Genomic DNA, 69,301 nt, shown 5'->3' on the forward strand with positions numbered 1-69,301 from the left:
TGTATTTCCACCTCTCAAGGCAGGATATTTGGAAAAGTTTTCAATTAGTAATAATCATGCTTCAGTTGAACCTCAGAAGCTAGGAGATAATGTTTGTGCTTCGTGGCCCAAAAGACACAAACAAGGTTTTCATCTTGGGGCTAAAAGACCAAACACATCAAGACATTTGATCATAGCTTTTAATAGGCCAAAAGACTTTAAAAATTTATTACAATGATGTTTTTTTTTAAAAAAGCAAACAGAATTTAAGCATAGAAGTTTCTGGTTATCAGGGAATAATGTACAGATTATAAAGTGGTGTAAAGTTTGGTTTAAAATCAGACAGCATAAGGAATACATAATTGCAATATTCCCATTTGGGGGTAAAAGGTTAACAGGTCAAAGTTACACGTGATCTTAGCTCTGAGAAGGTAAGAAGTGAACCTGTGACCCTTGCTCACTTGCCGGCCACCTGCTTTCCAGCATGGGGTGAACCAGACTGGTTTCAAGGCATCATTAAGCTAATTAGTCCATCACCCAACTTGCAACACCAGCTTTCTGTCACCCTTCTGTCCCAGGAAAGTTTCACACATGCTGCAACTTTTCTCAAGTTATCTCTGCTGTCTATATTATAAGATGCCAAATTCGTGAATTAAAATATGCCAGTGTAAATCTGCTAAATTAACTGTAATACGCTAAGTATTGCTAGAATCTGTCTCTAGTACTCATGTGACTTTCTCCCCCGAGACTTTCAGAAAAAGGATTGTATGATTGGTTTCCCTGGTGTTCTGAAATTTTGCTCTTTTTTCTTTGCTCAGTTTTTCAACATATGTATTCTTTGAATTGTGGGATTTGTAGTTTTCCTTTTTAGTTTTGTTTTGTGAACTTCATTTCCCAGAGTTCTCTGTTTCTGCAGCCTTTTGTCTTCTCTGAAGGTCAGGCACTGCCATAACATGAGAGGTGAACTTGCAAATGCTTATAGAATTTTTCTTGCTGGTTTAGCAACAAGGGCTTTATTTTTTCTGTTTTATTTTTCTCTTGTTAATATGCATGTTTTACAGAAATGGAGGTATGGCTAAGCTGGGTGCTGTGGAGATCTTTAGAGTCAGGGGTTATCTTCAGATGCTGCCCCTTTCCTGCTGTAATGCTGATCTGATCTGTCTCCGTAGTGGTTTTTAGACTGTGTGTGAAATGTTAGTATATTTTTTGCAACTGTAACAGGGGAAACAAAGAACTGTAGATGTGGGACTTGGCAGGAGAGTGAAATGGAAAATTATTTTTAATTATTTTGTGGACTAGAAAGCATTAAGGTTAAGAATCATATTTTAAACATAAAAAGTCCTGTTTTTCAAGTGTATTTCTTTTCTTCATTAAATATTTATTTCTTTACATTTAGCCTCCCCTCACCCCTCAGTAATGCTTGCCACAAAATCTTTCTCTTTCATCTTTCACCACATTTCTCCAATACATCCCTTCCTCTTGGTCTTTGCCACTTACTGTCGCCTCCCACCTATACCACTGCAGACTCTGCCTCTCATCTTGCTCCCCTCCAGTCTGACCCAAATGCTGCTGCATAAACAAGTGTTCTCTCCCACTGCTCTCATCATGTCAGTCCCTTATCAAAGATCATGTCGCTGGCTTCTCTTCAGCTCTATTGATTTTAGGCACCTAAAATCTTTGAGGATCTGGGCATAATTGACCTAGATCAGGTCTTCACTACAGATCTATATTAGTATAACTACTTCATTCAGGAGTGTGAAAATCCACTTATACCAACCTAACCCCTAGTGTAGACAGTATTCTGTTGGCAGGAGACCTTCTTCTGCTTCTAGGGGGAGGTGGATTAACTATGCTGAAGGAAGAGCTCTCTCCCATCAGTTTAGAGCATCATCATTAAAGCAGCATTTTAAGTGTAGACAGGCCCTTAGATAGCTAAGTCCATTTTCAAAAGTGGCTTCTCTAGTTAGGACCAGATTTCTAAAGGGATGTTCGTACGGCTCAGCTGAGCAGACCAATGACTAGAAGGAGACTCCACTGGTTGGAAGGCATGAGATGCACTGTCCTGAGATGGGGGGTTCCACGACCACCACTCCCAAGAGAAGGAGGCGGGTGGTGGTGGTCGGGGACTCTCTCCTCCAGGGGACTGAGTCATCTATCTGCCGCCCTGTCCGGGAAAACCAAGAAGTCTGCTGCTTGCCGGGGGCTAAGATTCGCGGTGTGACGGAGAGACTGCCGAGACTCATCAAGCCCTCGGATCACTACCCCTTCCTGCTTCTCCACTTGGGCACCAACGATACTGCCAAGAATGACCTTGAGCAGATCACTGCGGACTACGTGGCTCTGGGAAGAAGGATAAAGGAGTTTGAGGCGCAAGTGGTGTTCTCATCCATCCTCCCCGTGGAAGGAAAAGGCCTGGGTAGGGACCGTCGAATTGTGGAAGTCAACGAATGGCTACGCAGGTGGTGTCGGAGAGAAGGCTTCGGATTCTTTGACCATGGGATGGTGTTCCATGAAGGAAGAGTGCTGGGCAGAGACGGGCTCCACCTTACAAAGAGAGGGAAGAGCATCTTTGCGAGCAGGCTGGCTAACCTAGTGAGGAGGACTTTAAACTAGGTTCACCAGGGGAAGGAGACCAAAGCCCTGAGGTAAGTGGGAAAGCGGGATACCGGGAGGAAGCACAGGCAGGAATGTCTGTGAGGGGAGGGCTCCTGCCTCATACTGAGAATGAGGGGCGATCAGCAGGTTATCTCAAGTGCTTATATACGAATGCACAAAGCCTTGGAAACAAGCAGGGAGAACTGGAGGTCCTGGTGATGTCAAGGAATTATGACGTGATTGGAATAACAGAGACTTGGTGGGATAACTCACATGACTGGAGTACTGTCATGGATGGTTATAAACTGTTCAGGAAGGACAGGCAGGGCAGAAAAGGTGGGGGAGTAGCACTGTATGTAAGGGAGCAGTATGACTGCTCAGAGCTCAAGTATGAAACTGCAGAAAAACCTGAGTGTCTCTGGATTAAGTTTAGAAGTGTGAGCAACAAGGGTGATGTAGTGGTGGGAGTCTGCTATAGACCACCGGACCAGGGGGATGCGGTGGATGAGGCTTTCTTCTGTCAGCTCGCAGAAGCTACTAGATCGCATGCCCTGGTTCTCATGGGTGACTTTAATTTTCCTGATATCTGCTGGGAGAACAATACAGCGGTGCATAGACAATCCAGGAAGTTTTTGGAAAGCGTAGGGGACAATTTCCTGGTGCAAGTGCTAGAGGAGCCAACTGGGGGGAGCTTTTCTTGACCTGCTGCTCACAAACCGGGAAGAATTAGTAGGGGAAGCAAAAGTGGATGGGAATCTGGGAGGCAGTGACCATGAGTTGGTTGAGTTCAGGATCCTGACACAGGGAAGAAAGGTAAGCAGCAGGATACGGACCCTGGACTTCAGGAAAGCAGACTTCGACTCCCTCAGGGAACGGATGGGTAGGATCCCCTGGGGGACTAACATGAAGGGGAAAGGAGTCCAGGAGAGCTAGCTGTATTTCAAGGAATCCCTGTTGAGGTTACAGGGACAAACCATCCCGATGTGTCGAAAAAATAGTAAATATGGCAGGAGACCAGCTTGGCTTAACGGTGAAATCCTAGCGGATCTTAAACATAAAAAAGAAGCTTACAAGAAGTGGAAGGTTGGACATATGACCAGGGAAGAGTATAAAGATATTGCTCGGGCATGTAGGAATGAAATCAGGAGGGCCATAATCGCACCTGGAGCTGCAGCTAGCGAGAGATGTCAAGAGTAACAAGAAGGGTTTCTTCAGGTATGTTGACAACAAGAAGAAAGCCAAGGAAAGTGTGGGCCCCTTAATGAATGAGGGAGGCAACCTAGTGACAGAGGATGTGGAAAAAGCTAATGTACTCAATGCTTTTTTTGCCTCTGTCTTCACAAACAAGGTCAGCTCCCAGACTGCTGCGCTGGGCATCACAACATGGGGAATAGATGGCCAGCCCTCTGTGGAGAAAGAGGTGGTTAGGGACTATTTAGAAAAGCTGGACGTGCACAAGTTCATGGGGCCGGACAAGTTGCATCCGAGAGTGCTAAAGGAATTGGTGGCTGTGATTGCAGAGCCATTGGCCATTATCTTTGAAAACTCCTGGTGAACGGGGGAAGTCCCGGATGACTGGAAAAAGGCTAATGTAGTGCTAATCTTTAAAAAAAGGAAGAAGGAGGATCCTGGGAACTACAGACCAGTCAGCCTCACCTCAGTCCCCGGAAAAATCATGGAGCAGGTCCTCAAAGAATCAATCCTGAAGCACTTACATGACAGGAAAGTGATCAGGAACAGTCAGCATGGATTCACCAAGGGAAGGTCATGCCTGACTAATCTAATCGCCTTCTATGATGAGATTACTGGTTCTGTGGATGAAGGGAAAGCAGTGGATGTATTGTTTCTTGACTTTAGCAAAGCTTTTGACACGGTCTCGCACAGTATTCTTGTCAGCAAGTTAAAGAAGTATGGGCTGGATGAATGCACTATAAGGTGGGTAGAAAGTTGGCTAGATTGTCGGGCTCAACGGGTAGTGATCAATGGCTCCATGTCTAGTTGGCAGCCGGTGTCAAGTGGAGTGCCCCAGGGGTCAGTCCTGGGGCCGGTTTTGTTCAATATCTTCATAAATGATCTGGAGGATGGTGTGGATTGCACTCTCAGCAAATTTGCGGATGATACTAAACTGGGAGGAGTGGTAGATACGCTGGAGGGCAGGGATAGGATACAGAGGGACCTAGACAAATTGGAGGATTGGGCCAAAAGAAATCTGATGAGGTTCAATAAGGATAAGTGCAGGGTCCTGCACTTAGGACGGAAGAACCCAATGCACAGCTACAGACTAGGGACCGAATGGCTAGGCAGCAGTTCTGCGGAAAAGGACCTAGGGGTGACAGTGGATGAGAAGCTGGATATGAGTCAGCAGTGTGCCCTTGTTGCCAAGAAGGCCAATGGCATTTTGGGATGTATAAATAGGGGCCTAGCAAGCAGATCGAGGGACGTGATTGTCCCCCTCAATTCAACATTGGTGAGGCCTCATCTGGAGTACTGTGTCCAGTTTTTGGCCCCACACTACAAGAAGGATGTGGATAAACTGGAGAGAGTCCAGCGAAGGGCAACAAAAATGATTAGGGGTCTGGAACACATGACGTATGAGGAGAGGCTGAGGGAACTGGGATTGTTTAGTGTGCAGAAGAGAAGAATGAGGGGGGATTTGATAACTGCTTTCAACTACCTGAGAGGTGGTTCCAGAGAGGATGGTTCTAGACTATTCTCAGTGGTAGAAGAGGACAGGACAAGGAGTAATGATCTCAAGTTGCAGTGGGGGAGGTTTAGGTTGGATATTAGGAAAAACTTTTTCACTAGGAGGGTGGTGAAACACTGGAATGCGTTACCTAGGGAGGTGGTAGAATCTCCTTCCTTAGAGGTTTTTAAGGTCAGGCTTGACAAAGCCCTGGCTGGGATGATTTAACTGGGAATTGGTCCTGCTTCGAGCAGGGGGTTGGACTAGATGACCTCCTGAGGTCCCTTCCAACCCTGATATTCTATGATTCTATGACTAACCCCCTAGGTGGCCCACTGTCTAGTGGAATCTTCAGCCCTGAGTTGGCAGCTTTATGCTGCCTACGCTCCCTAGACTAGAGCATGGAGATAGTTAAGCACCTGCCAAAGGGATTTTCAGAAGCTGGCCAGGAAGTAAAATTTTCAGAACTGAGCAGGAACCACCTAAGCTATCCAGGAGTAAAATGCCAGGGGGAGGGGAGGGCAGAAGAGTGGGGCTTAAGCATCTAAGAGTCTGACTTGGTCCGATCGGCTGATGGGCCAGAGATAGGCGCCTCCGTCCACTTGGGATCCTCAGCCACAAACCTTCTCCTGGAGTTAGGCATCTAAACCAGGTCATTTGCTTAGGGAGCCTGTGCCCTAGCAACTAACCCCCTGCTTTCCACCCCCATTCATACTCCATCCCTCTCTTACCTCGCCTCACCCTACATTGCCCTGGGTCTCCTGCTCTCTTTTGTGCAGGTGCTGTACTGGCCACCCCTCCACCTAATGGTGGCCACCATCCGGCCCACCTGTTGCAGGGTCTGACAGGACTTAGGCATGCTCAGAGCACACCTACAGGATCAGGCCCTGTTGGCAAGATAGACATTCCTCCAATTAATTTAAAAATCCCAGTTCTGTGGCAGAGCCTCTGGGGCTTCAGCTTGTGCTAGGGCTCAGAGCAGCTCTTTAGCTGCAAAGTAGTAGCAGCCCTTAGGCTGCTTTGAAAATGTCAGCTGGTGGGAACTTATGCACCTAGATGGGTTAGGTGGCACCTGGGCTGAATCTTTGAAAATGTCCTCTGAAGTATTCAAGCTTCTAACTCCCATTGAAATCCCTAAATACCTTTGGGGCTATGGGCCCATGTGCCTATCTGTTTGTTTAGCTGCCTAAGTCCCTTTAAAAATTTCAGCTGTCGGTCCCAGACTTGTAAACACATTTAGGGGAGGGATTTACAAGTCAGACTGAGGCCTGCTCTACACCTAAAACTTAGGCTGACCTAGCTGTGTTGCTCAAGGCTGTGAAAATCTTTGCGCCCTGAGCACTGTAGTTAGGTTGACCTAATACCCAGTGCGGACACGCCTAGGCAGACCGAGCTACTTCCTCTCAGAGAGGTGGATTACCTACATCATCGGTAAAACCCCTGCCGTCAATGTAAGTCATGGCTACGCTACATCGTCACAGCAGTAGGGCCACAGCTCTGCCACAGTAGTGGCTATAGCAGAGACAGTAGGTGCCTAATTGCCAATTCAGGCATCCAATATGTAGGTGCCACGAGCACTCACAAAATCCCTGCTCAGCTGCTGCCTAAAAGCCGGTGGGCGCCTCATGTCTCTAGGTGCCTAAGTTTCTGCAGTTAAAGTGTCTGATGCACCTAAATTTTGGTGGCTGGGCCTGGGCTCAGCTGCCTCAGCCCTGACCCTGACCAGCCGCTTGGCACCTAATTCACACCTAGGCCCCTTTAGGGTTCACAAATGAGTTATTTCCTCACCTATCTCGCTTGCGGGGCCCCGTTGGGTAGATGTGAACTCAGTGGGCGTTAGGCGCCCAAAACCTTTGAGGGTCTGGGCCTTAGGCCTTGCAATGCTGAGCGGGGCAAGGCCTAATATCTTGAAAAATCCAGGCCAAACGCTTCAGATGTGGGTGCCTAAAATTAGGTACCTAAATCCAGACTTAGGTACCTAAGGAAGTGGTCAAATTTTTAGTGATGCTGGACAGCTGCAACATCCATTGACTGTACCTGGCACTCAGCACCTACCTTTGCAAATCAGGCTCTTCATTTTAGGCTCCCATGCTGGCCCAAACTGATATATTTGGTGTTTAGTGTGAATTACAAATTCTCTCCCTGTTTTCGCTCCTCTTGTCTCCAGAAATCTCCAGGCAGTTCATCCCCTCCATTGTTTTATTTTGTTTTTTTAAATGCTCTTTGTACACAGGGAAATTTTGTAAATGCTCTTTGTACACAGAGTGGACAAAAATCTCCTGAAAATAGGGTGGACAAATGTCTCTCCTTGTGCCTTTGCTCCTCTGCGCTCTTTGACTCTTTCCCAACCCTATTGCCAAAGCAATCAATGCCTCTCCTGTCCCCAGATCAATTCCCCTCCCCCAGCCAATTTACATTGCTAGCTCTCCAAAATCCATTCTCCCCTCCCTCAGTCATTTCATGCTGTCCCCTACTGTTTGAGGGCCACTCTGCTGCCCCTTTGTTGGCCTCCATCTCCCAGCTGCTCCTCCTACACTGGGCCCCTCTGTTCCTAGCCCCCTCCAGAGCCCTGTAAGGGAGCAGCAACTCAGAGACACACCAAACCCAGGCCTTCCTGCTGCTAGAGAAGCAGCAGAGATAGGCCTCATTCCTGCCTCCCTCTCTTGCTCATATTGAGGGGGATGGTGCCCAACATGGCAACTGGCTTGGGAGGCAGCCTAGGTTGCAAACTCACCCACTAATTCAAGGCCTGTTTTGCCCAGGCTCTGTAACAGCCAGAGGCTCTATACTCTCCTCTACCAACAGGGCCTCTACCCTGAAGAGGAGGGAGACAACAGGGCGAGTCATCTCTGCCTTCCCTCATCAGAGGCAGTGGTGAGGAGGGGCGTCATCTGTGGGGAGGGGTTCTGAAGAATGGGGTTGCTGCTGTGGTGAGGGCTTTGCTCTGTGTGATGCTGCTTCTGTGTGCGCTGCTCTCCACCCCGGTTTGGAGACAACTCTGTGCCAAGAGCAGCAGAGCAAACTCCCACCTGAGGAGAAGCTGGGCTCCCAAACCAGGCAAGGCCGGTGGAGATGAGCTTGGCATACTTGGGGTTCTCTTACCCTATCTCTCCGCTGCCACTCTTTGTGCCCATCACATGTGCCTGAAAGGGATGCTGTCCACTTGCAACCCCGTATAAAGCCATGTTTTAGGTAGATTCTGGCTTTCCCCTGCCTGGGTGTCCCTTTAAAAAAGTCATAAAATGTGAAGAACTGGCCCCATCTCTTCCAAGTTTGCCCACTTGCAGGGGGGAGCTGCCTGTCAACCAAGGAGGAAGGGTGAGACCTATGAATAGGGCACAGGGCTGGGAGTCAGGAGTTCTGGTCTCGAGTGCCTGCTCTACCACTGACTCACTGCATGACCGTGGAAAAGTTACTTCACCTCTCTGTGCCTCAGTTTCTCTAGCTGGAAAAGGAGGCTAATAATGCCTTCCTCGCAGGTGCTGTTTAATGAATTAACGTGTCCAAAGTGATTTGGGATTGTTGACTAGAAGGCAGAAGAGAAGAACAAAGTATCATTATCAGCATCATGAATTCCTCACAGTAGCCTAAGAAAAAATAACCTTGTCGTTAAGGAAGACCTCTGTGTTCCAAGGTTTAACTGCCATATATTCATCTTCTTGGGTCCTAGATGAGTATATACTGTGCTTTGAAGGTGCCGGAAGGTTGCAGAGCCCTCAGGCTCCACCATTACAGATCTCACTCCGGGGCCAAGGCCTCTCCAAACCTGGCTTTTGTGCCAGCCAGCCCTCCTCCAGATGCCGTGGAAGTGGAGGCATTGCAGCGCTTCTTTTCTCATTCCCAGAGGCTGTTGGTAATGACCGGCGCTGGAATCTCCACTGAATCAGGGATCCCTGACTACCGCTCAGAAGGGGTGGGGCTTTATGCCAGGACGGACAGGCGGCCCATCCAGCATACTGAGTTTCTTCGCAGTGCCAGTGCCCGCCAGAGGTACTGGGCAAGGAACTTTGTGGGCTGGCCCCAGTTCTCCTCTCACCAGCCTAACGCAGCGCACCTGGCCTTAAGAAACTGGGAGAAGCTAGGAAAGCTGCACTGGCTGGTGACCCAGAATGTGGATGCCCTGCATACCAAGGCTGGGAGTCAGCGGGTGATGGAATTGCATGGCTGCACACACAGGTACGCTACAGGGTTAGGGAAAAGATGGTTAATGCACAGGTACCATCTTATGGGTGGGAGGGTAGCTTACGAACGGGTGTGGTGTTATGGGGGGGCACAAGGAATTATGTAAGGATGTCATGTTACTACACAGGTGGGACAACATAAAGGTGCTACTTGACTGCGGGAGAGGTGAGCACAGAATTGCTATGCTATGGCGGGAGGGTGGCTAATCCACAGATGCTGTTTAAGGGGCAGAACATCTTTTGCCCGGGTGCTCCCACGTTTCACACACCTTTCGTGCAGTACTGTTTGACTCGTTTCCCCTTTAATCTGTTATCATTAGGATCTTCTCCTTTTCTGTCATATCTAGAGTCCTCTCAGCGAGGGCAAGAAGGGGAACAGAGACCATGCGTGTGCAGGGAAAGGTAAATGGGGCTGAAATCAGTGTGTTGTGCTGGGAGCACAGAAGGTGGACCTGTCTGGAGACAAGAAGTGCAGCAAGGATAGTACATACCACAGACATTGCATACTATACGTAAACAGCACCACTGCCGTGCAGCCACTTCTTGGGAGGGAGAGCAGCACTCTGCACCACAGAAATGGAGGGGGGATTTTAGCCAAGGCCACTTACCAAAAGATCCCAAGGTACTTTAATGTCTACACAGCACAGATGGGACCACAATGTTTGGAGGCCCTGTGGGAAAGATCTGCACACACAGTAAACAGCCTGGCAGCTAGTTTCTCTGCCTTGGAAGGATGCTGGGCTGAGTTGACACTGTTGGAAGTTGAACCTGTGGTGATATTTCAGAGCAATGCTAAAACCATGAATCCCCCCACCCCGCTGGTGAGGATGGAGGTGGGAAGTAGGTAGAGGACTTAGGCCTGGCCTCCACTGCCACTTTACAGCACTGACACTTTCTTGCTCAGGGGTGTGAAATCCCCACCGCCCGAGTGATGCAAGTTTCAGCACTGTAAAGCACTAGTGTAGACAGTGCACCAGTGCAGGTAGCTACTCCCCTCGTGGGGGTGGTTTTTTTATAGCACTGGTGCCGCGGCTACACAGCCACGTTAACGTTGCTAGTGAAGACATACCCTTAGATCTCTTCTTGAGTAATTCTGACTTTCTAGAGCAGTGGTTTTCAACCTTTTTTCATTTGTGGACCCCTACAAATTTTGAATGGAGATGCAGACCCCTTTGCACTTCTTAGACATAGTGTGTGGACCCCAGGAGTCCACAGACCACAGGTTGAAAACCACTGATTTAGATCACATATTCTTTAGAACCCACCGGCTCCCATGGGGCAGTTTCCTTCAGGGTCATAGTTAAACACAGAGTTGTGAGGTCCATATTGGGCCTTCCAGACTTCACGCAGGAATGATTGGTAACATTCTCTGGCCTGTACTATGCAGGGGGTCAGATTAGATTATCACAAATGGTCCCTCTGGCCTTAAAATCTTTGGATCAGTGAATTGCTGCAGCCCAGTGGAGATGGGGCCCTTTGAAAGACCATGAACTGTGTTTCAGGGTTCTCTGCCTCGGCTGTGGAGAGCAAACTCCCCGCTCTGAGCTTCAGAAGTGCTTTGAAGTGCTGAATCCCACCTGGACAGCTGAAGCACATGGCATGGCCCCGGATGGGGATGTCTTCCTCACAGAAGAGCAGGTGCATAACTTCCGTGTCCCGGCCTGCAGCAGATGTGGTGGGATCCTGAAGCCAGATGTGACGTTCTTTGGGGACACAGTTAGCCGGGAGAAAGTGGACTTTGTGCACAAGCGCCTGGCTGAATCAGATTCCATGTTGGTGGCAGGATCCTCTTTGCAGGTAACTGCTCATATCTCCTGTCTGTATTCCTATTTTTCTGGGCTACTGTCTCTGCAGTGGTCCCTGATCCCATAATCTGGGACCACCATCCCTCTTATCTGAATCCAGTCTCCAGAATTTCCTAGTATTTTGTTCTACTGTCTTTATAATCTGGCTTCACAGCCATCCCTGTGAGGTACCTATAATGTGCTTTTCACTTCAGTGCCAGTCGGACTTAGCCATTTCCCAGATACTGCTCTGATCTGCCTATGCTATCCCAGATATACTTTCTTAATCTCCACGGTTGCCCAGGTAGCCCTGTTATCTACCTGACTTTAGATGCAGATTAGCCCTGCAAAGATCACAATCCCACTTTTTCTTGCCCAACTCTTTTGTCTTTAGCACCCTATTAAGCCTGGTGTAAAAGATCAGTGCTGCAAAATCCCTCTTCACCCCCACTTCAGGTTTTCCTTTGAATTTTCTAACATATTCCTCTCACGCCCTAGTGTTATGGGAATGGCAACCTGAAATAACTTTGTCTCTAGTGTGGGGAGGTTTATACATTATCCAGGCTGGAGACCTGCAGGAAGCAGACTGAGATAGAGCGTTCTCTGCCTGGAGAGAACAGAGTTGCAAGTGAATTAATTCCTCATTAGACTGCTGAAAGAAGTTGAAGAAGATGAGGGAGCAGAGAGCCTTCACCTGCATTCTGGAACAGCCCTGCTGGACAGCTTCCCTTCTTTGCTTTGCCATCTTTTTTTCTCCCTGAGCTATTTCTTGCCTGTGTTGTTATTTATCCTGACTCTGAGCCCACCACTTAACCTGGGAAAGTGTCTGGGACACAGTTTGCATGAAAGCTACTTTACAGAATAAAGCTGCACTGTAAAATGCTCACACACATCTCAAGGGCTGACGTGAGTGGGTAAGGCTGAGGCTGTTGAGTTCCAGTCCTCACCTCTTCAGGATATTTGGGGCCCAACTGCTGCTTGAGCTTGAAGTGAAGTCATAATCCTGTCCCTGGAAGCGATCAAGGTCTCATGTTTATCCCCAAATGGGCAGAGGAGATAGGCCACAAAGGTGGAAGCATATAAGCAAGACTCTATGATAACTAGCTAGGGGTGGCAAGGAAAGTCACAAAAACCATTGAAGGGGGAATATTTTCCACAGTATTGAAAATCTTTCCTCTGTTAGGAGTTAAGTAGCAGCTGCTCCCATCCTGTGCAGATTTGAAGAAAGAATCTAGTACTTGAATGAAGAGTAGCTTATATAGCATTTTTCTGTGTAGTGTGTATCTGCAAATACACCAGAGGGAACAATCATGTCCCACCATTGGGCAATGGCCTATGTGGACTGGTTCTTTCTATAGCTCTTCCTTTGTCCAGGCTCCACATCACTTTGTTTCTTTGTGTCCCTGCAGGTGTACTCTGGTTACAGGTTTGCACTTGCTGCCCATGAGAAGAAGCTGCCAATTGTGATCATTAATATTGGACCCACAAGGTCAGATCACTTTGCATCCATGAAACTGAATTCCCGGTGTGGGGAGTTGCTGCCTTTGATTGTCCTGCGGTGACCCAGTTTCTAGTGTTAGTGAGCCAAGCACCTGCACCCACCCAAGGTAAGTACCCTGTTCATGGTGAGTAAACTCCCCAGCCTTACCTGTGACAAGCTGACGTGAGATTGTCAGTCACACCCACTGAGCAGCAGGAGGTCCTTGGACACCCATCAAATGCTGAGCACTTCTGGCAGGATAGGGACTAAGATCAGCCAAGCAAAAAAGCCATCCCAGTAACAGGTGCCAACACTTGATCATATAGTTTCAGCTCTGACTGATGCAGTCCTGATGGGGAAGGCTGACTGCCTACAAATTAATTAACTTAAATAAAGGAGCTGAGCACCCTTAATTCCCATTGACTTCTTTGGGTTTGAGAATGGCTCCCAGGATGCTAATCCTTCCAGAGAATGGGGTGAGAGGAATTTTCAGACTTGACTCGTCTCATCAGTTTTCTGGTTTCTTTGGGTTCCAATCAGATAGTTACTTTAACAAGGCAGTTAGCAGAAAGCCCCCAGGGAGTGGCTGCAGGGTCATAGAGTGGCTGATCAGCACATTGTTGAAACTTTGTGTCAGGACATTAAAAAAAAAGTGACTTACCAAGGCCCATTGTGCACTGTGATTTTTAGTGCAAAGTTTACAGGATGTGGTAATACAAAAACTCTGCTGCGTAGGATTGCGCACAGCTAATTGGGCACTGATTTTTAAAGTATCAAGTTCCAACTGGGTGCGATGGAAATACAAATAATAAGCAACATAAATCAGTTTCTTTTCCTCATATCGTCAAGTGCTTATTGACCCATCATAATCTCTTAAGAGGGGCTATTTTAACCCAGCAGGCAAACGGAGGTGAGATCTAAAGGTGCATCTTTTGATGAGACCAGCAGAGGACAGCAATCCATCATCCGTTCCAATCAGATCAGCTTTCTGCACTGAGCCATGGTCTCCATTTACCTGGAAGCAGGATGGGTGGAAAGCACCTGGTATGAGATTCTCTCAGCCCTACCTGTCCCTAGAGTCTACTGTGCCTCTGCTTTGCCTTCACTACAAGGTGCTGGGACACGGTGATCAGACTTTTGTATCTCCAAACCAAGACACTTTTCTTACAATTGGCACCAGGAGGAGAGTTGGGGAAGGGGAGCTTGGAGGAGGGATAAGACAAATTGGAATGGGGGGAGCACGGAGCTGAAGAGGGTTTTAGCAGCTGGGGGATCTAATGTCAGAAGAAGGTGAGAGGGGACGGCATAAGACAGGCCCCGTGAAGCCGGAACTCTGCTCTCCCAGAGCTGGGAGGAACCTGTATTGGGAAAAATGTTTTCAGCAGAGAAGTTGAACAAGGGCACCTGCTAAATGCATCTGCTTTCCAGAGAGAGACTTCTTTGCGGGGTGGGTTATCAGCTGAACAAGTCCTCCTCTTCGAGCAGGGAGAAGGCTGAGCATTACGGGGCCAGAGGGAGGTGCTGTACAGTTTGGCAGCTACCCTTGGCTCCTATTTGAACCTTAAAAAAAAAAACAATGACTGGGATATTGCTGGAGTTTCACTGAGTCAGCCTGACCAGAGCTGCTCCTAACTAAGCTATGACCTTCTCTGGAATGCGCAGCTGGGAGTAGGGTTTTCCGTGTGTAATTAAATTTAAAAATTGCTTACAAGATTTATGGTGCCACTTTGGAATTTTTTCCTCTCCTATGAATCAGTCAAGTTCATGCCTGGGTCAGATTCATTTTTCCGTTTCAGAAATTCAAGCTGAAATTATTAGCACTAGATGAAGCAAAAGAGTAATACGACGATACCTGCACAAGAGACCACCCTGATGAGGGAACTGTCTGTCTCAACAGGCCACCCTAAAGTATCCCCATCCCTCATTTTGCCCCACCACTAAGAGAAAATCCACCTCTGTTAAGCTACCAATTTCTGTTGGTCCCTTAAGATGTATTTTGCTGTATACAGATTGAGAGGCAGAAGTGTGCGCTGGGCAAACATTGGGTCTTTGAGCTGACCTGCATGCTATAAGGGGGTTTCAGTGTTGTGATGAGTTCTTAAGATTCCATTAGGATGCAGATTAAAATGCTCCAGTGCCATCTTCAAGGGCAGTTTCCTACAGTAACCATCCAAAGAGAATAATAATAAATGCACAGGGCCAGGACTGCTGTGGTCACTTGCTGAAAGGACACTACCTCTCCAAGTAGCAAAGTAGGGAAGGCTGCTTATGGGACACAGAGGTTTTCCCTGCTTATGCACTTGTTCAAATCCGGACGAGGACAGCAGTAACTAATAAGCTAGGGGAGACCCTGCTACACATGCCACCATCTGAAGTGAGGTAGCTTAATGTCCCCCTACCACAGACCACCAGCTCTACATAAACGGGGACACCTTTGCAGTGAATCATAGGTCTGTTTGCTGATGCTCACAAGTATCATGCCAGCTCTGGCCTATTAGAATTGCCCCACCTGCCAAAGCTTCCCAAGCAATCAATCAGCTATTCTCTTTGTACTATCATCAAGGCTCCTACACAGCGGAGTTCTCACCCACAGTCAAGGAGCTTGCATGGAACTTTTATTCACGTAGCAATTTTCCATATAGGAAGAGACAATTATGCTCCCTTTGGAGGGGAACTGGGGCCAGGTTTCTCATTATCCATGTCATCTTCTGAGCCACCTTGAAACTTGGACAGCATGGGAGTGTCAAAAACAGAAGGTGTGGACTTCATGTCAGAAGGGCCTGCCTTTTGGGGAGAAGGCTTGGGACTGTTCCCAGGAGGCCTAGAACAAGAAAACATTTCCAGTGAGGATAGCCAGGGAGAAGTAATGTGATGGGTAGCTAACCTCTTTCACCTATCCTTACTTGTTCAGTACCAGCAGCTGAGCACTGGTGAAAGGAGTCACAGCTCCCCTCAGGCATTACTGATAAATTAGGCTAAGCCACATTCCTCTAATGGTTTACATGAGGTACATATAAATATATAGGAACAGCATGGTATGGAATGAATTCCCAGTGGTCAGAACCTACCTGCACAGTGTATGATGGTATACAAATGCTCTACAGCCTCTTCACTACCACTACACTTCCTCTTCTCCCGCTCCCAACCAAGGATCTGATCATTGCAGAGTCAATCCTCGAAACTGCATTGCTTCATTTGTTAGCACTCTTATGCAATGGACTTTAACCTTTTCCTCCCTATGGAGGTTCTTGACCAGTACAAGGCTGAGACGATGGGATTCCTTCTTTCTGCTGAACCTGATCCAGCACTGCTGAAGAGGAAGCTTCGCCATCATTGACTTCAGTGAGAACAGGATCAGAGCCCTTCATGTGTAATCAAATTCCCCTTTCCTCCCCACAAAAGGAGATCCCACAGTGAGCCAAAAGGCCCTTCCCCAAGGGCCATATTCTCATCCCTTTCTCGCATGAAGCAGCGCCTTCTGCCATTTCTTCAATGGGACTGTTTGTGCAGTACAGTTCTACTCAGAAAGAACAAGGAGATCAGAATCTGGCCCTGAGATAGTGGGTAACTAATGAGACCTACCTTGAGAAACAGGTGTACCTCAGCTTATTGATGTGGTTACCAGCCTGGAGCGAGGCATGAAAGCCACCAGGGTTCAGCACTATAGGATGCAGATCGATCATGCTGTTGGAAGACAAGGCATTCAGGAAGAGAGCTAACACTCACTGCAGCTAAACTGAGCAGTGCCCTGTTGTTCACCCTGGTTCTCTGGGGACAAGTGGAACCTGTGGGGGGAGATGTAGTAGTCCTATAGGAACAGACAAGAGGGAAGAGATCCCTGTGTCACACTGACCAGGCTGCAGGAGGAGCAGCATTACAGGGGCTGAAGGGCATCAAATGAGTTTTCAGCCCACACCTGACAAGTGCCTGCTTCCCTCCAACTCCATCACAGGTTCACTTTCTCCCTCACCCCATCACCTATAAGGAAGTGGGGATGTGCTTCCTCTCTTCCTTGCTTTCTCACCCTCTCCTAGCCCTGGTCTACACTAGGACTTTAGGTCGAATTTAGCAACGTTAAATCGATTTAAACCTGCACCCGTCCACACAGTGAAGCCCTTTATTTCGACTTAAAGGACTCTTAAAATCGATTTCCTTACTCCACCCCTGACAAGTGGATTAGCGCTTAAATCGACGTTCCCAGCTCGAATTTGGGGTACTGTGGACACAATTCGATGGTATTGGCCTCCGGGAGCTATCCCAGAGTGCTCCATTCTGACCGCTCTGGACAGCACTCTCAACTCAGATGCACTGGCCAGGTAGACAGGAAAAGAACCGCAAACTTTTGAATCTCATTTCCTGTTTGGCCAGCATGGCAAGCTGCAGGTGACCATGCAGAGCTCATCAGCACAGGTGACCATGATGGAGTCCCAGAATCGCAAAAGAGCTCCAGCATGGACCGAACGGGAGGTACGGGATCTGATCGCTGTTTGGGGAGAGGAATCCGTGCTATCAGAACTCCGTTCCAGTTTTCGAAATGCCAAAACCTTTGTGAAAATCTCCCAGGGCATGAAGGACAGAGGCCATAACAGGGACCCGAAGCAGTGCCGCGTGAAACTGAAGGAGCTGAGGCAAGCCTACCAGAAAACCAGAGAGGCAAACAGCCGCTCTGGGTCAGAGCCCCAAACATGCCGCTTCTATGATGAGCTGCATGCCATTTTAGGGGGTTCAGCCACCACTACCCCAGCCGTGTTGTTTGACTCCTTCAATGGAGATGGAGGCAATACGGAAGCAGGTTTTGGGGACGAAGAAGATGATGATGAGGAGGAGGTTGTAGCTAGCTCACAGCAAGCAAGCGGAGAAACCGGTTTTCCCGACAGCCAGGAACTGTTTCTCACCCTAGACCTGGAGCCAGTACCCCCCGAACCCACCCAAGGCTGCCTCCTGGACCCAGCAGGCGGAGAAGGGACCTCTGGTGAGTGTACCTTTTAAAATGCTATACATGGTTTAAAAGCAAGCATGTGAAAGGATTACTTTGCCCTGGCATTTGCGGTTCTCCTAGATGTAGTCCTAAAGCCTTTGCAAAAGGTTTCTGGGGAGGGCAGCCTTATTTCGTCCTTCATGGTAGGACACTTTACCACTCCAGGCCAGTAACACGTACTCGGGAATCACTGTAGAACAAAGCATTGCAGTGTATGTTTGCTGGCATTCAACCAAAATCCATTCTTTATCTCTCTGTGTTATCCTCAGGAGAGTGAGATATAATTCATGGTCACCTGGTTGAAATAGGGTGCTTTTCTTCAGGGACACTCAGAGGAGCCCATTCCTGCTGTGCTGTTTGCCTGTGGCTGAACAGAAATGTTCGCAGCTGTTAGCCACAGGGAGGGGGGAAGGTTGAGGGGGTAGTCACGCGGTGGGAGGAGGCAAAATGCGACCTTGTAATGAAAGCACATGTGCTATGTATGTAATGTTAACAGCAAGGTTTACTCTGAAAGAGTGTAGCGACTGTTTTATAAAATGTGTCTTTTTAAATACCGCTGTCCCTTTTTTTTTCTCCACCAGCTGCATGTGTTTCAATGATCACAGGATCTTCTCCTTCCCAGAGGCTAGTGAAGCTTAGAAAGAAAAAAAAACGCACTCGCGATGAAATGTTCTCCGAGCTCATGCTGTCCTCCCACACTGACAGAGCACAGACGAATGCGTGGAGGCAAATAATGTCAGAGTGCAGGAAAGCACAAAATGACCGGGAGGAGAGGTGGAGGGCTGAAGAGAGTAAGTGGCGGGCTGAAGAGAGTAAGTGGCGGGCTGAAGACAGGGCTGAAGCTCAAATGTGGCGGCAGCGTGATGAGAGGAGGCAGGATTCAATGCTGAGGCTGCTGCAGGACCAAACCAGTATGCTCCAGTGTATGGTTGAGCTGCAGCAAAGGCAGCTGGAGCACAGACTGCCACTGCTGCCCCTCTGTAACCAACCACCCTCCTCCCCAAGTTCCATAGCCTCCACACCCAGACGCCCAAGAACGCGGTGGGGGGGCCTCCGGCCAACCAGCCACTCCACCACAGAGGATTGCCCAAAAAAAAGAAGGCTGTCATTCAATAAATTTTAAAGTTGTAAACTTTTAAAGTGCTGTGCTTAAAGTGCTGTGTGGCATTTTCCTTCCCTCCTCCACCACCCCTCCTGGGATACCTTGGTAGTCATCTCCCTATTTGTGTGATGAATGAATAACGAATGCATGACTGTGAAGCAGCAATGACTTTATTGCCTCTGCAAGCGGTGATTAAAGGGAGGAGGGGAGGGTGGTTAGCTTACAGGGAAGTAGAGTGAACCAAGGGGCGGGGGGTTTCATCAAGGAGATATTGTGGAGCACACAGCAAGCAGTAATAACAGTGGGAATATTGGTTTCGCTGAGGTCTAAGGAGTCAGTAAACTGCGCCAGCGCGCCTTTAAACGTCCAAATGCACATTCTACCACCATTCTGCACTTGCTCAGCCTGTAGTTGAACAGCTCCTGACTACTGTCCAGGCTGCCTGTGTACGGCTTCATGAGCCATGGCATTAAGGGGTAGGCTGGGTCCCCAAGGATACATATAGGCATTTCAACATCCCCAACAGTTATTTTCTGGTCTGGGAATAAAGTCCCTTCCTGCAGCTTTTGAAACAGACCAGAGTTCCTGAAGATGCGAGCGTCATGCACCTTTCCTGGCCATCCCACGTTGATGTTGGTGAAACGTCCCTTGTGATCCACCTGAGCTTGCAGCAGTATCGAAAAGTACCCCTTGCGGTTTATGTACTCGGCGGCTTGGTGCTCCGGTGCCAAGATAGGGATATGGGTTCCGTCTATAGCCCCACCACAGTTAGGGAATCCCATTGCAGCAAAGCCATCCACTATGACCTGCACATTTCCCAGGGTCACTACCCTTGATATCAGCAGATCTTTGATTGCGTGAGCTACTTGCATCACAGCAGCCCCCACAGTAGATTTGCCCACTCCAAATTGATTCCCAACTGACCGGTAGCTGTCTGGCGTTGCAAGCTTCCACAGGGCTATCGCCACTCACTTCTCAACTGTGAGGGCTGCTCTCATCCTGGTATTCATGTGCTTCAGGGCAGGGGAAAGCAAGTCACAAAGTTCCATGAAAGTGCCCTTACGCATGCGAAAGTTTCGCAGCCACTGGGAATCGTCCCAGACCTGCAACACTATGCGGTCCCACCAGTCTGTGCTTGTTTCCCGAGCCCAGAATCGGCGTTCCACAGCATGAACCTGCCCCATTAGCACCATGATGCATGCATTGGCAGGGCCCATGCTTTCAGAGAAATCTGTGTCCATGTCCTGATCACTCACGGGACTGCGCTGACGTCGCCTCCTCGCCCGGTATCGCGTTGCCATGTTCTGGTGCTGCATATACTGCTGGATAATGCGTGTGGTGGTTGATGTGCTCCTAATTGCCAAAATGAGCTCAGCGGCCTCCATGCTTGCCTTGGTATGGCGTCCGCACAGAAAAAAGGCGCGGAACGATTGTCTGCCGTTGCTCTGACGGAGGGAGGGGCGACTGACGACACGGCTTACAGGGTTGGCTTCAGGGAGCTAAAATCAACAAAGGGTGTGCCTGTACATCAAGGAGTATTTCAGGCAGGACTGCACGGATGGTTCCAATAAGAAATGGTGCACCAAAGTTATCGTTGTTATTGGAACAAGGAGGTTAGCCTGGCCTCTGATTGATACATGGCTAGATTAACCTCGCTGCGCCTTCTCTGTGACTGACTGCAGTGTGATCTAGACAGGGGAGGAGGAAAATGAGTACAAAACAAATCTGGTCTATTTCTTGTTCTGACCCACTCCATCTATCCTTTACATCTTTGGCTGGCAGCAGACGGTGCAGAAGGACTGCATGCCATCCACATCTCATGGCTGCTTGGCAGAAGATGGTACAGTACGACTGCTAGCCATCTTCATCTCTTGCCTGCCTGGCATAAGATGGTACAATACGACTACTAGCCATCTTCATCTCTTGCCTGCCTGGCAGAAGATGGTACAGTACGACTGCTAGCAGTCCGTATCGCCTGCCCGCTCACCATAAGACGGTTCAATAGGACTGCAGGACTAAAGAGAATGACCTGGTCAAGTCACTCCAAATTTAGTCCCTGCGCCCATGTCTGCCCAGGCGCTCCCAGCCGACATGGCCAGGAGCACCTCGGACACGACGAGGACGACTACCAATCGTATTGCACCGTCTGCTGCCAGAAGGCAATGGGTTGCTGCTACTGTGCAGCAAAGCCGTACCGCGTCTGCCAGCACCCAGGAGACATAGGGTGACGGTTACCTGAGCTGGCTCCATGCTTGCCGTGGTGTGGTGTCTGCACAGGTAACTCATGAAAAAAGGCGCGAAACGATTGTCTGCCCTTGCTTTCATGGAGGGAGGGAGGGAATGGGGGCCTGACGACACGTACCCAGAACCACCCGCGACAATGTTTTAGCCCCATCAGAGTGCTCCATTGTGAGTGCTCTGGACAGCACTCTCAGATGCCCGATTGTTTGCCATTGCTCTGACGCTGGGAGGGGCGCTTACAGGGTTGGCTTCAGGGAGCTAAAATCAACAAAGGGGGTGGCTTTACATCAAGGAGTATTTCAGGCAGGACTTCACGGAGGGTTCCAATAAGAAATGGTGCACCTAAGTTATCGTTGTTATTGGAACAAGGAGGTTAGCCTGGCCTCTGATTGATACATGGCTAGATTTACCTCGCTGCACCTTCTCTGTAAGTGACTGCAGTGTGATCTAGAAGAATGAGTCCCCTAGACAGGGGAGGGGGGGAAGCAAATCTGGTCTATTTCTTGTTTTGATCCACTCCATCTATCTTTTACATCTTTGGCTGGCAGCAGACGGTGCAGAAGGACTGCATGCCATCCACATCTCATGGCTGCTCGGCAGAAGATGGTACAGTACGACTGCTAGCAGTCCGTATCGCCTGCCCGCTCACCATAAGACGGTTCAATAGGACTGACTGCAGGACTAAAGAGAATGACCTGCTCAAGTCACTCCAAATTTAGTCCCTGCGCCCATGTCTGCCCAGGCACTCCTGATCGACCTCACAGAGGCGACCAGGAGCATCTCAGACATGACGATGACGGCTACCAGTCGTACTGTACCGTCTCCTGCCACAAGGCAAGGGGTTGCTGCTACTGTGTAGCAATGCCGTACCGCGTCTGCCAGCATCCAGGAGACATAGGGTGACGGTTACCTGAGCGGGCTCCATGCTTGCCGTGGTATGGCGTCTGCACAGGTAACTCAGGAAAAAAGGCGCGAAATGATTGTCTGCCCTTGCTTTCACGGGGGGAGGGAGGGTGGGAACGGGGGCCTGACGATATGTACCCAGAACCACCCGCGACAATGTTTTAGCCCCATCAGGCATTGGGATATCAACCCAGAATTCCAATGGGCAGCGGAGACTGCGGGAACTGTGGGATAGCTACCCACAGTGCAACGCTCCGGAAGTCGACGCTTGCCTCGGTACTGTGGAAGCACTCCGCCGAGTTAATGCACTTAATGCACTTAGAGCATTTTCTGTGGGGACACACACACTCGAATATATAAAACCGATTTCAAAAAAACCGACTTCTATAAATTCGACCTAATTTCGTAGTGTAGACATACCCCTAGCCAGTACTGACCCTCCCCAGTGCCTCAAACCTCTTTTGGTTCATTGTCGACACCCCAGCCCAGTGGTGCTTCAGGTCAGTGTTCGAAGCTGTTGCTCTGTCCATCTATTGGAAATAAAAGTACTCGTTAGACAACGGCACAAGCATTGTTTCTTCACAAGCAAGTTAGCTAACCCACCAGTCAGTGCTCCTGCTGGGAAAGGCTAAAGCTGGGATGGAGATGCTGGGAGCCTGCACACAATGAGCATTCCTATCCCACTCTCTACAGGGCCTCTACTGGGGAGGCTAGACTTGGAGTAACTGTGAGCTCCCCCACAGCCAGTGCTCCTGCCCATTTCCTACAGAATCTCTGCTGGGAGAGCCTGGGGCTGGAGTTGCTACTGTGAGAGGACTTCCTCCTATTGGGAAAGCCTTGCTTCCTGCTCCTCTATTAATGCCCACAGTCAGAGTTAACTCCACACTAGAGAGGGCTGCAGCCTGGGACAGGTGCCATGTGTACTGTGCTACACTGAGGGTAGCAGAGAGACCCCAGGCAGCCTGGAGGACTTGCATGGCTTGAGGATATGTCAGGACTGGGGTCTCTAGGAACATATTAGTGGAAGATCCAAATACAAACCTGGTTGCTCATCAGTTCGGGAAAAGGTCCGAAGATCCTGGGCATGGTGAACTTGGGAGGAGCGGTGGAGCCAGAAGTCCTGGCCCAGGAGGGACAGAATCCTCCCTCCAGAGCTTGCTTCTTCCCAGTCACTTGCCTCGGGTATCGCACTTTCACAGCCTTTGCAGCTATGAGAAAAGAAAACAAAAGCACACCCCCAAAGCACTTCAAACCAGCAACTTTAAGGTCTTAGGGTGTGTTTCACTGCCCAGAGAGGCAGGCAGGGTGCAATGTAGTTCTTCAGTTCTTGTGATACCATGTATTTAAAAATCAAGCCCAGAAGGGAACTGAATGGCTCAGGGTTTGGTAATAGGCAACGGAGCCTAGATCAGCTGTCCTAATGCCGCTCAGGTCAGTTGTGACAGAAAGTTATCAGCCCTTGGTGGCTGCTTGTGGCCTACAGGAAATAAATATGGAGGGGCTCAGTCAAGTTCCTAGGGGGTGAGTGTCCACATCAGCACAACTGGCCACCTGTTGGCCATCTCAGCAGAGAGGTCATGGAGACTGAACTCTCCAACCTTGGGCAGTTGTCCTTCCAGGTTGGAGAGGAGAAATGCTGGTGGACAGTGAATGTAGGGACAGAGGACTTTGCCCTCCAGCCTTGTCAATCTAGCACCTTTCACCAGTAATAAATTCAGAGAGGACATTTTCCTTAAAGCACCTGATTGCTCCCTGCTTAAGACACTCTCCTTCTGAGAGGGAGCAAAATCCTGGTGTGCTGAACATACCCAGTGAATGCCCATAGTTAAAACAGATTTGATTTGTTGGGTTTCAGTCTAATGCAGTGACATTCCTCTTAGTCATTAAAATCCAAAAGGGACCCATTGATCTTGTTTATCCACCCATCCTGCCTGCAGCTCAGCTGTGGCTGGGTCCTTTTATTTTTTTTTTTTTGGCAAAAATCCCAAACTCTGTGCATACACACACACACGCACACACGCACCCATTTTCCGTAACCTATGTATCTTGAGTTTGTCTGAATATAGGAAATAATAACTGGTATAGAGAAGCGTTGTTGTAGCTGTGTTGGTCCGAGGATATTAGAAGAAGAAGAGACCAGTGTAAACTCAAAAGTGTCTCTGTCTCACCACAAGATAAGTGATCCAATAAAAGATATTACCTCACACACCTTGCCTCTCCTGGGACCAACATGGCTGCAACAACACATAAAAAAGTGACAGGTTTCAGAGTAGCAGCCGTGTTAGTCTGTATCCGCAAAAAGAAAAGGAGTACTTGTGGCACCTTAGAGACTAACCAATTTATTTGAGCATAAGCTTTCGTGAGCATCCAATTAAGTGAGCTGTAGCTCTTGAAAGCTTATGCTCAAATAAATTTATTAGTCTCTAAGGTGCCACAAGTCCTCCTTTTCTTTTTACATAAAAAAGTGAAACACAGCCACAATATATTAGTGCATCGTTATAGCTTATTATAGTCTAGAGGGCATGATTTTCAAAAAGCTAGAGGCAAATATACATATTTACTATTTGTGCATGTGATGGCTAGTAAGACACATAGCTAGCTCTTGGCATGTGCAGATACCTAAAGTGCAAGTGAAACCTATGCATTTTTGCTTATAGCTTTGAAAATTAGACCCAATGCATTTTAAAATAATGTCACGCTTTATATGAGTAGGAATGGCAGCTGCAGAGGCACCAGCTAGGGGAATATTTATAAGGGCCAACAGTTGTCATGCTTCAAGGCATTATCTGAATTCTCCCCTGCAATGGGTCAGTATCAAACGTTAGGTACATTATGACCAATAGGGTTTTACACCTCTTATGGTTAGAGGGAGAATACCAGACTAGATGGGCTATTCGTCCATTCTTGTCTGCTGGCATTTATCCCACAAGCTTGAGCATCCCTCTGTGGTGGCAAGCACAGGGTGCTGTGTACAGGCTTCAGACTTGCTTCACTGCATCTCTCTCAAGCATTGCAATCCAAACAACTCAGCCAGCTTTCCCTGCTTACACAACTGAACCATCTCCCTGTGGTGGGTGCTTGAGCCAGTTTTATCTCAGAATGGACTAGACCATAATTCTTAATCTCTCCTTTACAGCAGACCCACAACAGAAAGGCTGCAGGCAGTTCTGATGTGCCCATCACTTTGGCATTAAGGCTATGTTACATAACTAGCATTCACAGTGAATTCTGTCTGAACTTGGAGCCAAACTCTCCAGCCTCCCTTTCTTATAGCCAGTGACGACTGCCAAGCAGGAGAGCATTTCCGGACCTTTCTATCACTCCATTATGATGGGGAGCCAGTGAGAAAAATCCTGCAAAGTGCCATACACAAGGGAAGATTCAGACCCACCCTGGTCTCTAGGGTGACCAGATGTCCTGATTTTATAGGGACAGTCCTGATTTTTGGGTCTTTTTCTTATATAGGCTCCTATTACCCCCCACCCCCGTCCTGATTTTTCACATTTGCTGTCTGGTCACCCTACTGGTCTCTGAGGGAGGCAATGGCTTTCCACTGATAATGTTCTCTATGTTCCTCTGGCTCAATGGCTCTCTCTGCCATAAGGGTAAAAGCTTGCCTGTGCAGGAGACAGTCTTGGACCAGCTCCTGAGAAAGTTCTCAGAGTAGCAGCCGTGTTAGTCTGGTGCCACAAGTACTCCTTTTCTTTTTGAGAAAGTTCTATGACATTAACTCCCTCAGGAACTAAGATCCGTCACAAGTCACACCACCAGTTATTAAAAAAAAACTGTCAAAACAAGACACCAATGCACACACTTCTCCCTGTGGAGAGAGGATCAGAGACCAAACAACATATGGCAGATGTTAATCATGTTGCTTAATGCACTATTGGAGGGCACTCAGATACTATGCTGATGAGCAAAGTACAAGAATGTATATAGTACAGTTTAGTGACCCTCCCCACCAGCCAGTCAGGATGGAGAAGCTGCCTCCAATGTTCTTTGGGTCTCACCCTAACCCCCCATCCCTCAAAATGCTCATATTGACAAGGGACAGTAAGAGGACATTCAAATGGCTGCTAATGGTCTGCAGCAGCTTTCAGAGTCTGCTCTCCCACAACAAAGGGGAGTAACTGTCTCCCTAAACAGGAGCCAATTAACATCTTCCATGTAGTTCAAGCCAGTTCATTTGGATGCAGCTCAGAAGGGATGGCACCATATGTGGTGCACTGTGCAAAAGGGGATCTGGGTTAAACAGTAAATCGCTGCCCCAGTGCATACCTAGTCTAGTACAAACTGCTGGCAGGAGGGAAGTGCTCCAATGTGAGGCTGGTGAGAGAAATTGGACAGTGACATATGCTGAAATCAAATTGTGACCCTCACTTGTTTATCACTTGGACATGAAAGAGCCTGCTGGGTTTAATGATTCACTCCAGTGTCTATGCACAGAGCTGATACAATGGCTGCAATCAGGCTTCTCCTCTCGCTCCTTGTTGGCCTATGTGCTTATTATTTCTACAGCCAGGAAACCCTATCTGCAGGTAAGCAAAGCAGGACGGGACCCCAGGGAATTCACACCCCAGGCACAGAAGAGGGCTAGCGCTGACTCCCTGTTACAGTCAGATCTTTTGCTGATTGCGAAAAACTGAGCTGAAATCAGGATGGAGGTTAGTCCCCTTTTGTGGCACTCTCACAGCTCAGTGTAAAGGGAAAAGATGGCCCCCCATTTGGTGACTACTGTCAGCATCCAAAGCAATTGAAAATACTTTCTAAAACTAAGCTAGATCTATGACAATGATCTATTTAAGAGGTATACAGAAAGCTGGAGCTGAAAAACAAGAGGTGAACAGAGAGAAGGGCCAGTGTAAAAGGGGGTAATGAAGCAGGGAACATGTGGCTCAGTCTCCACTGTAAGGGGAACCACTCCAATGAGTTTAGAAAATGCAGAATGTTGACAGGAAATGAGCCCCAATGATGCCCTAAGAAAAGCCAGATACTTTCCTACAGACGTGGTATCACAATGGAAGCTTGTGGCTGCAAGATTTCCTCCAGGTGGTGACAAAGGAGGAATGCTGGTTCTGAGTAGCAAAGACAGACCAGGATAACCTTGTTTCAGAGGCTGGGGAACCCGAATATCAGGAAAGGGAGAAAATACCTCTTTCTAAAAGAAGCCATTGAGAGAACCAACTTTCTGGTGCTCACCATGAGCTCCCTCTGGGGATTGGGAACTATCACAGGAGCCATGCGTTTGGGGAACATGCTTTCTGTAATAGCGGGCAAGGCCACATTTGCAGAGAGCTGCATTAGCCTGTGGAATAGTCTTCCAAGGGAAATGGTGGAAGCCCCATTGCTTGGGACATTTAAAGCAAGCCTGGACAAACTCTAGTAAATGTACCATATCCTGTAGTGGCAGGGAGAGGGATGGGGTGACCTAACAGGTCCTTTCCCTCCCTAACTTGTCCAATTACACATAAGCCCATATCACAAGTGGTCTCTCCTCCAACAGGTCAGGCTGATCAAAGGTGTAACGACTCCCCAGTTGTACAAACAATTTGGTGCCAGTACTCAGCACTTTACAAACGAATACTCTCAGTACTCCTAGAGTATCACTACCTCCATTTTACAGATGAAAAGATAGACCTTCTTCGATGGCACATATTGTTGGGATTTAGAGAATCAGTGTTGCAGTCCTGGGGCTCCCTGATGCCCAGTATCTTAGGGAAGCAGTTGGTCAAATTCCTGCTAACAGCCTTTTAAACCTCCAGAAATGGTGCGAGGGAAGCGTGTGCTGGTCACTGGTTCGAGCACTGGGATTGGGGAACAAATAGCCTATGAGTTTGCACGAATGGGAGCGCACCTGCTCCTCACTGCCAGGAGGGAGAAGCAGCTCAAGGAGGTAAGACCCCCAACCCAAGGAGGGTGGAGAAATGGAACATTTGGGCTTCTATTATACCCCACTCTCCAATCCCACACAGCAGGGTGCAGAGGTGGCCAAACGCCAGGACACATTGGCCACCCACCCACATTACAACCCCCTTCTCTCAACAGAAATTGTATTCACACCCGAGGCCAGGATGTGGCCTTGAGCACGCTACTGCAAATCATCACTTCTTTGCTCCCCTGCCCAATGTGATTCTTCAGCTGCATTCAGTCCCTTCTATTTCATGCTAGACCGAGCTCCTGCCCCATCCATTAACCTGGGGCGAACTGAAGCAGGCAGCTGCACGCTCTACTCTGTGCTATGAAACAGCTGCCACGCGGAAGGCTGCACAGCCTGCTGCAGTGTCAGGTTCTTCGCTGATGGCTGCTCTTTTCTCTGCAGGTGGCACAGAAGTGTCTGGAACTGGGGGCGAGTTCCGCCAGGCACGTGGTGTCCGACATGAACAACTTGACTTCAGCCCAGAATGTCATTGAAGAAACCAGAAACAAACTGGGTAAAACTTGCATTGCTTCCCTCCTTTTTCGTGTCCTCCTGGGACAGGGAAGGACACAGACCTCTTCTGGGTCAACTACTCCAATCACCCACGCTGCCTTTCCCTGAAACAGGATGCTCCATTTTTCTGCTACCCGGAAAAAGCCTAATCATCCTAGGGATTGGCCCAGCCACGCAGATTCCCAAACACTGATTCCCTGTAGGGTTAGTGCAGCTCTCTTTTGAATAACTAATTACTTCAACTGGCAGCAGAGATGCAGAGAATTCCAGAATGACCGGCTTAGGTGCTCTTCCAAACAACGGGGACTTCCCCAGGCCCCAGCTGGGAAATCCCTGCACTAAACGTCAGTGGTAGCAGGGCAGCTTCACTGGGAAGTTGAACAGCCATTAGTATTATTCCATCACAGATGTTGGGGCCCTCCATGGAAAAGGGTCCTGGCTTTAATCAACAGTGACTGCTTCATCCCAAGCGGCCTGTGCGCGGTGTCAGATGGAACAAGCACCATTTCTCACAATGGAGCACTCGAGTGTGCACAGAGTAGCTGCAGACAAGTCAGACATTCAGTGGGTGCTAGGTCAGATTTATCAGGGAGGGGGGGAAGGCTGCAGTGAGAGTGGGGGAGGTCTCCAGGAGTCTGCACAGAGGAGAGAAAAGCAGAACCTGAGATGGCTCCACTGGCTTATAAGCAGGATGGAGCTGTGAGTGGTTTCTCCGCTAGGGCCCTGACTCCAAAGCCATCAGCCGTCACGAGCATCAGCAGGAGGGTATATGGGAATAGTTGATGTGCATCCCAACTCTGGGGAACAAAGAATGGGAATTAGCTTGGGATCAAGGCCGACAATACCAGAGTCCAGTAGTATTCCCTTTTAATCTGTGGGAGTTTAGATATTGACTTCAGTGGCTGTAAGTCTAGCTCCACCTAAGAAATATTTGGGTTGAAATGTGAGTGCATCCCACTGCAGATCCCCTGATTCTGGTAGACTCTGATTCAGAACGGCTGCTATCTTGGAGCGGGGAGGGCAGATAGTGTACCGCATCCATCTGATCCAAGAACAGATGCACATACTTCATCTGAATCTGTGTTTCCCCTTCTCTTTCAGGGGGTCTTGACTACCTGGTTTTGAACCACGTTGGGGGAAGTGGCCGGTTTGGCCCATTCCAAGGAGACATGGCAGCAGTGACCAGCTCTATGACTGTCAATTTCTTGAGCTACGTCCAGCTGACAGTTTCTGCAATGACCATGCTGCAAGAGTCTCAGGGCAGCATCATTGTCATATCGTCCCTGAGTGGTAAGGAAGGCTGCTCCTTTCAGTTACCAGTGAACGCATCCAAACTGCCCTACTCAGTCAAACCAATCTCACAGCTAACAATACTGGTGGAATCATTGTTTCATCTCACCTCCTCCACAGGAAAAGCCATTAGTTACAACAACAGCCAATCTCTTCCTGCCTGTTACAAAGGCTTCTAGTTCCAGAGAAGTTTTGTTAACTCTTTGGTGGCAGAGGATGGGTAATTACAACTCTCCTCCAAATCTGTCTTTCAAAATGCTCAGTACAAACTGTTCACTGGGATCACTCACCCATCACTGAAATGCAGCTACGCTGGGGATTTAGTCTGAGTAGGAACTCAAAGCAGAGTAAAGAGGGCCACCTACCAAACCATCTACAGGTGCCCCTGGAGGTCTCCTCCCAAGTACTGACATGCCCTGACACTGTTTAGCTTGTGAGATTTGATGGGATCCCAGCAAGAGCTGGTGGGGCTGCCCCATCTAATAGAAGACGTGTCTGGTTTCTGAGGTTGGCAGTTATGCAACAGAAAAATGATCTGAACAGTATTTAGACTTGGATCTACATGAGACTCCAGTTTGTCCTCTGACAGCTCCACTTGCCTAAAACCTTTCCCCTCAGCGAATCGTTTCCTTGGGGGAACTTCTCAGCTATTCCTATTGCTTTGATTCTCTTCAGGTCGCATTGGAGGTCCATTCACCCTTTCGTACAATGCAGCCAAGTTTGCTCTGGAAGGATTCTACAGCTCGCTACGCAGGGAGCTGCACCTTCGGGAGATCAGTCTCTCAGTCACAGTTGCTGTGCTGGGATATATTGACACAGGTAAAACAAAAATGCTACTCTCTACTGGGCAGACCCAATCATTAGGCTGCAATACACAGTGCAGAAGGGAAAAAATATCATCCAGATGTTGAGAGATAATCTCAGGGGAATAAGGGGAGGTCAGGAGATTTATTACATGATAATGATCTTAAGAACTATAGAAAAGGTTTGGGTGTTGGCTGCTGTAGTTCAGAGAGTTTATGCTCCCCAGTGCACCCAGATGCAGTCTGTTTAATCTGGAAGAAGAGAGGAAAGGAGATACCCTGTGTGATAATTGTTCTCTTGTTCTCATATTGTTCTCATCCCAGACAATGCTTTGAAAATCATCGGTGATAAAATCACCATGCAGGCAAGTCCCAAAGAAGAGTGTGCGCGGGAAGTGGTGCGGGCTGGTGTGCTGCGACATCGAGAGGTCATATATCCTTACTGGACCCTAAAGCCTCTGCTGCTGCTGAAGGAATGGATGCCAGGCCTGATGGAAAGGCTGCTGGACAAATTCCTTGTCCTGGAAAATATCCTCTAAGCCTCAGGGCAGTTCAATTTCACATGGAAGCACAATAAAAGGAAAACCCTGCTCAAGCAGAGGGGGCAACTGAGATGCTGGACTCATGTTTGTGTTGGACATAATCTTTCCAAAGTGCATAGAGAGAGAGATAGGTTAAAAGATAGGAAACAAAGGGTAGGAATAAATGGTCAGTTTTCAGAATGGAGAGAGTAAATAGTGGTGTCCCACAGGGGTCTGTACTGGGCCCAGTCCTATTTAACATATTCATAAATAAGCTGGAAAAAAGGGTAAACAGTGAGGTAGCAACATTTGCAGATGATACAAAACTACTTAAGATAGTCAAGTCCCAGGCAGACTGCGAAGAGCTACAAAAGGATCTCTTAGAACTGGGTGACTGGACAACAAAATGGCAGATGAAATTCAATGTTGATAAATGCAAAGTAATGCACATTGGAAAACATAATACCAACTATACATATAAAATTATGGGGTCTAAATTAGCTGTTACCACTCAAGAAAGAGATCTTGGGGTCTTGTGGATAGTTCTCTGAAAACATCCACTCAATGTGCAGCGGCAGTCAAAAAAGCGAACAGAATGTTGGGAATCATTAAGGAAGGGATAGATAATAAGACAGAAAATATCATATGGCTTCTATATAAATTCATGGTACACCCACATCTTGAATACTGCCTGCAGATGTGGTTGCCTCATCTCAAAAAAGATATATTGGAATTGGAAAAGGTTCAGAAAAGGACAACAAAAATGATTATGGGTATGGAACGGCTGCTGTAAGAGAGAGATTTATAAGACTGGGACGTTTCAGCTTGAAAAAGAGACGACTAAGGGGAGATATGATAGAGGTCTATAAAATCATGACTGGTGTGGCGAAAGTAAATAAGGAAGTGTTATTGACTCCTTCTCATAACACAAGAACTAGGGGCCACCAAATGAAATTAATAGACAGCAAGTTAAAACAAACAAAAGGAAGTATTTCTTCACAACACACAGTCAACTTGTGGAACTCCTTGCCAGAGGTTGTTGTGACGGCCAAGATATAACAGGTTTCAAAAAAGAACTAGATAAATTCATGGAGGTTAGGTCCATCAGTGGCTATTAAACAGGATGGGCAGGGATGGTGTCCCTAACCTCTGTTTGCCAGAAGCTGGGAATGGGCGACAGGAGATGGATCACTTGATGATTACCTGTTCTGTTCATGCCCTCTGGTGCACCTGGCATTGGGCACTGTCAGAAAACAGAATACTGGGCTAGATGGACCTTTGGTCTGACCCAGAATGGCCGTTCTTATGTTGAGCAAAGATTTCCCCAATGAGCCCCAAAATACACACCTTAGATCTAGGCAGGGCCATGAGATGCAACTCCATCCTTCACTCATCTCTAGCATCTGGACACCTTGACACGTGTAGCTTACAGTCTCCTCTAGTTGGACTGTTACCCCCAGCCTGGCCTGAGGTGCACATGCAGCTACCACAGACTACCTAATAATGCATGGAATTAGACCCTAGAGTGGGGATACAGAGAGAGCACTTCCCTGTCAAGGGCTGTCCTTTCCCTGCTCTTCTAAGTAGTTCAAAACTATACAGTTGTATAGGCTTCTGGGCAGACCTCAGAGCTGCTGTCCGCCAACTAGATCAGAATGATGAGGGACAGCCCCCAATCTCTCTGTTTCAAGCTGTAGGATGTCAATACACACTAGGGAACTTTTAATGTGCATCAGGAGGATCCACAGAGTTAGTGTGAGGCATGCTGAAGTGCTGTAGATTGATACACACACGCACACACACACGCACCCCCCGCACCCCCTCTCCCACTCTATACCAGCTGCTAATATAACTACCAGGCCAAGGACTGAGAAGGAAACATCAGAGCTATATCATAGACTGGGGTGAAAATGGCCATCAGAATCCAAACAGCTAATTAACAAACAATTACATCTAATATTTCTATAACACCTTTCATCCCAGACATCCCAAAGTGGTTCACAAACTTTTATACATAAACCACCACTAAAACATAGCCAGCTCAGGGGTGGGAGAGTGGCACACAACGGGTGCACAATGAAAGGGAAATTTTGGCACAGGACAATGAGGCAAACTGGGGAGGCTGTGTTGTCCAGGTACTAGACTTGGAGACAGAAGACCTCGGTACAATTCACAGCCATGCCACCAACTCACTGTGTGACCTTCACAAAGTCACTTCACCTCCCTGAGGCTATTTCTTCATAGGTAACAGAGATAATACTGCTTATCTCCCTTTGTAAAGCATTCAGATCTATGGATAAAAATCAGTAGAGAGATGCTAGCTAAATGAAACTGCCTCAGAAGCATGAAGGGTGGATTTAAGCCTGCTGTTTCAGAGAGCTTAGCTATTTCAAGCTTGTGCTTAGACTTCTGAGTTATCCCTTCCCAATGGGGAAAGGCACTGTTACAACATCGCTGCATTTTCTCTTCTGCATCACAAGCCACAGGATGGAGAGAGGGGAGTCTGAGAGGAAGAGCCAAGAAGGGAAATTTCCAAGAGTTGTGCCACATGTCTAAATGGATACTGAAGCACAGGGATTACCCCGAGCATAGCTGTTCACTTTCTGCATGTCTCGTTTCAGCTGCACCACCTTCTCTTGCATCTCCGCAATCCCCACATAGTTACAGTAATTCATCTCTCCCTGAAGTGTCCAGAAAAACTTGGCCTAGAAAACAACATGGAGGGTGGGGGGAATGGAGGGTAAGGCACTGCTATTCGCCTCTGCAGTGGGTACTGCTGTCTAATAGCCAAGGTGGACTGTTGGTTCACAAGACTACCTAACCATCTCTCCAGTATCCCACATACCAGCTGTTATGGCTTTGATGTTCTGTTTGTCCCCCCCACAGCTTCCATCCCTGCCCCAAGTACAGGAACAGAGCAACTGAAAACCAGGCTCTGTGTGCAATGGGAGCGTTAGTGATCTGAAATCACAAAGATAGCCTGAAGCTATCTTTTTACGCCCCCATTCTGATGCTGAGTAGGGCTGTGCCTGCTCGCAGTGTAAGTTGCAGCAGCCTCTGGGCTGCTCTAACATTCTGCTTCCCATAGCTCCCTGTGAACTCTGTTAAGCAGAGAACAGCTGTAGTGCTGTGAAATCTGGCCATCCCCTCAATGGACCCTTATGCTATGGACTAGGAGAAGGACTGGGGTACAGCTTTTACACTGGTCAGGCAGCTCCCTGCACAAGGGGAAGTCTCAGGGGGACATTTACACTGACTTTAAGGACCCTTTACACTGCCAGAGCGGTGACATACACAGAATGGTCAGGTGCCTTCAGGCTGCCATTAGATTCATGTGGGTTGGAGTCAGGGGAAAGTTAATGTCACAGAGCAGATAGAGAGCTGGCAAGAGTATCCAAGTCAACCTAAGGAGCCCTTACTACAGGGAAAAGGAGGAAGTACAACAATAGCTTCAGTAGCACTTCCTCTGTCGATTCCAGTCTCTATTCCCTGCACACTCCCCCAGCAAACAAACATAAAAAACTCCTAAAAAAGAGAGTAATTTTTCCATTGGGTGAGGGGAATTTGCTCCCATAATTCCCTTTAGTGGAAATCGCATGACTGGATTCATATTGACCAGGCTGAACATATATCACCATAACCTGTGATTTCAGTAACATTTAACTCCCCTTAAAGCTTGGACCACTTTGCAAATAGCGATCTGAGAATCAGAGTCAACACGCAGGTGGAGACTAGAGTGGTGGTCTCAAGCTAGCACTTCATTCCCTAGTCCCAGAAGAGATTGATCCAGGTCATGTAATGAGGCTACATCCAGGCTTTTCCATGCTGGAGGCAGGGGGGAACCCTGAGAGGGATGCGGGTTTCAGGAAAGCTCATGCACAATTTGGAAAACAGACTTTTCCCTCCTCTTGTGGCACAGATACTAGCAGCCTAAGCAGAAACAGGGAAAGAGTGGTGGTGCAAAACTACAAGGTGATCTGTCTCATTACTAGAGTGGTCAAGAGTTCCTGGCTCCGAGAGACACATTCTCTCGCTGTTATTCCTGATAAAATCTCCCCCAATAATCTCAGATATTTGGTGGGGGGAGCTGTTAGTCAGGAAGGCACTGCAGGTACCTTTAAAAATGATGCCAGGCCAGATGCTTCTTTCTCCATCTGCTTCCGCTTTCGCATGACCCTCTCACAGATCCCTGGGCTCTGCTCCATGTTTGTATACAGTTCTTGCAGGCACTGCTCAGTGTAGGATAAAGACTGTACTTCAAAGTCCTCAGGGGAAATCAGCTTGCAGAATGACATACTGAGGGGGTATTCATTGTCAAACTCATCCAAGGTCTCCATCCTACACTTCGCTAGAGAAAGACAGGCAGTAAAGCGATCCTGAATGGGAAAGCGAGCCAGCAGAGTTACTTACTTCTGACTGAAAAGTAGAGGCCACCCTCCTTTCCCATCCTGAGGCCCTGACACTGACTCACAAGAGGGTAGATTGCTGCTCTAGTAGGAGCTCATAGCTATCCTAGTGCCAACCTCTCCTGGCGAGGGTCTGTGTAGGGAATAAGAGTTGCTGAAATTGCTGGAAGCTTCAGGACAGAACATCCTCCCACAGGAAAATAAGGAGATAAGTGATCCTCTTGGGCAGGGCTTCTCTTAGGCTCCTCTGCACACAAACATTTTCCTCCAAGGGCAGCTGGGACCATGACCTGCATCCTGTTTGAGGGAAGTGACTTCCAGCTGGGGAGAGGAGCTGGCTCAATGCCGCTGAAGAGCCAAATCCCCTCTCCTAAGAGAGAGAGGCGGCAGCAGAGCAGGCCCCCTCAGACTCTCCTACCCAGAGTGTGACCACAGTACCACAACCTCCACTTCTGTCCCCACCTCCCTGTGCAGCCAGTGCCCCCGTGGGACATGGGGGTGTCACAAAGTGACAGGCCATGTGCAACAGGACCATGACCCACAAGCACTGGTGGGGCTGGCCTGGACCATGATGACTCCCACTCACTCCCCCCTATTCCCTGACAGGTAAGGAGGGGCCATCCAGCAACTTGGAAAATATGGAGGGGAACAGCCAGGCCCCATTACACCTCAAGCAAAGGCCTGGCCCCACCAGTCTACTCAACACTGGGGAAGGCGTAGCAGGTGAAACTGCCCGCCCCTTATTCCACTGAAGGGAAGAAGCAATGGATCAGTTTCTGCAGCCCCAAACCCCCTATGGGGGTGGGGGGAGGGAGAGGGAATGGCAGTGGGCGTGGCTCAGTCTTCGATGGGGTCAGTGGGCGGGGCTCCCTGTCCCCTGTGGGGGTGGACAGTGAGAGAACGGTCTAGGTCTCCTATGGGGGCGGGGAAGTGGGCGTGGCTCCTTGTCCCCTACCCCGGGAGTGGGCGGGGCTCACGAACTCCCTGTCTTCTGTGTAGCGGCTGTTATTGCGGGGACGGCGGCTCCCGGAACACGTGTCCCTAGCGGCCCAATCGGGGAGGTGGGCGCGTGGGCCGCACACGTGACAAAGCGCTGGTGTGACAGTTGGGAGGGCGGGGTTACTACGTCACTCCGGGGAAGCCAGCGTGCGTCGCCTCGCCCTCTGCCCCGAACGGGCCGGTAGGTGGGGCCAGCGGGCGGGTCCCATCCCCCCGCCCACCCTGGCGCGCTGCCGTGGGCGGGCCCGCGGGGCGGTTGGTGGCGGTTGCCAGGCGCAGGAAGGAAGAAGGGGGAGGCGCGGCGCGGTGCTAGGCTTTATTGCGCGGGGTCGGGGCCGGGGCCGGGGCCGGGGCCAGTCGGGCGGGCGGTCAGCCGCACAGGGCGGAGTCCAGGTCCTTGTACTCCGGGTTGTAGGGCGCCTCCGAGAAGCAGATGGCCGCTTTGCGGTCGCACTCGCAGATGAACATTTCGCACTCGTCATTCTTGGCTGCGGGGGGAAAGGAGGCGGCGTCAGCGAGGGCAAAGCGGCCAGCGAGCGTCCGGCCACGGGCCTGGCCCGCCCCAGGGGCCGCTCACTAGGCCGGCTCTTCCCCGTGCGGCGAGCCCAGCGCGGGGTGGCCCGCGCGGGCCTTGGACCCGGGGGGGGGAACGACACCAGGGCACGTCTGGCACCCTTGGGCTGTGGGGGCAGAGCCTCTGTGGGCCGCTCGGAGCGCTCCGGCCGGGCCCTAGGCGTTGGGCACGTTACCTGTGAGGGCGAGGACGGAGCGCCCCCGGAAGAAGAGCCTTGGACCCCCCCAAAGCTTGGCTCTTACCCTAGCACAAGCTGGGCCAGTAAAAGCCGTGGCCTCACCCCCCTGGGGTCTACAGGCCTGGCTGAGACCGGCCCTGCACAGGCCCCCAGACCCCTCCCAGCCACCCACGCCAAGCCAACAGCCAGCATTAGGTCAACACCGTGCAGCCCTTGCAAGACTACACGGTGATGTGCCCCAGGCAGAGAACAGGAGGGACCGGCTGCACCAAGGGCCTTGCAATGGCAGGGAAAGGATTTAGTAAGATGGTCCTACCAAGTACATGGCCCATGCTGCGGCGGAAGGTGAAAACTCAGAAGGCCTCTAGTAATGGGACAGCTTTTTTTATTCCAAGCAATGGCAGCACTTTGGGGAGGCCAAAACCTCTGCTGTTTTGAATCAGATATTTTATTCTTTTTACGCACTGCTCTAGTCCTGACCCTGTGAGGTGTCAATTGTGCCTGTCCCCTTTTAGGTGGCACCAGCCTCAGAGGGTATCCCTATGGTTATCATGGAAATGTTACATATTTTCAGTTTTCAAATGTTTAAGCAATAGCTGTATTAAGAGAGGCAGTTTCAGACTACTTTAAATCTTCCTAGGTGGCAGGGAGGAGAGGCAGCCAAGGTGATTCTCTCTGCTGGCTAGTGAAACTGATAAACTTAAATAGTTATACTCCTTCCCTTCACTCTCATACCTTCTCCTTTTAATTTGAAATGCTCTCAAGGTGCTTTCCAGAATACTTCAAACACACCACTATTGAAATGCAGCCACCCCAGGGATAAAGAGCTACAGTCAAATAGCCCTCAACAGTGGGAGGAGAGGAAACTATGGGCAAGATTCTTGGGCAAACCCCCTCTCATAAGAGTTGACATGAAACTTAATAGCTAGCAAGAAGAGATGGGAGCTCTGTGCACCAGACACTGTGTAAAACCAAGTTTAGCAGGACAAAAGGCTTTGTCCTTTGATGTGTGTCCTGGATATGAACCTGTGATCCCAAGGAGTTAAGGCCTTTCAAACCAGAGCTATGGGCTATGCTGTGTAGAATGTGATTGCTACAGAGTCTCTACAGGGAGGTATACCCACTCCTGGCAAACACCATCTCTACTGAAGTGGGTAATGGTATGGAGGGGAGCTTGCTTAGGAAGCACCTTCCTGCTGAAGGAGATGCAGCTTAGATCAAACCACCATAAAAAAGAAACCAGTGGCTAAAGTGAAATAAGAGAAGGCAGACATACTACTACAGGTAATGGTGGTGCCTGAGCAGCTGTAGGTATACATCTCTGTGTAAGGGTTGTCCAGAAGTCCGTTACACGCTGAAAGCTGCTTGGACATAGAATAGCAGTTATCATGCACCTGACAGCACCTGTGAAACAATGGGGAATACATTCAGAACCATATACTCAGGCTTGAGCTCAGCTGGCTTGTTTTAAGTTAACTAGGGTGGATTGTCTAGACCAGTGTTTCCCAAACTTGGGATGCCACTTGTTTAGGGAAAGCCCCTGGCAGGCCGGGCTGGTTTGTTTAGGCCGGTGCCGCTTCCCACAGCCTCCATTGGCCTGCAGCAGTGAACCGCAGCCAGTGAGAGCCGCGATCGGCTGAACCTGCGGACGCGGCAGGTAAACAAACTGGCCTGGCCCACCAGGGGCTTTCCGTGAAAAAGCAGCGTCACAAGTTTGGGAAACACTGGTCTAGACAATACTCTGAACAAAAGGGCACAATGATCAGACAGCAAATGTAGGGCATCTCTGAAGGGAAAGTAACCTGCCAGATAAGGGGCCAAATTCTCAGTCTTATTGTTGCACATGCACTTACATCAGTAGCATTGCAGTGGCATCACTTGGGTCCAAAGCCCTGTGATGTATGCTTAAATCTGGTCACCCTGATTTGTTTCTCTCTTGGCTGCTACTTAGCACCACTACAAGAGTTGCTACTACACATTCAATTCAGCTCTTCAGTATAGCAACCACCAGCAGAAGAGTGAAACAAGGGGAGCTGCTTGGATGATGCGTAACCCCTGAGAATGGACACAGTGAAATACAATACAACCCCATTTCTTGGCACAGGATGTCATATTAGCCAGGAATGTTCTCCAAACACAGGCAGGGGCACCTGGGAAAGGGCTGACAGCAAGAACTGCAGATACAGCTGCAAGGAGAGGGAAGGGTTTTGAGAAGGCAAAGTCTCACCAACCTGTCAAGGGTGTCCACTGGTGTTCCGCTGCCTCCGAAGCCACAGTAGCAGCCATAGTTATTGTAATCATGTAGTGGGTTGCTGTTCGGGATGGCACATTTGATTAGTGCGTGGAACTGCCACAGAGCCCGGGAGATGGTAGCGGCATTGGCCGCACCCACTGAGAAGAAACACAAACACTCAGGTGGGAGTTATACCTGACAGTAGCAGACAACACATATTCATGTCTCAGACGTGCCCAATCTGGTTCCCTTGTAGCTACAACCAAACTGATGTTAATCAGATCCGAAAGACTGGGATATGGGGGAGGGTGGGAAAATAGCTTTCTTCTTTGGGTTTTTGAAGTTAAAGCGCTAATGCTCCTGTCTATCAAAAATGGGGTGTCACAGAGGCAGCTTCTGAAGGTGGATGAGCTCATTGTCAAACTGTCACTTTCCATAAATTACCTGTGTCTGCTGCCATATGTGTGGCAAGTTGAGTTCATACCCACCAAGACCTCCAGTCCGTGACACATGTGCAAGATAGACAGACTTAGGGCGTGAGAGTGAGTAAATGATGTAGTCATACCTGAAAACAGCAGAATGAGCAGGATGAATTTCATTCCTTCAGCAGGGTATGAAAAATATAGTCTTTGTGGTCTGCATCAGTCTCTTTATAATTACAGCCTTACCTTGACACAAGTGTGATAACAGGGCAGTGTTTACATTGTCGAATGCAGACTTCTGTCAAGGGATGTGGGATCACAGAGTATAGCAAAGTTGGCTGAAGGTCAGCAGTTACCTTTCCAGGAGCCAACAGGCCAGCTGCATACTTTAGCTTGTTTTTTTTTTAAATTTAAAATTAAGATAATGCTTGTGTAACAAGCTAAATGTAAAGTCCTGGAAATAAATTCTTGACATCCATAAAACAGATACAGTATAACATGGGCAAGCTCCCCAACTACAAAGCCTGAAGAACTGTTTCCAATCCCAGACAGTGTGTGTGGCCTCTGGTGAGACTAGCACCAATGGTAGCAGTTGTGCTGATGACTCCTCTGATACAAATACCTATCCCCCTAGGAACTAGCCTGACATTTTCATGGCACCCTATTTTATCTCCAGTCCAGAAGGTGCACCTGTGTTCTCCTGGCCTGGTCCAGATAATAGGGTGAAAGCAGTTCACCCCATTCTGAATGGACTTCTGTCATGAGGTGGGTGGCCAGGTGGAGGCACTGTGTGATGCTAAGGGATAAGCAGGCTGTTATTTTGAAAACATGAAGGAGGGAGATCTTCAATGATCTAAAAATAAAAAAAAAATTCCTACAAAAAGTGGAAACTAGGTCAAATTACAAAGGATGAATATAAACACCACAAATATGTATGGACAAAACGAGAAAGGCAAAGGCACAAAATGAGATCAAACTAGCTAGAGACATAAAGGGTAATAAGAAAACAAATACATTAGAAGCAAGAGGAAGACCAAGGCCGTTACTCAATGGGGCGTGGGGGAGAGAAATAACAGGAAAATGTGGAAATGGCAGAGGTGCTTAATGACTTCTTTGTTTCAGTTTTCACCAAGAAGGTTGGTGGTGATTGGACGTCTAACATAGTGAACGCCAGTGAAAATGAGGTTAGATCAGTAGAGGCTAAAATAGGGAAAGAATAAGTTAAAAATTGGACAAATTAGATGTCTTTAAGCACTAGGGCCTGATGAAATGCATCCTAGAATACTAAGGAGCTGACTGAGGAGATATCTGAGCCATTAGTGATTATTTTTTAAAAGACATGAAAGATGGGAGATATTCCAGAAGACTGGAAAAGGGCAAATATAGTGCCAATCTATAAAAAGGGAAATAAGGACAACCGAGGGAGTTACAGACCAGTCAGCTTAACTTCTGTACCCCACTCTCCTGCTGGTAATAGCTTATGTACAGTGATCACTCTCCTTACAATAAGAAAAGGAGTACTTGTGGCACTTTAGAGACTAACCAATTTATTTGAGCATAAGCTTTTGTGAGCTACAGCTCACTTCATCGGATGCATACTGTGGAAAGTTTAGAAAATCTTATTATATACACACAAAGCATGAAAAATACCTCCTCCCACCCCACATTCCTGCTGGTAATAGCTTATCTAAAGTGATCACTCTCCTTACAATGTGTATGATAATCAAGTTGGGCCATTTCCAGCACAAATCCAGGTTTTCTCACACCCTCCCCCCCCCACAACTCACTCTCCTGCTGGTAATAGCTTATCCAAAGTGACCACTCTCCTTACATTGTGTATGATAATCAAGGTGGGCCATTTCCAGCACAAATCCAGGGTCTAACAAGAACGTCTGAGGCCCACCTTGATTATCATACACATTGTAAGGAGAGTGGTCACTTTAGATAGGCTATTACCAGCAGGAGAGTGGGGTGGGAGGAGGTATTTTTTCATGCTTTGTGTGTATATAATAAGATCTTCTAAACTTTCCACAGTATGCATCCGATGAAGTGAGCTGTAGCTCACGAAAGCTTATGCTCAAATAAATTGGTTAGTCTCTAAGGTGCCACAAGTACTCCTTTTCTTTTTGCGAATACAGACTAACACGGCTGTTACTCTGAAACCTCTCCTTACAATGTGTATGATAATCAAGGTGGGCCATTTCCAGTACAAATCCAGGGTTTAACAAGAATGTCTGAGGAACAGTGGGAGGGAGGAAAGGTTACTTTTTATAATGAATCAACCATTCCCAGTCTCTATTCAAGCCTAAGTTAATTGTATCCAATTTGCAAATTAATTCCAAGACCTCCCTACCAACACTACAAAAAGAAGGATTCTAGGTGAACTCCTCCTGAAGGTTGAGACAGCAGACTGGACTTCTACATAGAGTGCTTCCGCCGACGTGCACAGGCTGAAATTGTGGAAAAGCAGCATCACTTGGCCCACAACCTCAGCCGTGCAGAACACAATGCCATCCACAGCCTCAGAAACAACTCTGACATCATAATCAAAAAGGCTGACAAAGGAGGTGCTATTGTCATCTTGAATAGGTCGGAATACGAACAAGAGGCTGCTCGGCAGCTCTCCAACACCACTTTCTACAAGCCATTACCCTCTGATCCCACTGAGAGTTACCAAAAGAAAACTACAGCATTTGCTCAAGAAACTCCCTGAAAAAGCACAAGATCAAATGTGCATAGACACACCCCTGGAATCCCGACCTGGGATATTCTATCTACACCCAAGATCCATAAACCTGGAAATCCTGGGCACCCCATCATCTCAGGCATTGGCACCCTGACAGCAGGATTGTCTGGCTACGTAGACTCCCTCCTCAGGCCCTACGCTACCAGCACTCCCAGCTACCTTCAAGACACCACTGACTTCCTGAGGAAACTACAATCCATCGGTGATCTTCCTGATAACACCATCCTGGCCACTATGGATGTAGAAGCCCTCTACACCAACATTCCACACAAAGATGGACTACAAGCCGTCAAGAACACTATCCCCGATAATGTCACAGCTAACCCGGTGGCTGAACTTTGTGACTTTGTCCTTACCCGTAACTATTTTACATTTTGGGACAATGTATGCCTTCAAATCAGTGGCACTGCTATGGGTACCCACATGGCCCCACAGTATGCCAACATTTTTATGGCTGATTTAGAACAACGCTTCCTCAGCTCTCGTCCCCAAACGCCCCTACTCTACTTGCGCTATATTGATGACATCTTCATCATCTGGACCCATGGAAAAGAAGCCCTTGAGGAATTCCACCATGACTTCAACAATTTCCATCCCACCATCAACCTCAGCCTGGTCCAGTCCACACAAGAGATCCACTTCCTGGACACTACAGTGCTAATAAACGATGGTCACATAAACACCACCCTATACCGGAAACCTACTGACCGCTATTCCTACCTACATGCCTCCAGCTTTCACCCTGACCACACCACACGATCCATTGTCTACAGCCAAGCTCTGCGCTACAACCGCATTGCTCCAACCCCTCAGACAGAGACAAACACCTACAAGATCTCTATCGAGCATTCTTACAACTACAATACCCACCTGCTGAAGTGAAGAAACAGATTGATAGAGCCAGAAGAGTTCCCAGAAGTCACCTACTACAGGACAGGCCTAACAAAGAAAATAACAGAACGCCACTAGCCATCACCTTCAGCCCCCAACTAAAACCCCTCCAACACATTATCAAGGATCTACATCCTATCCTGAAGGACGACCCAACACTCACTAATCCTGGGAGACAGGCCAGTCCTTGCCTACAGACAGCCCCCCAACCTGAAGCGAATACTCACCAGCAACCACATACCACACAACAGAACCACTAACCCAGGAACCTATCCTTGCAACAAAGCCCGTTGCCAACTGTGCCCACATATCTATTCAGGGGACACCATCACAGGGCCTAATAACATCAGCCACACTATCAGAAGCTCGTTCACTTGCACATCTACCAATGTGATATCTGCCATCATGTGCCAGCAATGCCTCTCTGCCATGTACATTGGTCAAACTGGACAGTCTCTACGTAAAAGAATAAATGGACACAAATCAGATGTCAAGAATTATAACATTCATAAACCAGTCGGAGAACACTTCAATCTCTCTGGTCACGCGATTACAGACATGAAAGTTGCTATATTACAACAAAAAAACTTCAAATCCAGACTCCAGCGAGAAACTGTTAAATTGGAATTCATTTGCAAATTGGATACAATTAACTTAGGCTTGAATAGAGACTGGGAGTGGCTAAGTCATTATGCAAGGTAACCAATTTCCCCTTGTTTTTTCCTCGCCCCCCCCCCCCCGACGTTCTTGTTAAACCCTGGATTTGTGCTGGAAATGGCCCACCTTGATTATCATACACATTGTAAGGAGAGTGATCACTTTAGATAAGCCATTACCAACAGGAGAGTGGGGTGGGGGGAGAGAACCATTTTTTCATGGTCTGTGTGTATAAAAACGTCTTCTGTATTTTCCACAGTATGCGTCCGATGAAGTGAGCTGTAGCTCACAAAAGCTTATGCTCAAATAAATTGGTTAGTCCCTAAGGTGCCACAAGTACTCCTTTTCTTTTTGTGAATACAGACTAACACGGCTGTTACTCTGAAACCTCCCAGAGAGTAGTTATCAGTGGATCCGAATCATGCTGGAAGGGCATAACAAGTGGAGTCCCACAGGGATCAGTTCTGGGTCGGGTTCTGTTCAATATCTTTATCAATGATTTAGATAATGGTACACAGAGTACATTTATAAAGTTTGCAGACGATACTAAGCTGGGAGGGGTTGCAAGTGCTTTGGAGGATAGGATTAAAATGCAAAATGATCTGGACAAACTGGAGAAATGGTCTGAAGTAAATAGGATGCAATTCAATAAGGACAAATGCAAAGTACTCCACTTAGGAAGGAACAATCAGTTGCACACATACAAAATGGGAAATGACTGCCTAGGAAGGAATACTGTGGAAAGGGATCTGGGGGTCATAGTGGATCACAAGCTAAATATGAGTCAACAGTGTAACACTTGCAAAAAACAAAAAAAACAACAACATTGTTCTGGGGTGTATTAGCAGGAGTGTTGTAAGCAAGACATGAGAAGTAATTCTTCTGCTCTACTCCACACTGATTAGACTCAACTGGAGTATTGTGTCCAGTTCTGGGCGCCACATTTCAGGAAGGATGTGGACAAATAGGAGAGAGTCCAGAGAAGAGTAACAAAAATGATTAAAGATCTAGAAAACATGACCTATGAGGGAAGATTGAAAAAAATGAGGTTTGTTTAGACTGGAAAAGAGAAGACTAAGAGGGAACATAAGTTTTCAAGTATGTAAAAGGTTGTTACAAGGTGGAGGAAGAAAAATGTTTTTTATCAACCTCTGAGGATAGGACAAGAAGCAATGGGCTTAAATTGCAGTGAGGGAGGGTTAGGTTGGACATTAGAAAAACCTCCTAACTGTTAGGATGGTTAAGCACTGGAATAAATTGCCTAGGGAGATTGTGGAGTCTCCATCATTGGAGATTTTTAAAAGCAGGTTAGACAAACACCTGTCAGAGATGGTCTAGGTAATACTTAGTCCTGCCACTAGTGCAGGGGACTGGACTAGATCAGTGGCTCTCAAAGCTGGTCCACCACTTGTTCAGGGTAAGCCCCCTGGCGGGCCGGGCTGGTTTGTTTACCTGCCGCGTCCGCAGGTTTGGCCGATCGCGGCTCCCACTGTCTGCGGTTCACCGTTCCAGGCCAATGGGGGCTGCGGGAAGGGTGTCCAGCATGTCCCTAGGCCCGTGCTGCTTTCTGCAGCCCCCATTGGCCTGGAACAGCAAACCACAGCCAGTGGGAGCCGCGATCGGCTGAACCTGTGGACGCGGCAGGTAAACAAACCGGCCTGGCTGCCAAGGGCTTTCCCTGAACAAGTGGCGGACCAGCTTTGAGAACCACTGGACTAGATAACCTCTCGAGGTCCCTTCCAGTTCTGTGATCACTGAATGTTTGGCAAGTTGGAGGAACCATGGGAGTTGGAATGTTTCTCAGCTTCTTAGGGTGCAGAAGCAGGGAACAGCCGTAACGTGGAAAATATTGGTGGTAGGATGTAAACAAAGGAGAGGAGAAATGTCAAAAGGAATGGTCTGAAGAATTAACATCAGTTACTAAGCCTGCAGTTCCATATCAGAATTCAGAAAAGATCGAGCAGGGCTTTCACTGAGATGCAAATTGTGAGGGGGCTCCAACAGAAAATTGAGCTCATTCTTGTGCAGAGGTAGCACTTGCCTTGACAGAATTGTGGCTACATTAGCATCTTGCCAAAAGAAATACACTAGCCCCAATTAGTTCGTATGAAATGGAGAAGATTTCAGCCAACCTAATTTTTAATGGCATGCTGTGCTTCCCAGGCTGCTGGGATCAAGATGGCACTTTGCATCTTGGGACCTGCCATCTCCACAGGCAACATTAGAACTAAAGATGCACAGGGCAGTGTTGTAGATATACCTGGCCTGTATTTGGTCAATAGAACCGACTTTGCAAACCCCTTTCCAGAGGGCATTGGAGAATTACCAGCACCTTGAAGTTTCCCTTCTCCCATGTATCAAAACCATCCTGAAAACACAAATGTTTCGTTCACTCGAATACACGGTGTATAACAGGAATGATGAATATAGTGCCCCACATTAAGAGCAATTCTAGCATGACAGACTTTACTAAGTGCACCTCTAATTAGCACTGCACCGCCAGATCTTTCTCTGGCTATGATCCTGCTGACCCATGACCGCTCTGGCAACACCTGCATCCACTTCTCTCCAGTCAGATGTCATCAGATTGATGACAGAGTTGCTAATGGAAAGAACTGTTGATTAATTGATTCCAGGAATAAGCAGGTGGCATGGTACTCACACTCCTGGAAAGACAAACCATCTAACTTAGAGAGAGAGCCAAATTTCTCTCTAATGTAACTCCAACTTCAGCAAAATTACTCCAGGGGTGAATTGGGTCCACTATTTTTAACTCACCCACCTGGTTATCATTTATCTCAGAGATACTGATTTTCCAGTGCTGGCATGTGATGGGAGCACCCAGTCATGTCTCTCACGGAGTTTTGACTACTTTCCAGATAATAAAGGATATTAAAGTGGGTTTAAACATAAGCAGCTCCCCACTAGCCACCTCCCTACAACCCACCCAATACTTTATCATCATTCCCCTTAATCTGTGGCCCATCTGGCGCTTTTCAATGTCTCAATTTTTATGGACAAGTTTCATTTGCATGCTTTACTAATATCCAGATATTCCAGGTACTGCATTTCCTGGGGCTCGTCATTTTGTGCTTTGTGTGATCAAGTCTCTCCAGAACTATTTTTATAAATAAAAACTTGCCATATTTATTACTTATGGTTCCATTATCCTCTAGGGATGCAACTACACTGAGACTTTTAGCCAGTTCTCCCACTCTGTCTAGTATCTGTACCACCACACCAAAACTAGCAAAAGTGGGAGACTGACCACTTCCATTCTTACCAACCTGTCTTCTAAGCCTGCTCAGAGTAGGTCTAGTTAACATAGTGTCAAAACCACTGGGTGACCAGTCTACACTAGTGCTCCTACTTTTTCAAACACTGCTGGAAATGCTCAAGGGCTAGAGAAAGGGTTGGAGAACTGCCTTAAATTCTAGGCCTCTGCTCAGATTCTCACTATAATTGTATTAAGGGACTGTAGCTAGTTTTACTGGTTGCAACTACCAGGATTACTTTTTTCCTCCTTTTGTGTCCCCCCATGTGCTGTTTGTTGTTTTTTAAACTCTTGGTTTCCTCCCCAGTTCTCTAAGACTCCCACTCATTGATTCAGAAAGTTAATTAACTAGTTCCCTTTACACCCTGAGATACAGATTATTCAGAGCATTTGCTTAAGTATGTGTTCATTTTCGAAGTACTCTTCCCTGCTTTTTATCAAGTCATTGTTCAAGATTCTCGTGACTAAATTGTCCAAACCTCTTCTTTATTAAAGCCAGATTTAAAACAATTCAGTATCTCAGTTGCTTTAGAATCACCATTAATTTCACCTTTTCCCCATTGTCTTTCCTGCTACTATTTTCACTTTTCATATACTTGTAAGCCTTCTTGTTCTCCACTACTCTAGCTAGCTTATTGTATTCCTTTTATTGCCCTTTCCTTTTGCTTGTAAGCCTTAACCTTCTGGAGTTTCTTTCCTCTCCAGTTTTAGCGTGCGTGCTCCCAAAGAACAACTCAATGGTTGTGTGTGTTGTATTTTTGTGTGTCCCATTTGCACAAGGCCCACATGTGGCAGGTACAATTCAAGTCTCTGAGCAATTGCGTCTGGTGATTTCCAAACAACCAATGCTAAAGTGTGGGAAAGCAAGTTAGTGAGCACCACCCAGACACCAAACAAGGAGAAACAGGATACATTTCATTGTATCACTGAAGAATACTAGATGAAAGCTCTGGTCTTCATGGATCAGTCTATCCCAAAGCCTCCCACCTTGATAGCTGTGAAAACACAGTAGAATTTCCATTAAATGCAGACTCCATCAGGACTCTTGGGGTTACTTTCACCAGCAGATCTTTGAACAGTGTTTCATGAAACTATACTAGCTGCTGCTTGTTATTTGCATTCTTCTCTCAGCAACATTGTTGTGTATTAATTAGAGTGCTTTTTAGGATTCCCCAACTTTCTTGTACACTAGCAGATTTTAATATTTCCTCCCAGTGCTCTTTATTCACTAGATTTCTTCATTCTCCACAATTTGCTTTCTTGCAATCTAACTCCTGTGTTCAGCAAATCCAAAGAATACTTCCAGGCTTTCTGATTTCCTGGTGTGTTTCTCCCTTTCTGGAATCCACAGACAGCCATGCATGACCCCTGTGAGGTGGAGAAAAATCATCATCTCTGTCTTACAGATGGGAAACAGATGTTCAGAAGAGAGTTAAGGGATGTACCAGAGCTGGGAGTTGAATGCCAGGACTGTGGATCCCAGGCTTGTGTGCCAACCACAGGGCAAGATTCCCAGCATCCCCAAACCTGGGTGAAGCCTTCCCCAATTCAGAGCCACTCATACATATAACACAACTGTGAAGGACCATTTTCAAATAATTTATTAGGAATTTAAAACTGAAATCTGGAAAAAGGGTTACAGGTGTGGAGAGAACAAACATTGGAGTGTAATAACTTACTGGCTTCAAAACATAGTTTTATTTCGTTTTAAAAAATGCCCACCCTCAAACTGGAGCCCCAGCCTCTGGGCAGCAGCAGCACTGGCTGGAGAGCGAATCACAGCCCAGTGGCAATACAGTGGGGCTGGGAGGTACATGGAAGGGGGCACAGAAGCAGCTCAGCGCATGTACCAAGAGGGAAGAAAGCACTGTCTGCAGACCCAAATTTGAAGTATACAGAATAAAAATAAACCCCATACAATGCAGCTCTTCTTTAATTAGGAAATATTAAAAAAACCCAGACATAGACTCTTGTCTCAGTAACAAAAATTATTGCTTTGTGTTTTCAGTACTAACCCATTAAGTACCTCTTACTAAACAGAACTCTCCAGATGTATTGCTTGGTCAGGCACGGCCCATGCTGCTCGGTCTCAAGACTAGCCACAATGCAGCAAGGGAAGCGGGAAGTGGAAGGGAAGAAGGGGTCCATTTGGGCCCTGTGGCCTCCCTCCAATCCTCTCACTTACTGGGGCTCATTTTGGGAGAAGAGCAGGAATGATTTTTAAAACTTAAGATGAAGCTGCATTATTTCCCTGGGGAAAGCATTGGGCTGCATCTTAATAAAAGGCTTAATCACCCCTCCCCCCCCAACAAGGTCTTTGGTTCACTTAAATCCAGACCCAAACCTGCCCCTTAAATCCCTGCTTGAGGCAACCTCACAGCAGAGGCCACTTGTTAAGAAGGGCTTGGGCAGCCTCAGGAGAAGGGACCATATAATCAAATTACAGGACAGAGGATGAACTCCCACAGATTTCAGGACACAGAGGAAAGCAAATGGGAAGCTGTGATTCTAGAATTCATATGATCCCTGAGAAGCCCTTTACTCACCCTTCCCCCATACATTACCACCCCCAGTTAATGACTTCCCCCACCCAATGCCCTGCCCTTCAGAGAATGACCACCCCCACATCTCACCCCTGACAATGAGCCCTTCCCAATACCCTGCCCCCTAAAGGAGGATGCCCTTCCCCAGACCATCTTGACACAAGTGATACTATTTGGAGAGTCAATTCCTTTCAAAATAACAAAAACAAGCAGAGACAGTAAAGCCCTTTGCCTAGCCAAAGCAGATGATGTACTTAGGGAGCCCATACATCAGGCGACTGGAAGCCGCTTTAACCCGCTCAGCAAAATAGCCGATAGCCGGTAAGTTTCATTCCCCTCTCTCCCCCCTTCATCTCAGAGGTCTTAAAATCTTACAGTAAAAGGTGTACAAAAAAGAAAGGAGTCCTGTCAGGATTCTGCTGGAGAATATTGCTCACACTGAGGTGCCAGGTTCAGGAACCTTGAGTCAGGCTGCAGCCAGGTTCACCTCGCGATATTTACATATTATACACTAGGAAAAAGCAAACCCCACGTAAAACTAAATCTAGGAAAACAAAAATACTTTCAGCTGTAAGGGTAGTGTTTTTACTTAGCAAAATATACATTTTGTTTTGTTCCATAGCGATGTCCCACCGTTTCAGATCCTTGGAGCTTCACACATTTCAAAACCTCACATTTACAAAACAGAAACAATTAAAAACAGTTTCTTTAAAAAAAAAAGAAGAAGAAATGCATCAGTTCTGCTCAGCCTTCTCTCTCTCTGCATCTCTCTTCCCTTCAGAACTGCGTTCACATCACAGACTGTCCTTTAAAAATGTTGACAACAGAGTTGAAAAAATTCAAAACAATTTCAAAGCCAAATAAAAATACTCCTCATTAAAAACTACCTAACACGATCACAAAGCCAATTCATAAAATATGTCTACTAGCTCAGGAAAGAGCAAACAATGAAAAAGAGGGTCACCCCCCAAAAAATAAAGATAAAAAAATAAAATAAAAAATAAAACTACCAGCTAATAAAATAAATAAAGAAGAATCGGGGGGTTGGGGGAGGGAGAAGCGTAAACCATCGGTGGTTAGTAAGAAAGCGAGATGATCTCCTTGGGTTCAGTCCAGTGTGGTCTGTTCAATGGGAGAGATCAGGGCAGGTCAGCAGGAGCCTGGCAGCCAGCCGGCAGTGTGCAGTTTTATTCAATAAAAAGGAAACCTTGGCTCATCCCCCAAGGCTCACCAGATCCTCCAGCCCGCTGTCCTTGGTTAGGTCACTGGGGAAATCTGCAGGAGACCAGCAGAGGTGGGGAGTACGGGGGGTAGAGGAGACAGAAACAAACAAAAGAAAAACTAACATCCTTTCAGTTTTTTGTCTTGTCTGACACAGGAACAGGGGGTGTCCAAACTTCCCACAATGCAGGATTGTGCTGGCACCTTGGTAGTGGCATGAAGATTGCACCTGATTGGCAAAGAAGCGGGGCAGAATGCAACTCCCCTATCTTTAACATGAAGGTGTGGGCTAAAGGGACAAGCCCCAGCATGCAGTGCAGCCTGACTTCTTGGATCAAGGAGTACTGCATGCCAAGATCTGCAGGCTCCCTGGGTCAAACTTCTTTAGTAAAGACGAGGCTAGTTATACGCTGCAAACTGCACTCAAGTTATCCCTGGTTGAAGAGAAGCAGCCCAGTCACACCCTTTCCCTGGAAACATCTGCCCTACTCATTTCAGTCACATTTCTCTTTTTGAACTACCAAACTTCTGCCACTTTTGAGGTGTGCACCAAGACCCTCGAACAGCTCCCCCTCACCCCGTTCTCAGGGACACAGCTGCAGCTGCGTGTATGATTTTCCCCATTCCCATCTGGATGTGGAAGCCTCTTTTCTCCCACAGACCACCTCCATGGAGAGGAAACAGCACTCCAGAGATGCAGTGCTCTCAGCAGCAGTGAGATTTGCTGAGTTAGCTGCACTCAGGGTACTGCAAAGTAAAGGGTGGGAGGGGCTTGTGTGCGAGAGCTCACATTGCCTTAGGATTTTGGCCAACTGTGCCTGTCTATTTTCTGTCTCCGTCAACTCCCCTATTTCTACCAGATCTCCATGCTATCCTCTCCATTTCCCTCACTCCACACCCTTCCAACTGTGGGCTTCCGCTTCTCCCTGCTACCACTGGGGCACAGCCACTTATTCTTCTGGCCTCAGAGACCTGGATGAGCTTCCCTTTAGAGCCCAACAGTGACGCTCTAACTGGCCAAAGAGGTTACTCAAGCAAAACACCATTTCCTGTCCCTTCCTGCCCACACTCAATGGAATGCCTCTGCAGCACTTCAAGCTTGGGGAGCAGAAGTCTGGGACAAGGAATTAGAACCTGGGTCACTGGGTGGACAGGACAGAATGCAGCCCCTCGCCTGGCCTCCTTGCTCTCATCTTCAGATGAAGCCCCTGAATGTTGGCCCAACCAATAGGAAACTTTCAGTGTAACTTAATAATAAAATCCCCTCCTGAGCCTAGCTTCACTCCTCTCACACCTTCCCAACCTCTCCTGTTCAAACATCTTACCTCCTGCCTCCTTGGTCGCTAGCTTCAATGGTACCCATTGGTAAAAGCCGTTGCAATCAAGGGACCCTACAGAGGAAGAATTCAAATCCCCCGATTAGACAAACCAAAGGAAAGATATTTGCTCTGCACTCTCCCCATCCCTGTCCAGCCTTGTGTTATTCCTGGGGACCCATGTACGTTCCACCTTTGGAAGGGAGTTCTGTGTTTCATTCTGACAGTGAGAATAGTTGTGGTCTTTCTGAACACTTACAGTGGTGAGCTCAGTCATGGCCCAGCTGCTGGGAAAGCTGTTTCCACTGCTCACGAGTCTCACCGTTGAGGTGCTAGTTCCATGAGCCCAGAGGAAGGTGGCTGTCATGGCAGGCTATGTGGCAGAGTGAGGTAACAGGCCCTTGGGTAGCTTGGGCCAGTTCTGCGGAGGGCTTTGAAGAATGGGACCAAGCCCTAGCACTTAACTTGGTATTCAATGGGGACCAGTGTAGAGCAGAGTTTGGGGTGACATGCACTCAGCAGCCTGTTCTGTAAGCTAAGTAGGCTGCTGCATTAGGAACGAATTGGGGCCTTAAGCTCAGTGTTTTTATGCCTAGGAACTGTATATTGCAGTAACCAAGCCTCAAGGTTGCCTGCAGCGGTTGTCAGTTGGGTATTCATAGTTGTAGAAATCACCATCCCAAAAGGTTTAATGATTTATACACCCCACCTCCTTCTACCCCCCAACCTCAACAGCTGGCTGTGAAACACTCACCCCTAGGCTGTGACCAAAGCCAGTACTTGGAGCTGGACTCGCAGCACTGATGTAACTGCTGACCCCTGAATCCTGATTGGCTGCTCCGTAGAGCTCTGCCATTGGCCCAGGACTGGTAGTGCCCAGAAACCCACCAGTGCGGCTCGGAGTAGAACCTAAGGGAGGAAGCAAAACTACATGGTGAAGATCCCAAAATGCAACCCCGTCCCACCCCCCTCTCATGGCCCAGTGCAAACCTCAGCCAGGTTGCTTCCCCGGGTAGGAAAGTGGCAGTTACCTGTCCCTCTCACTACAGCTGCTGCTGCCGCCGCCGCCGCCATCGGCCCATATGCAGTAAGGGGAATTGCTGGAAGAGAAGGAACAGGCCTTTCATAGCGGCACCAAGGGACGCTCCTGAGCAGGCACCTTCCCTTCCCTCCAGGGAACAGCTGCCAAAAAGGTGCATGAGCTTGGCACGTTACCTGCTACACTCAGGATGGATACGCAGGAGGAACACACAGCCCTGCATTTACAGGACAGCTTTCATTTAGAAAAGCCCTCAAGCAACTGAACTGACCAATTCCGGCATAGGAAACTTTTCGTTCAGGACTGAAACACAGCGACATCTGGGGTGACGCTGCCAAACCGCAACGCCACATGCCAACTCAGGACAGGAAGTGACTGAGAATCCCATAGCCAGGTGAACCGGCATGGGGAATTTAGGATGGCTATTGGCATTTGGCTCCAACCCTAAAGGCTAACACCCCAACTCTGGGGATTTTTGGTGGGCACAGAGGGTCAGTAGCTTGGTTTGACATCTCATCCAGAAGACAACTCCAATGCTCGGCATTCTCCAGCCATGCTGGGGCACAGCACCCTTCTCTAGCACCTTCCAACAGTAATGGTTCAATACTCACGCAACCTCCTCCACCCCAGATCTCACATGGCTGCAGACATGCAATCCTCCCTACTTTTCCAGCTCTCCTGCCAACTGCAACCCCCCGGCTGTCCACTCTAGAAGAGTGTGGAGCATGCGCCTGGCAGTGCAGAAGCCGGAAAAGGCACAATTAACACTGGAAGCCTTAACTTATATGTATCAAATGTCGTCCATATTTCTACTGCCATGGGTGCCCAGCCCTGAAGCCACAAGGCACCTACGCAGTACTGTTCTCATTTCCCCTAACATGACTGGGTCAGCATTTCATGCTCTACTGCGAAATCCACTGTGATTCTGTTTAGAGCAACGTAAAGAGGTCAGAACAAATCGATTGAGTTAAAGGGCTGAAATCCAGACTAGCTCAGGAGGGAATGTTTAGTTGCAGGCTTTGTCTGGTTTCAGGTGTACATCACACTGGGGGCTTAGATTTGCGTTAGTGGCTTATCATAGGTCTTCAGCAAACATAAGCACAGAGCGGACAGTATTTTTCTCCCAAAGATGCTGTTGTGGTGAGTAAAGGGCCGGTTTTGCTGAGAAAGAATCCAATTTCCTCTGTAGGAAAAATATTTTTGCCTTGTAGTTTATCTAGTTAGAAACCAGACTTCTGCCTTGCCCAGGAAGCTCCCCTCTCATTAGCTCTTTCATACAGGAGCAGCACCCGAGACTTTCAGAGAACCACCCTTCTTGTTTCAATTGTACTCAATACAGCCCCGGCTGATGGTTTACATTTATAGAGCCACATTCAGCCAGAAGGTTCCTGAAGCACTTCACAACCTACTGGCCTGGTCCTGCAATGTCCTCCGTTCCCCCGGATGTCTCAGCAGGAGCTGCGGGAGCACGTACCTCATGGGAGCAAGCCCAAGGCGTGCACATGAATCAGAGCACCCACCACCACAAGCTGCCCAGTGACTGTTTAACAGCCCACAGCAGCAAAGTGAGGAATACCCCCGTCTCCAGCTGAAATTCTGAAGGGAATCTAGGGACAGAGGTTGTAATTACCCAACATGGCAGCTAACCAGGACACCAGCATTAATAGTTCACTGCTGGCAAAAGTACCAGTCTCTAATGAGCTTCAGTGAGCAGGACTTCTGTTTTATGCTCCTCCAGCAGCAAGGTGCCTCTTCACACCCTGCAGGGGCACTAGTCCCACGTGGACTTAGAGGGAAGAGCACCTTTTACTGAGTTATCCACACTACTCTTGCAACACCCATTTTTTTCTGGGAAGCCCCCTATTCAAATACAGACGCAGTCCAACCCTACTCTGTTTGGGAACTGTCAGAATCACAGCCACAGGTGGAATTTCAGAGGCTATTCAACTATATATGAGGCTCCCGGGGATGGCTTTATTAACTTAATACACCCCACTTCCCTCTGAGTAATTTGTTTTACCAACCTCAGCGTTCTTTGACGTGCACACTCTAGGAGGATCAGCACTATTCTGAGCCATTGGAAAACTCCCCTTCCAATCCTCCCCAAACCCACTGCGGCTAGCAAAGCTTCCAAAGAATAAGCTCCCTGCAGAAGTCTGTATCCTCACTGCAGGAAAATCCAGTCCTTGAAAAAACAGATGGCGTCAAGGAAGTGTCAGAGTGAAAGGATGTTATGGAAGATGGGATGGTGTATAGGGAGGAGGAGGCCAGCCCACTGCTAGACATAGCTGCTTTTCTAAGACAAATACCATGCATGCTACAGAGCTTGGGAAAATGTGGCCATGGAACAAAGATCCTATGGAAAGAGCAGCACCAAGAATACATGCTACACAAACTCAGAGGTCTGAGGAGCTGGGGGAAGAAGCAGGTGTGTTTATACTTTGCGGAAATACTCAAGACTCCTGACTAGTCTTTGCAAAACTTCATCACCCCCCCTTCTATTACACCATGCTCAACCACCACCACTGATGAGTACAGCTGGGAGCTCCACCACACTCAATGTTCCTCTACCATTCTCTGCCTAGCGAGCCTGGGGCTTAGGTAGCAGTGAGCTTCACCATACCCAGTGCTGAAATATCATTCCCTACACTAACTCCCAGGCGGGATCAAAGTAGCTGCAAGCTCTCCCAGGTCCAGTGCCCTGCACTACAGCAGCTCAGGCTGGGACTGGAGTAGTGGATTTCTTAGAATTCACATTACTAGCAACAAGGTTTTCACAAATGATTCAGAGGCTAACTGCTGGATAAGGAGCGAAAACAGAGCAGGGAACAGCAGCAGTTCAGAAGCTAGAGAATCTGGGGATTCAAGCCCACTTGCCCTCATCATGTAAGACCTGCATCTCTCATCTCCTCCAATGTGATATGCATGGTTCAGTTCCCCTCTCCACCCCTCGCCCCCAGCCCCTGTTCTTGATGTAGCTAGTGCAGATGGAAGAGGAAATGAGGAACGTTTCCAGTCTCACTGCGCCAAGCTATGGGGCAGCGACATCACTGGAATAACCCAAAGCCCCTTCTCCCCTTCCAGCTTGTGAGTTTTAGGAAATCAGCGGGACTGACCTGTGAGCTCGGGGAGGACGGGGGCACTCGGGAGAGGGGTCCGCTCTACACGGAATTCTAAAAACGAAATGTAAGACAACTTAGGAACTTGTAAAACGCCCCCGAGGGGGATCTGGTAGAGAGACAGCAGCATTGGGCCTTTCTGGATAGAACACAAGGCCAGACAGAGAGGGATGAAGTCACTGCAGCATCCAGCCTTTGACTCTTTATTTTAAATGAATTTTGAGCTGGACTGACAGCACGCGAGACTGAAAGCCTCTGCTTACCCCCAGAACAGGTACAGCCCAGGCAAGGGCAGTGGAAGCCGCCCAGACAGTGCGCCTCAGGGTTGAAAGGGGAGTTCAGTCTCTTTGGCCCAGCCAATCCTTGGCCTCGCAGCTAGGACTGCCAACAAGTGCCAGTTGAGCTGGAGGTGGCTTTGTGATATGAACACCTGGTTCGCTAGGACTGAGACCCAGCAACTGGATTCGCACAGACTACCAGACAGCAACTTTCAGTCGCCGCCAACGCAGGGGGGGTTCCGACTAGCAGCTTAGAGGTGAAAGCTGCCAGAGCCCATTGCCAATCGCCTAATGTCAGGCCTTCTACACAGTCTATTGGGGATGGGGGGCAGAGGAGGGCAGGGGACACTCAGAGTTGCCACTTGTCCCGAGAACAGCAGGGCAGTCTTTTATAGGGTGGCCCTGCATCCCACTCTTTGCTTGTGCAGGCAGGGGAGGGAGAGGAGGCCAGCAGAAAGCTCAGAGCAGCTACAGTGCATTCATCAGGGATCAGGCAGTGATGGTCACATCTGGGCTTCAAGACAAGGAATGGGACAGCTAGGGGAATTTACTAATATGCAGTGTTGTGAAGAGGGGTTTGCTGGGCCTCTAAGAGATCCAGGATACAGCTCACTGCAACTTAGACTCTCACATTTAGGAGGCCTAGGGAACTTCAGGCCCATTTAAAGCTAGCAGGGGTCAAGTCCTGCACTCTGTTTTCAGAAAGGTGGCGACTCTGGCAGAGAGACAGATGCACACACACACACACACAGAGGCAGCAAGACCAGCAGAGCTGCAAGGCCCCTTCTGTGTAATAGCAGCCCCCACAGAGGAACCTAGCCGAGAGGGGGGCGCATGAACCTAGGACATTTCCTGTCACTGGAGTGAGAGGATAACAACAGCAGACACTCACATGGCTACAGCCTCCTTCCTAACTAGCCAGTAGGCGGTTCCCACCTATTCCAGGCCTCCGTCCCCTCCCACCTTCACAGTTTTAAAGAAAGCCCAAACTAGGGCAAGGGTAAAACAGGCAGAGATTCGGTCACATGCTACAGGCTTCCCTTAGTGTGAGGACAAACTGGATGACTGGGCAGGAAGAGGCACTTACCAGGAAACTGATAAGTGTAGCCAGGCGCAAGGCCCGTGTAACTCCGACTGGCATAAGTGGCAGCTTGGAAACCTGGATAACCTGCCAGCAGAGAAGAGGGGATTGTTACACAAACGCACACAATGCCACTTTCCAGTCCCAGCTCTGCCTGCCTCCCCATAGCCTGAACAATGAACACACACTATGAAAGGACCAAGTAACATAGCAGTTGAACAACACACGCGTGCGCACACAGTGCATACCGTGCAGGAATTTGGGGAAGAATTTTAATGGAATTTTAATACATTGCCCCTTCGTGGTTCCAGACATTGTTACCCTGCAAAGACATGTAGATTTCCCGGTCAGAAAGCTCAAGGTCCCACAAACTAAAGCACTAGCTGGTTTTGTGAAAAGGGGATCTAGAGACAGTGGGAGCATATGGATGACTGACTGGTACTAAATCACCCATCATCTACTTTCGTAATAGAGCTGCTGACTAACATTCTGAAGTAGATACAAAAAAAACAGGTGGCTGAAAACATGCAGGCAGATAGCCTGTTCCTGGCACAGATCACTATTACAAGTCTTCCCATTTCCTGAGAAGCTGTCATAGCTAATCACCTACTTTAAACAGTCCCATGAGAAAGCCAGCAGCTGACTAAGAACTGAATGTTTGATTTGAGTTCTCCCATGACAAGTGTACATGGATTTCCCACTGACTCATTTGAGTCTGCTGGTTTAAAATTACAGTTCTACTCAAAAAACACAAAAACTAAAATCTGAAGTGGCTTTGTGGGGTTCCAGATCTATTTTATCTCAGCAACTCCAGTGAGAATGTGATGAGTGCAAATGCAAAAAAGAGGTGTTTTTCCTCTGCCTGCCAGCCCAGCCAACCCAAGCTGGGATCCAAGTGCTAGGTTGAATGTTCCTCCTCCAGCACCACCCACAGGGGCCCTGACCCAAAGGACACTTGTGTTTGTTCACCTTAACCACACCTACAGGTTGGATGGGCTCGGGTTGCTGGTGATGCTCAAGCAAGAAAGAACCAAGTTTGACTCTCAGACCCTAAAAGGAGCTAATTGGGCTGGAAGTCAGAGGGGACGATTCACACCTTTTCCTTTGTAACCTGAACACATTTGCTCTGAAGTCACAGAGAAAAGGTCCCCACAGTGCCACACACAGACACTCCTTTGTCAGAATGGCCCGTTTGATTTCCCTAAAGGAGGGAAGTCAGTGGTATACAGGCTCCACTGGATTCTCAAGAACATTTTTATCCCCCTTGAAAACAAGGAGACTGTTTATTAGGATGCTACACAGAGAACATGCTCTGCCTGTGTATCTGAAGTGATACTCTCCCCTTTGCCCAACAGAAGAAGGGTGACTAATACTACTGGGGGCTCCTGAAGCAAACATTCATTGTAAAGTCTGGCCTAGCATGGCAGGAATATACCTGGATGTGGAAAACTCTGCTTTTGGCTCAGTTGTGTTGCCAGGGCATATACAGCCCTTTTTTTGTGCCGAAGCATAGTGTATATCCTGTTCTATAGGTATTATATTGGACAGGAATTCCAATTACGCCTTAAAATTCCTCCCAACACAACTGCATTCCTGTTTTTTGTGTGACCCCACCTCTAGAACTGTGCATACGAGGTACATCTACAGTTCTTCCATGCTGCCACCAGAGGGCGATTTGTGATCATACATTGATCCCAGCCCTCCTCCTCCTAGCTTCAGTGTTGCTTTTCAAAATGGGGTCTGATGTCATAGATCCAATTTCTTCTTGAACAGCCTGAGCCACCTCCCCCATTGTCTTACACCTAGAAACGCAGTCCCAGAATAAAGCCTTCTGCCCCAAGCAGAGCCCCCTGCTGCTGCCGCCAATTATGATGTGGGGGCTAGAGAGAAGGGTTCTCTTTTGCAGCGCTTACCCAGCATGCCAATCCCAAGCATGAAGGCATCCATCCCATAAGGCATCACTCGGGACCGCCCTCTCGCAGAGCCAGTGGGGGACATCACTTCCTTTGGCTGAGCTTTTTTACATTCCACCTGCCACAAGAAAAAAAAAAAAAGTGTTGGACCTCGGCCTTGACTTGCACTGCACATTTGCTCGGAGCACATACCGTACTGCGGGCCACGGGCCAGAAGGGCTGCCTTATTGCATTGGAACCACTATGCCTGCTCTGTCCCACGCACCACTCCCCAACCCTGCCTCCCATTCTGCAGCCACTAACACTGCCTGCAGCCTCCCCCGCCCTGTTACTCTGCTAGAGAAGCAGCATTATTGAGTAGTTAAAACAGGTGACTAAAATTCTACCCATGGTTCTGTCCTTGACTGTCTCTGTGACTTTCGGCAAGACAACCTTGGAGCCTCAGTATCCTCATTTGTTAAAAGAAGATACCTGCCTCGCAGGGCTGGGGAGAAGTTTTGCTAACGCTTGTACAGCACTCGGGGTCACAAAGTTACAATTCCAAGTTATGGTTAGACTGCATTGCCTTTTGGGCTCCAAATACCAGCAGTCATTCCCCTCCTTGTTGAGTATCTCCTCCCTAGATCTGGGGCAGTGATTTCAGGGGTCCCATCTGCTTCCTACCTGCAGTCCCAGAGCCCTAGTGCTTTGCCCCATCCTTCCACTGCCGGCTTTGCAGTTCACACTCACCATTTTGTTATTGATCTCATGGAAGTGGATCTCACACACCTTCTCCACAATATCTTCACTCTCAAATGTGACGAATCCAAACCCTGAAGAAAGGGCAACACTTCCTGGTCAGGGCAGAACGCTGTGTGATCAGTACCTGCCAGTCCCACATGCCCAGGAGAGAAGGCAACCCAGAGGTTCCTGGGGTGGACCAGTTGGGTCATGGCAGTACTTCCACTCCCCTCTGGTCTCCAGTAAGTCCTGCATGCATGCAGCACTCATATGAGGAGCAGGGAAATCACTGACCTCTCCCAGATTTCCCTCTCATCTCCATTTCTGCACCTTCCCGCTTCATTAAAGCCCATGGCACTTAGATGGCTTAATGACGGATACCACAATAGAGGGTTCCAATCCAGCAGAGGTCCATATGAACAAAACTGTTTCCTGCCAATGCTGTTCAGCATGTGAAATGAGTTTGGTGGGTCCCAGTCCAGTCCCCAACAGACAGGCGCCCACATCACAAATATCACCATCCCAAATAGTGATACTCAGCACATTTCATCTTCAAAGCCCTGCCTGTACACAAATTAGTCCTTACAGCCTGTGTGTGACAGGAAAGTATCAGCATCACTATTTCTGGAGCAAAACCAAGGCATGGAAAGGTTAAGTGATTTGCTCAAGTTCACACCATCTATAAGTATCTGAGGTGGGAACAGAACTTGGAAGTTCTTGCCTCCCAGCCCTATGCTCAGAGCACATCTCTAATGGACCCCTTTGCTAACAGTCTTGGCAAAGGACTGACTGGGCTCTGGAGTCCAAACTTCCTTTTCACAGCTAGGGGTGGCCCTTTCGGGGAAGAGCTGAGGCATGGCAGTGAGGGACTTTGAGTGAGCTTGCATTGCAGCTGTGGCTAAATGGAGCTTTCAGCCTCCAGGGCTTCTGAGTCAACTTCACCAGTGCTAAAAATCACTTTTACACACACACACTTTTCCATTTTTCAGTATTTTCCAAGCTGGACTGGACTCTTTCTATGAGCTTCTCCTTTCTCTCCAGGTAGGCATTTATTTTGCCCCTATCATGATCTGATATCTGGGTGCCTTGGGAACTCAAGATAAGTACCCTACACTGAAGCCAAGAAGTTGCCAATACCAAACCAGATGACTGGTCTATCTGGTCTAGTATCCTGCCTCAGGCAGGGACCAATACCTGATGGCTCAGAGGAAGGCAGTCCTCCCTACCCCTTCTGTAATGCTCTGCATAAGAATGGCCATACTAGGTCAGACCAGTGGCAGATGCTTCATAGGGAATGAACAGCACAGGGCAATTGCTGAGTGATCTGTCCCCAGTCATTAAATCCCAGCCTCTGGCAGTTGGAGGTTTAGGGACATGTGGAACATGGGGTTGCATCCCTAACCATCTTGGCTAATAGCCATTGATGGACCTATTCTTTATGAACATACCTAATTCTTTTTTGAACCCCATTATGTTTTTGGCTTTCACAACTTCCCCTGGCAATGAGTTCCACAGGTTGACTGCACATTGTGTGAATTATTTCCTTATGTTCATTTTAAACCTGCTGCCTATTAATTTCAGTGGGTGACCCCTGCTTCTTGCATTATGTGAAGGGGTAAATAACACTTCCTTATTCACTTTCTCCACGCCAGTCATGATTGTATAGACCTCGATCATGTCCCCCATTAATCATCTCTTCTCTAGTCTGAACAGACCCTTTCTTGTTAATCTCTCCTAGTCTGTTTTTGTTGCCCTTCACTGTATCTTTTCCAATTCTAACACATCTTTTTAAGATGGGGCATGCAGTACTCCAGGTGTGAGCATACCATGGATTTATATAGTGGCATGACTATATTTTTTGTCTTATTATTTATCCCTTTCCTAATCGTTCCTAACATTTGGTTAGCTTTTTTGACTGCCACTGCACACTGAGATGTTTTAACTAACCACAATGACTCCAAGATACCTTTCTTGCGGGGTAATAACTAATATAGATCCCATCATTTTGTATATATAGTTGGGATTACGCTTCCCAGTGTGCATTACTTTGCATTTATCGACACTGAATTTCATTGGCCATTTTGTTACCTAATCACCCAGTTTTGTGAGAACCCTTTGTAACTCTCTGCAGCCAGTTTGGGAGGTCACTATTAGTTAGTCTCTAAGGTGCCACAAATACTCCTTTTCTTTTTGCAAATACAGACTAACACAGCTGCTACTCGGAAAACTATAGGGAGTAATTCTGTATCATCTGCAAATGTTGGCACTTCACTGTTTACCTCTTTTCTAGATCATTTGTGAATATGTTGAACAGCATTGGGCCCAGCACAGAGCCTTGGGAGACCCTGCTGTTTACCTCTTTTCTAGATCATTTGTGAATATGCTGAACAGCATTGGACTCAGCACAGAGCCTTGGGAGACCCTGCTGTTTACCTCTCTCCATTGTGAAAACTGACCATCTATTACCACCCTTTGTTTCCTATCTTTTAATCAGTTACTGGTCCATGTGAGGACCCTCCCTCTTTTTTCATGACTGCTTACTTCGCTCTAGCCAATTCCTGTAGAGGGCAGAGGTGCCGGATATGATAATTTATTATGGGCTAGCCATTTCCCCCCCCCCACCATCAGGCTAGCTGGAATGGTACGTGTATAAAATCAGGCAACCAGAATCACCTAAACAGTAACAAAATGGGATGCACTGAAGGGCACCCTGGGCAGCAAGAGTGAATACGCAAGGATAGCTGGGAGAGAGAGCCACAAGCAGAAAGTGCTTCCTGTGTGAGTCTGAAGCAGACAGACACACCATGTAAGCGCTTAGTGCTGCATGTGAACATGGCCGTGGCCTAGGAAAGGGCTGCCACCATCATAGCGTAGCTGTGTCCTCAGTATGGTGCACACCATTGTGGTGTCCACCTAAGAGTCATAGCCAGTTAGAGGGCACATGTACAAGAGAATCAGGCACCTCCAAAACTAAGGCTCAAACTCAATGCTCTCCTGCCTGATCCGAAGAGCCTGAATACCAAAGCCAGGCTCCCACTCTGTAACCAGATACCACAAATGGGATTTGATTAAAAGGTGACTTGGGAGCCCTGGGCTGAGGAAGGGGTCAGAGGCAGGCACTCTTCTGGGTCTTGCGTCAGCTTCCCCAGGGTTCGGATTGCTCAGGACAAGGTAAGACACACACAGACAACTGGAGCCACGTAGGTAGCTGGGGAGGGGAGGAGGCTGCCTCCTCTCACATATCAGCCATTCGGCAAGTTTACAGCACAGGAAACGGTCTGGACAAAAGCTCTCTGTGCTGCGAGGGACTTTGTTAAAGGATGTGGATGCGAAGGGATGGGGTGATGGAAGGTGAGATAAAGAGCAGCTGTGACCTGCATGCCCTGCTGCTGGCCACAGGATACTACCTCCGCCCCATCACCACAAACATACATCTGCTCCTGTCATTACGCAATCCCCTGCCAACTCTACACACACACACACAGCGCCAGGGTGCTGCCCTCACCTCGGTGTCGATTGGTTGTCTTGTCAAACATCAGCATAGCATCATCCACCTGCAAGGAGCACAAAGGAGGAAAGGGCTCAGATCAGGTTATTACTGAGAAAGACCTCTGCCGGCCCCATGCCAGAGAGAAACAAGACACCCACCTGCCCCCAAAGCAGAACATGACACAAAAAAATCAACCATTCACTTACCCTTGGGAGGCCCCCAAGTCCCAGGGCCCTGACCCAACAAGGGAACAGGATTTCCCCCCACATTAAAGCTTTCCCACTATACTGCAGGCAGGGGCTCCCAGCATGAACCAAACAGGTCCATCTCCATCCAAAACTTAGGGTGCTGGAACAGGTTCCCACCTAGCCATGCTCCTGGGGAAGGCAGGCACTTTCCTTCCCACTGAACCAGGAAGCAGCCCTGGACAATTTGCCTACAGCTCCACAGATGGGGGGTGGGGAGAGAGAGAAAGAGAGAGACTGACTGACTGTCTCGGTGTCCGTGTGCACACACCAAAGCCTGAGGAGGGGAGAAGGAATAAGGGGCCTCATAGAGATGGAAAATGGAGGCCTCAGACAACAGAGACTCTGCTTGGGGACTCTGGGAAGCCACCCCCACCCCAGAGGAGCTTTCATCTAAGAGAGGTTTCCTACTGCTGGAGGGTGTAATTAGAGCAAATTTACTACAAGGACTGAACTAGTGCTGCCTACTGAATGGGGGGAGTGGAGGCGGACACCAACCATCCCCCTCCCCCAACCCTGGGGCCACTCACCCCCTCCACCCCCTGCCCCCACCAGTGCCTGGTGCAACTTTCCTTCCCCTGCCTGTGCTCTGCTGGGTAGTTCCTTGTAGAGAAGCAAATCTGTGCAGCTCCAAGTCTGGCCAAGCAGAGTTAAAAACGCACTCCAATCCTCTCAGCGTAAACCACCATGTAAACCTGTCCCACTGACCCATGCTCCTTGCTAAAGCACTGCCTTAATCTGATTATGAAACTGGATGTGCAAGTGCTCAAGGGAGGGGCAACAGGATCTGTACAGCAGCTAGCCAGGGCCTTCCTCCGCCTCAGTCAACGACAGCCGGGAGGGACCAATGCAGCCTACGTTGCTTGGGATAAGCTATTTCTCCCTCCCCCACTTACAATTCCCTGTTTTCCTCCTTCCAAGCCTTGCTCAGTGAAGGAGTCTGAGATGCTGCCTCCCGAGAAAGGACTTGGGGTGGAACCCATCTCCACCAACCAGCACTGTCAGATGGCCAAGCCCCAGGCTTCCTTCAAAAGAGAGCTTGCAGCTGGAATGAGATGGGAAAGGGGGTTTACCAACATCCCCCTGACAAGGGGGCTCCATCCACCTCAGCTGCCAGTGAGATAAACAGGCACCTTTCTCCCATAGGTGAGATGGGAGGATGAAAGGAGGCCATTACTAAATACCCTCCACAATGTCACATGGAAAAGGGTTGTGTGGTCACTTGGGTCCCCCGAAGAACAGGGGTCACCACCCACATCTGCCAGCTCCAAAGAGCAGAATGACATACAGAGGACTCAGCTACCATCCCACGCCACACTACAGCCAGGGAACTGGGACTTGAACTTTCCCATCTAGGCCCAAGATCCATGCGGTTAGTGAGGCCAAGACCCGAGAAACTCACTAGTGATCCAAGCTGAGTGGAAGGAGTCCGAACAGTTTAGATGGAAGATAGGACAACCAACGCTTTGTCTGACACTCCATGCTACCTGCTTCTCTCCACTGAGGCAGGTGGGAGGGGGAGTTGCCCAATGGGTGGAAATATGCTCCAGCTGCTCGCTTACACTATCTTGTCAGCCATACCCACTTTTTACAATGGTCTTTATTACTTCAGAGCTTGGAAAGGGAGGGAGCTTTCACGACTGGTGGATCCCATGGGTTAATTAAGGTTATGTGGGCCTGAGTGGGATGGAGCACAAATACCATGCCCCTCTCAGTAACACCCTGAAGTCAGCAGCTGCCCCTTTGCAGTGCTTGAACCCCAATCATAGCAGTTACCATCCCAAACTAAGCCTCATGTCCTGATGGAGCTAGCAGTAGTCCCCTAAAAATCAGCCAATCCCCTCCTTTGAAATCTAGTCCTCCAAAGTCAGATTGCCCACTCTGTACTCTAAAATAAGCCCCACCGGACTAGTAAATGTAAAGACATTTACAGTCTCAAAACAACTATCCCCTACATCAACGCTATAGCAGTGCCCCAAAACTCAGCCAACTCCTGCACCCTTTCAATATCTTGAGCCTCCCATCCAGGAACTCTAGGATCAAACAAAATCCCGTTAGGACCTGGACCATTTTATATACCAGCACAAATGCACTTTTAGAGTATCAATAGAAGTGTACACAGATAAATAACAGTTCAAAACACAGCAAAATGGATTCCTCAGACTTTCACCTCTCGAGACCCTGCGTCACATCGTTCCAACATAATAGGCTAAATAAGTTTGGTGAGCTCAGACTAGTTTGGAAATTGACTCACAGTTCAGCACAGCTGGTGAATTTCTTTTAGGAGAGGTCCAAACTAGAACACGAGCGGGTTAGAATTAAGGTGCCTCAGCAGCCCGAGAGGCTCAGGTCTGGCTCAGCCAGGGTTACAAATCGTCAGGATTGAGGTGCATTGTCAGAGCAGCGTGAGTGGTCCAGGACTGTCCGCATGGGGTGGCCACTTGCAATTCCCCATCCCACTGGTCAAACTCCCTTGTAATTGCCCTGCTGTGTCACACAACAGTATCACGAGGAGTTATCAGGCTAGCATTGCCACAGTAACTCCCAGGACACTTCAATAAGCTGAGCTGGCCCTGGTTCATCCTAAGAGCCTCATGCTGTCCTGGGGACAAAGTACACTAAAACACTCCAAAACCCACACAACACAACACAAGTGGAGCTCATTGCAGGATACCCTTCGCTCCAGCAGCTCAGAGCGGACACAGTGCAAGGAGGCACTTTGCATCTCAAACACCACCCTGACAGGTTTCTCAAACTACACAACACAGGACTCAAACAGCGCCACCCTGTGGAGAGCAAAGTAGATGATGGAAGATAAACAAGAACAAAGAAACTTCCAGTAGAAGAGCAGAAAGAGCAAGAATTCAACCACAGAGCAAAAAACTAAGCAATCCAAACAATACGGCAGAACTGCAGGGAAACCTGGGAAGTGCCTAACTGTGAGCTCAGCTGCCGCTGCCTGCTGTCACTAGGCAAGGCCAGGGGGTTCAGACAGGGGGCTCACTCTGCCAGGGAGACGCCCCTAGGAATGCCAAGCATGGGTGCTTTACAGACATGAACCAATAAAGCCCACAGCCTCCCTGTGAGGTGGGTCAGGGTTATTTGTCCCATTTCACAGATGGTGAAACTGAGGCACAGAGCAGCAAAGTGACTTGTCCAAGATCAGTGGCAGGAACGGAAGCCAGGGGATGCGGAGCTTGCAGCTCCTGGAGAGCAGAAGGCCAGGCTCCCCTTCAGCCCTCAGCACATTCCCAGCGGCTCAGGCCTTTCCGAGCACCGCACCGGGTGCACATTCAACTCGCAAACTGCTAATGTGTGTCCTCAACAGGCTTCTGTGTCCATGGAAACCCAGGGCAGGGGAGGCGGGATTAGTGGGGCCGGCTGGCCCCAGCAGCCAAGTTCATGTGGCCAAGCACTAAGTGTGAGTGGCAGCCCTTGGCGGGCGGCTATTGTTGTGGCTGGCTGTTGGGTGCCTCTCTGGGCAGAGCCCCCGCTGGGATCCCTGCCACTCCCTGGCCCATTCTCCTGAGCCTTTCTTCTCCGGTCCGCGCTGGCTTTGCCAACGCCGAGTTAGGCCTGAACAAAAGAGGCTGCTGGGGACAGCTTCTCTTGGGGCCTGATTACCATGGTAACCCTGGCCCCTCCAATCCCAGCTGCTGGATCAGATTAGTGCGAGCTCTAATGCTCTTCGGCAAAGCGCTCAGCACAGACACAAAGACACCCTGCTGCGGCGAGTCTCACCAGGAGCTGGCCTCGCAGGCCTGTGTGAGAGAGGGCCGCCCGCACCCCCCCGCCCCGGACACACACACAAAACGGCCTTTCAGTGCCACCTCGCTCCCCCTGCAGTGCCACCTGGGCGCACAGCGCTGGTGCAACGCTACACCTCATACCACGGCATACCCAGCACAGCAGCCCCCATCTATGACCAGACCCCACGACCGGCCTCCAAATGCCCCAGCCCCCCAGATGGGGGGCTGCCCAACACCCCCACCCACCCATATTCCAACATAAGCTTGCCCAAAGAGGGAAGTAGCAATGAGCCACCCCCCTCTCTTCTCATCAAAGGGGAGGGATGCACAAATCTCCCCCAATCTCACAAAAATAAGTGGAGGAGGAGGAGGAGGAAGGGGAGCACAGAACCTCCCCAGAGCTCCCCCCCCCAACGGGGTCATTTAGAGGACAGAGCCACCCCGATTTCTGCCAATTTCACAGAGAGAGTGTTGGGCTGAACAGGAGCAGAGTTACCCCAGATTTCCCTCGCTCATGCACACAACCAGCAAAACTAAAACAAACAAGCACAGCCCAAAGAGGGCTTTGCTGCCTTATTTTCTGTAAAACAAAATCCTGTTGAAATTCAAACCCCCTCCGCCCCAACAAAAGGCATTGCAGTGCACAAATGAGGCTGCGAATGTATTCTACTCCCTTCACAAAAACTACCCATTATAAAAATATTATAGTTAAGAATTTCAAGTCTGGCAGCAAATTCCCAGTTAAGGCTCCAACACCAACTTGAATCCTGTCCCTGCCCCCACTCCATACACAGGCCAGAGACCACACCCCCACCACCCTATTGCCATATAAACTCTCCCCACCCTCTTGTGCATATGCATTAGGATAAATTATTTCATTCTGTAATCCTGCCCATGGACCACATGGCTGGGCGGGACCCATCTTGGGCAGGGGTCTCAACTCCCTATTGAGGAGATGTGAGAAAGGGTTGGAGAGGGGGGTGTTTCAGTGTACACATGGGGGAGAGAAAGGATCTCCACTCTGTATGCTGAGGATAGGTAGGGATGTGAAGAGGGGACTGGGGACAGGGTGGTGTGGGGGATGGCACAGAATACGTTGGCCACGAAGAAAGGGACAGAGTTAAAAGTGGTTTGCAATGGGTATGTGGGGATTCTTTGGTCTGTGCACTGAGAGGTGTGAAGACAGAGAAACATTTTGAGCTTGTACTGAGAAAGGGAGAGGATGCCCAGTGGGAAC

At 48.5% G+C, this 69,301-nt stretch overlaps 5 protein-coding genes across 12 annotated transcripts in view; 2 read left to right on the plus strand and 3 right to left on the minus strand.

The window, feature by feature from the left end:
• Positions 1-885: 885 nt before the first annotated feature.
• Positions 886-14,415, plus strand: SIRT4 (sirtuin 4). 3 transcript variants are annotated; one of them, XM_084648956.1, is made up of 5 exons: positions 886-939; positions 8,928-9,433; positions 10,941-11,235; positions 12,632-12,829; positions 13,600-14,415. In XM_084648956.1, the coding sequence occupies exons 2-4, from the start codon at positions 8,928-8,930 to the stop codon at positions 12,782-12,784; spliced, it is 954 nt and encodes a 317-aa protein (XP_084505082.1). In that variant the 5' UTR covers positions 886-939; the 3' UTR covers positions 12,785-12,829; positions 13,600-14,415. The 3 variants fall into 3 exon arrangements, with proteins under 3 accessions (XP_084505082.1, XP_084505083.1, XP_084505084.1); XM_084648957.1 differs by having other exon boundaries at positions 13,603-14,415; XM_084648958.1 differs by having other exon boundaries at positions 897-939; positions 9,102-9,433.
• Positions 14,416-14,548: 133 nt separating this feature from the next.
• Positions 14,549-35,501, minus strand: LOC311531522 (uncharacterized protein). Its single transcript, XM_084648959.1, has 6 exons — positions 35,086-35,501; positions 33,552-33,675; positions 22,968-23,134; positions 22,383-22,456; positions 16,285-16,386; positions 14,549-15,523 (listed from the first exon to the last, which is right to left on the minus strand). Exons 1-6 carry the CDS (start codon positions 35,305-35,307, stop codon positions 15,355-15,357), a joined length of 858 nt encoding a protein of 285 aa, XP_084505085.1. The 5' UTR covers positions 35,308-35,501; the 3' UTR covers positions 14,549-15,354.
• On the plus strand, positions 26,247-31,061 carry LOC311531485 (hydroxysteroid 11-beta-dehydrogenase 1-like protein B). The gene is made up of 6 exons (XM_084648876.1): positions 26,247-26,464; positions 27,689-27,819; positions 28,246-28,357; positions 29,458-29,646; positions 30,322-30,465; positions 30,774-31,061. Exons 1-6 carry the CDS (start codon positions 26,365-26,367, stop codon positions 30,986-30,988), a joined length of 891 nt encoding a protein of 296 aa, XP_084505002.1. The 5' UTR covers positions 26,247-26,364; the 3' UTR covers positions 30,989-31,061.
• Positions 35,502-36,744: 1,243 nt separating the features above from the next.
• PLA2G1B (phospholipase A2 group IB) lies at positions 36,745-39,959 on the minus strand (the record flags this gene model as incomplete). The annotated part of the gene is made up of 4 exons (XM_084648783.1): positions 36,745-36,863; positions 38,404-38,531; positions 39,359-39,518; positions 39,926-39,959. 4 exons carry the CDS (start codon positions 39,957-39,959, stop codon positions 36,745-36,747), a joined length of 441 nt encoding a protein of 146 aa, XP_084504909.1.
• An 8,974-nt stretch (positions 39,960-48,933) lies between these two features.
• The window catches only part of MSI1 (musashi RNA binding protein 1), a gene marked incomplete at its 5' end in the record, with an annotated part of 37,522 nt that continues 17,154 nt past the window's right edge, over positions 48,934-69,301 (minus strand). For 3 of the 6 annotated variants that reach the window (XM_084649299.1, XM_084649296.1, XM_084649301.1), the window contains 9 exons: positions 48,934-51,168; positions 52,440-52,505; positions 53,185-53,357; positions 53,462-53,530; positions 56,586-56,642; positions 57,954-58,034; positions 59,861-59,978; positions 60,590-60,672; positions 64,086-64,134. In XM_084649299.1, coding sequence (XP_084505425.1) covers positions 52,464-52,505; positions 53,185-53,357; positions 53,462-53,530; positions 56,586-56,642; positions 57,954-58,034; positions 59,861-59,978; positions 60,590-60,672; positions 64,086-64,134 — 672 coding nt within the window. In that variant the 3' untranslated portion in view covers positions 48,934-51,168; positions 52,440-52,463. The remainder of the gene's footprint in view (positions 51,169-52,439; positions 52,506-53,184; positions 53,358-53,461; positions 53,531-56,585; positions 56,643-57,953; positions 58,035-59,860; positions 59,979-60,589; positions 60,673-64,085; positions 64,135-69,301) is intronic. The other 3 variants (XM_084649297.1, XM_084649300.1, XM_084649298.1) reach the window with 3 other exon arrangements.

Source organism: Lepidochelys olivacea, assembly GCF_965140295.1.
Source record: "Lepidochelys olivacea isolate rLepOli2 genome assembly, chromosome: 15".
NCBI lineage: Eukaryota > Metazoa > Chordata > Testudines > Cheloniidae > Lepidochelys > Lepidochelys olivacea.

What these genes read in the sequence shown, in the direction of transcription:
- LOC311531522 (XM_084648959.1), bottom strand. Translation starts at nt 35,307, where the DNA reads ATGGAGACCTTGGATGAGTTTGACAATGAATACCCCCTCAGTATGTCA. An exon ending in CCGAACTGATGAGCAACCAG is followed by an intron (nt 22,457 to 22,967) that starts GTTTGTATTTGG and finishes TATTTCCAATAG; the next exon opens with ATGGACAGAGCAACAGCTTC. An exon ending in TCGACAATGAACCAAAAGAG is followed by an intron (nt 16,387 to 22,382) that starts GTTTGAGGCACT and finishes GTCTTCCAACAG; the next exon opens with CATGATCGATCTGCATCCTA.
- SIRT4 (XM_084648956.1), top strand. Translation starts at nt 8,928, where the DNA reads ATGAGTATATACTGTGCTTTGAAGGTGCCGGAAGGTTGCAGAGCCCTC. An exon ending in TTGCATGGCTGCACACACAG is followed by an intron (nt 9,434 to 10,940) that starts GTACGCTACAGG and finishes ACTGTGTTTCAG; the next exon opens with GGTTCTCTGCCTCGGCTGTG. An exon ending in TGGCAGGATCCTCTTTGCAG is followed by an intron (nt 11,236 to 12,631) that starts GTAACTGCTCAT and finishes GTGTCCCTGCAG; the next exon opens with GTGTACTCTGGTTACAGGTT.
- LOC311531485 (XM_084648876.1), top strand. Translation starts at nt 26,365, where the DNA reads ATGCACAGAGCTGATACAATGGCTGCAATCAGGCTTCTCCTCTCGCTC. An exon ending in GGGAGAAGCAGCTCAAGGAG is followed by an intron (nt 27,820 to 28,245) that starts GTAAGACCCCCA and finishes TTTTCTCTGCAG; the next exon opens with GTGGCACAGAAGTGTCTGGA. An exon ending in AGAAACCAGAAACAAACTGG is followed by an intron (nt 28,358 to 29,457) that starts GTAAAACTTGCA and finishes CTTCTCTTTCAG; the next exon opens with GGGGTCTTGACTACCTGGTT.